Here is a 72089-nt window from a genome sequence, read left to right as displayed (position 1 = left end):
CAGCTTTTATCTAAAATTGAAATCTTTTGTGATATTAAAGATGTCTTTATCATATTTGACCATTTTAAAACATCCTTGCCAAATAAAAGTATTAATTTCTATAATTGTTTTATCAAAAAAAAAAAATAAATAAATAAATAAAATATATACTGACTCCAAGCGTTTAAATAGTATGGTGTATAAAGTTACAAAAGCTTTTTATTTCAGTTAAGTGCTGATCTTTTGGTCTTTCATCAAATAATCCTGAAAAAATGTACTCAACTTTTTAAATATTGTTAATAATAATAATAATAATAATAATACATTTTTCTTGAACAGCAAATCAGCATATTAGAATGATTTCTGAAGGATCATGTGACACTGAAGACTGGAGTAATGATGCTGAAAATTTAGCTTTGATCACAGCAATAAATTACGTTTTAAAATATATTCAAATAGAAAGCAGATGATATCGATGTTGTTGATGCTGGTTCTCTGTTGGTGTCACGAATCTGGTCGGTGTCCCGCTGTCCGCTCACCACCAGATGTCACTCTCGCCCTTTCACACACAGACTGTTGCACCACACCCCGGACTACATTTCCCATCAGCCATTACACTTGACCCACGACCAATCAGCGGCGCTATAAAAGCCCCTGTATTTCGCCGTGCTAACCACGGATTGTTGTATTGTTGTTTGCTAGCGTTTTCCTGTTTCCAAGTTCCTAGTTCCCGTGGTTTTTGACTTCTCGCCTGCATTATCGTTTACGTCTGTCTAGCCGCCTGCCTTGTGGATTATCGCTCTCGTTTCCTGGACTATTCTTTCCCACTGCCTGTGTTATTCCTGTTTGCTCCCGTTTCGACCTTGCCTGTACGACCATGTCTTTGTCTCGCCCAATAAAGAGCTTGCATATGGATCCGCTCGCCTCTCGTCTCGTTCATCCTGTGACAGAACAATCCGTCAACAAGGATCCAGCAGCTCAGGACCCTGCGATACAGATCATGCTCCTCAAGCAAGGTGAGCGATCGGTTGAGGAGTACGTTATGGACTTTCATACATTAACACACCAGTCTTCTATGAGTGATCTGTGTTTAATGATCTTTTTCCGTGGAGGGCTCTCTGAACCGTTCGCCTCCTTAATGCCAACACATCAGCCCCATTGGACTATAAGCCAATATCTAAACATTGCACTACATATTAGCGGTTCTTCACTTACTGTGGATGTTGCGGAGAAGCAACGCGATATCGCGCCAGCGCCGGCGCCCGTTCACAAGATGGCGGCCGCGCCGGAGCGCGTTCATACCCTGGCGGCGACAACGGAGCCCGTGCGCAAAATGGCGGCGACTGCGATGCCCGTTCGCAAGATGGCGGCGGCGCCAGTGCGCGCTCACACCAGATGGCGGCGATAACGGAGCTCCGTCATTTCACAGCTGCCTTTCCCGAGTCAAGTCAAGTTTCCAAGTCGAGTCAAGTTGCAGCTGTGTTTCCTGAGTCAAGTCAAGTCTCCAAGTTAAGTCAAGCTGCAGCTGTTTTCCCCGAGTCAAGTCAAGTTGTTATGTCAAGTCAAGCTACTACTGTGGTTCCTGTGTCAAGTCAAGTTACAGCCATCATTCCCGAGCCAAGCACTGTCAAGATGGCCGCCACGCCAGAGCCACTGCACAAGATGGCCGCCACGCCAGAGCCACAGCACAAGATGGCTGCCACGTCAGAGCCACTGCACAAGATGGCTGCCACGTCAGAGCCACTGCACAAGATGGCTGCCACGCCAGAGCTACTGCACAAGATGGCTGCCACGCCAGAGCCACTGCACAAGATGGCTGCCAAGCCAGTGCCAGCTAACGCCATGTCAGCCAAGCCACAGCCTGCTCAGGCCATCTCAGTCAAGCCACAGCCTGTTCACGTTGTGTTTTCTGCTCCTGAGTCTGCACCCATCAGGGCCGGCCTTCCTGAAGCGGTTCCCGAGTCAAGCAAAGTCACAGCCGTGGTTCCTGAGTCAAGTCACGTCCCGCCTGACATCCCAAGATCGCGGCCTATCATGATGGCACATGTGCTGGATTCACCCCTGATGGCTGTACGGGCAGCTAAAATGGCGCTCCTTCACGTCGCGGCTGCTACCCCAGGGTCAAGTCAAGCTTCCAAGTCCGGTCAAACAACAGAGTCAAGTCAAACCAAAGCTCTTGTTCTCCACGAGTCAAGCCAAGTCACAGCTGTTCCTCATGAGTTAAGTCACGTCACAGCTGTCGTCCCTGAGCCAAGTCACGTTACAGCTGTTATTCCTGAAGCAAGCCAGGCCTCTGCAGATCCTCGTGAGTCAAGCCTAGTTGTCAGGTCCTGTCATAATGCAGCTTCCGTCTCCAGTCAAGCTTCAGCGTCCAGTCAAGCTTCAGCGTCCAGTCAAGCTTCAGCGTCCAGTCAAGCTTCCAAGTCCCGTCAAGCTTCCAAGTCCCGTCAAGCTTCAGCGTCCAGTCAAGCTTCAGCGTCCAGTCAAGCTTCAGCGTCCAGTCAAGCTTCCAAGTCCAGTCAAGCTTCCAAGTCCAGTCAAGCTTCCAAGTCCAATCAAGCTTCCAAGTCGAGCAATGTCAAGGCGGCTGTTCCAGAGTCAAGCCACGCCCCGCCTGACGGCCCAGAGTCAAGCCACGCCCCGCCTGACGGCCCAGAGTCAAGCCACGCCCCGCCTGACGGCTCAGAGTCAAGCCACGCTCCGCCTGACGGCCCAGACTCAAGCCACGCCCCGCCTGACGGCCCAGACTCAAGCCACGCCCCGCCTGACGGCCCAGACTCAAGCCACGTCTCGTCTGGCCACCCAGAGCCTTACCATGACCCGTCTGACGGCCCAGAGTCAGGTCATGCCCAGTCCCCAAGTCAAGTCACACCAGACCCCAAGTCAAGTCACATCTCGTCTGACATCCCAAGACCACAGCCTATCGGGATAGCCAGCGCCCTGGACCCACCACAACCTCCCGCTGCTGCTCTACCCTTAATGGCTATTGCCATCTGGTGTGTGTGGGCTGCACATTGTGCTTCTGGGGTCACGTCTGCTCCCAAGCCTGCTCCAGAACTCCTGTCCAAGCACAAGCCTACTCCAGAGCCCCCGCCAGTTGGAGAGGCCGCGCCAATGCCTCCTGAGGTGTCAGCTTCGGCTGTGGATCCTCCCGTGGAGGCGGCGTCCCCTACAGACTCTCTGCCTCTCCCCATATTCTCTCTACCTCCTCTGTCTCTGCTGTTTCCAGGTCCCAGGCCATAACGCGGTTTCCTGCTCCGCCCCAGCTCCCGTCTGGTCACAAGCCTACTCCAGAGCTCCCGTCTGGTCACAAGCCTGCTCCAGAGCTCCCGCCTAGTCACAAGCCAGCTCCAGAGTTTTCGCCTGGTCACAAGCCTGTTCCAGAGTGCCACTTGGTCGGAGAAGCTGCGCCAATACCTCCAGAGGTGTCAGCCATGGCTGTGGATCCTCCCTTGGAGGTGGCGTCCCCTACAAGCTCTCTGCTTCTCTCCCTTCTCTGTTTGTCTCCTCTGTCTCTGCTTTCCCCAGGTCCCAGATCGTAAAGGGGGTCCTGTTCCGCCCGGAGGGCCGCTGCGCCTCCTGTTCCGCCCGGAGGGCCGCTCCGCCTCCTGTTCCGCCCCGGAGGGCCGCTCCGCCTCCTGTTCCGCCCCGGAGGGCCGCTCCGCCTCCTGTTCCGCCCCGGAGGGCTGCTCTGCCTCCTGTTCCGCCCTGGAGGGCTCCTGCGCCTCCTGCTCTCCCTCCGGCTCCGCCCTGGAGGGCTCCTGCGCCTCCGGCTCCGCCCTGGAGGGCTCCTGCGCCTTCTGCTCTGCCTCCTGCTCTGCCTCCGGCTCCGCCCTGGAGGGCTCCTGCGCCTCCTGCTCTGCCTCCGGCTCCGCCCTGGAGGGCTCCTGCGCCTCCTCCTGCTCCGCCCTGGAGGGCTCCTGCGCTTCCTGCTCCACCTCCAGCCCCTCCCTGGAGGGTACCTGCTCTGTCGGTTCTGCCTCAATCACCGGGTCCTCCGCAGGGACCTGGTCCTCCAGCCCTCGCCCTGTCTCACTCCCGCCCCACCGCTCCCCTGGACTGTTACTCTGTTGGAGCGTCTGGAAGCCGCTCCTTGGGGGGCTATGTCACGAATCTGGTCGGTGTCCCGCTGTCCGCTCACCACCAGATGTCACTCTCGCCCTTTCACACACACAGACTGTTGCACCACACCCCGGACTACATTTCCCATCAGCCATTACACTTGACCCACGACCAATCAGCGGCGCTATAAAAGCCCCTGTATTTCGCCGTGCTAACCACGGATTGTTGTATTGTTGTTTGCTAGCGTTTTCCTGTTTCCAAGTTCCTAGTTCCCGTGGTTTTTGACTTCTCGCCTGCATTATCGTTTACGTCTGTCTAGCCGCCTGCCTTGTGGATTATCGCTCTCGTTTCCTGGACTATTCTTTCCCACTGCCTGTGTTATTCCTGTTTGCTCCCGTTTCGACCTTGCCTGTACGACCATGTCTTTGTCTCGCCCAATAAAGAGCTTGCATATGGATCCGCTCGCCTCTCGTCTCGTTCATCCTGTGACAGTTGGTTTTTGTTTGGTTTTGCTTACAAACAGCGGTTATGTGATTGTTAAGTCACTTTGTTTTTGTTTATAACAAATTAGAAACCAGAAATCACTTATTTACAATATTAATATTTCGATTGACTTGTTCAGTTAGACAGTATGAAACTGTCTGGATGTGAAATCATTGTAAATAAATCAGATTGTAAATAGCCTACACTACCAGTCAGACGTTATTGTACAGTAAGATTTTTAATGGTTTTTAAATAAATTTCTTCTGCTCACCAAGCCTGCATTTTTTTTGTCCAAAGTACAGCAAAAACAATACAAATCTGAAATATTTGTACTATTTAAAATAATTGTTTTTTATTTGAATGTATTTTAAAATTAATTTATTCCTGTGATTTCAAAGCTGAATTTTTAACATCATTACTTCAGTCACATGATCCTTCAGAAATCATTATAATATTCTGATTTGCTGCTCAAAAACATTTATTATTATTATGTTGAAAACAGCTGAGTAGACTTTTTTCAGATTTCTTTTATGAATAGAAAGTTCAGAAGAACAGCATTTATCTGAAATAGAAATCTTTTCAATTCAATTTAAAGCATCCTTGCTAAATAAAAGTATTAATTTCTATACCTTTTTTTCCCAAAAAAAATAAAAAATAAAAAATCATACTGACTCCAAGTTTTTGAATGGCATAATGTATAATGTTACAAAGGCTTTTTATTTCAGTTAATGCTGACCTTTGGATCTTTATATTCATCAAAGAATCCTGAAAATAATGTACTCAACTGTTTAAAATATTGTTACTAATAATAATAATAATAATAATAATAATAAATGTTTTTTGAACTGCAAATCAGCATATTAGAATGATTTCTGAAGAATCATGTGACACTGAAGACTGGAGTAATGATCCTAAAAAATCTTTAAAATCACAGGAATAAATTACATTTTAAAATATATTCAGATTGAAAGCAGTTATTTTAAATAGCACAAATATTTCACAATATTACTCCTTTTGCTGTATTTTGGATCAAATAAATGCAGGCTTGCTGAGCAGAAGAGACTTTAAAAAAACATTAAAAATCTTACTGTTCAAAACCGTTTGAACTGGTAGTGTATATAACAGTCACTCCTACAGCAACCAAATAATAATATCAGCATTGGGTAAGTTAATCTAAAAATGTAATTAATTACTAGCTACTAATAATATCTTTAACAGTATAATTAGATTACTTAATTATTAAATTACTAATTATTCTCTAAAAAGCATTACATCTCACCAAGTCTATATTTATTTGATCAAAAGTACAGAAAAAGCAGTAATACTGTGAAATATTTTTACAATTTAAAATAACTGTTTTCTGTTTGAAAAGATTTTAAAATATATTTGTTTTTCTGTGATCAAAGCTGAATTTTCAGCATCATTACTACAGTCTTCAGTGTCACATGATCCTTCAGAAATCATACTAATATTCTAACATTTCTTGTTATCAGTGTTGAAAATGGTTCTCCTGGTTGTAAAAAGGCTGCTTTAGCATCTCAAGGTAATGAGGAAAGGCCGACAAATATCCTAAAGCATACCTGTACATTGAGCATTAGCAGTGGGAATGTTCTTTCTTCACAAAGTAAACAGTTTGTTCGATTTCCATTCGTTTGAGAGTTAGACTGTAGTGTACAGTGAGTTCTGCTTACACAGCCATTTGAGCAGAGCAATTAGTCTTAATCTCCCAGTGAACATCCAACGCAGTCACAGATGGCACTCCAACACACAAGTGCGAATCAATTCTGAGGAGAGTTTCCTCACACACGCGCGGATCATCAGCATTCAGCCGGCGATTCTTTCTGTTGTTCATCAGGTATAATTAAGATATTATGTGGAGAACCGCAGAGACGAGACATGATTGAGTCTTAATGACGCATCACTCAGAACCCAGCCCACAGGGACTGATTACGAGATATTTTAATTACTTTCTGAACCTGCCCTTCATTGGCAATACTTTGACTGTGTATTTATCGGCTCTGTCAGTGATGCATGAGTAAAATAACTGTTGATCAGAATACATTTGCAAATGCAAGTATCATGGAAGCCCCGCCTTTTAGTTACAAGAGCCAGTCAGCTTTGTGCACATGCACATTAGCTGCTTCAGAACAAAAATACGTTTTTGTTGTGATTTGAGCTAAAGAAGCAAACCTTATTATACCATTGTTGTCTGACTTTATCACTAATTCGAAATATATTATTGAGACACAAATCATGACAGAATGTTTTGGAGATTTTGCTCATTTTTGGCATTGACTTGCCTTAGGGGAACTTTGGTCATTTCTCACTTCCTTGCTGGACAAAAGCAGTTCAGTTGCTTAGAAATATTCATGATTTTTAGGATTTTCATAAAATCCTATTAGAGCCATTTGTTAGTGAAAAAGACTATATTTACGCTGTATCTCTTTGATTCACTAAAAAGAATAGTTTTTTTTAAGAATCATTTGTACTTGACCTTGACTGCGCTGTATGTTTGATTCACTAAAAATAATCTGTTTATAAGAATAATTTTTACGTGGCCTTGACTGTGCTGTACGTGTTTGATTCACTAAAAAGAATCGTTTTTTTAAGATTCATTTATACTTGACCTTGACTGCACTGTATGTGTTTGATTCACTAAAAAGAATCAGTTTATTAGAAACATTTGTTTTCTGTTTCATAAAGCCATTTGTTCATGAAAATGACCACACACTTGCACTGTATGTGTTTGATTCACTAAAAAGAACTGATTTAAAAGAATCATTTGTTTGTGAGTGGTGCACTGGCTGCGCTACATGTTTGATTCATTAAAAAGAATCTGTTCAGAATAATCATTTGTACGTGAAGATGAACCTGCCTGCACTGTATGCATTTGATTCATATTTAAAAAAAAAAAAAACAACATTTGAGCTGTTTGTTTTCATTATTTTAATATATATTTTTGAACAATCATTACAGACAGTTTTGAAGATTTGAAAGAACTGGTGAGTTGTTTTAGCAAACAATTTATAAAGGTTAGTGGTTTAGAAAAATAGATTGCATAACCAATTTTGTGTGAATTTATGTGTTTTGTGAATCATTTGCACATAGTGAAGGCAAAACACTGAGGCATGACAGCTGTGCACTAGCAAAAATATTTAATCTAAAAAGAAAGCTGTCATCAGCATTTCAAATGAGTCTACCTGCATATTTTCTTACTATGATACACAGACAGACATGCATATGCTACACTGTTCAATGGAACAAGCTAATAGGGAATGTGTCAGATTTCCACCTGCTTAAATGAATTGTCTTTGCTTTCTCTGACCTGAGCCTGTCAGCACTTTATGGGTACAAATTAATCGATTCTTTTCATTTGGGCTGCATATGAATAACAGTGTCTTTGCTAAAATGCAGCCCTCCACTTCGCTTTTGACTTATTCATAAGTTTGCAGACCTTTATCTTCCTGATCATGTGGCGCTGCATTATGCATGTCCACGAAGCCGGCCTATATGTATAGTGACTGAAAGTGGAGGGACAATAAAAAAGTTAGAACATGCCAGGAAAGAAACTGGTATTTTGTACCGCCTGATCACCAATGACTGTAATTTCAGAAATGGACTGATATGTACACTTCAGTAAACCTATACTCACTGATTTAATAGACATCAGCTATTATGTAGCACTTTCATTGTGCTGCTGGTAATAGAATGCGGTATGTAATTAGATAATCCTGTCAAGTCTAGGTTGCAAGCTGGTTATTAACAGAAAAAAGTTTCAATCACAAAAAAAGATTCTGAAGATTAATTTACTTGGCCGGTGAGAGGCTCTAATGCATTGTACTAACATAATGTGCTGCTCTCTGCTCACTATGCAAATGGCAAATGTAAGTGACCTGAACAATGATTACAGAAAGGCTTATTATGCAAATGAAGTCATATTCTAAAAGATGACATTCCTTGTTGCTGCCTTGTCAATACAACCATGCGCTGCAATATAAAAAGAACCGGTTCATAAGAATCATTTGTGCGTTCATATGACTCAGTGTTTGATTCACTACAAAGTACCGGTTTGTAACCCAGGTGAAAACAAGTGCACTTCCATAATGTACAGAAAAAGTATGTTAAAAGCACATTTTAGTTCATATTCATGTTCCCCCAAAATAGCACAGTTGAGTACACTTACATGATCTTAACTTTATCTTAAGAAGCAGGCCATAATAAAGAATAATTTTTAGTATATTAATTACACAATTAGTGCGTGAAAATAGAGCACTTCAAGCATTTTTTTCACCTAGGAAATGGACTGGTTGCGCTGTTTGTGTTTGATTCACTGACAAGAATTGGACGTAAGGATCACTTGTATAAGAGTGAGACTACCTTGACAGTGTTGTATGCATTTGATTCAATTAAAAAAGAATTGGTTCAAAAGAGTCATTTGTTTGAATATGACTATCCTGAGCGTGCTGTGTGTTTGATTCACTAAAAAGAACCGATTCAAAAGAACAAGTTACTCATGTTTCTGACTTTGTTGACTGTGTTGTAGGCATTTGATTCAGAAGAGTCATTTGTTTATGAATATGACTATTCTGAGTGTGCTGTATGTGTTTGATTCACTAAAAAGAACCAGTTCATAAGAGTCATTTTTTTTTTGTGAAAATGACCACACTGTCATGCAGTATGTTTGATTCACTAAAATGAACCGATTCAAAAGAACAAGTTGCTCATGTATCTAACTGCCTTGACAGTGTTGAATGTGATTGATTTACTTCAGTTTTACTCTTACTTTGATTTACTTAGTTCAGAAGAATCATTTGTATGTTTATATGTCTATCCTGGCTGTGCTGTATGTGTTTGATTCACTACAGAGTACCAGTTTATAAGAGCCATTTGTTTGTGAATATTGCACTGGTTGCACTATTCGTGTTTCACTGACAAGAATTAGACATAAGAATCATTTGTATATGAATGAGACTGCCTTGACAGTGTTGTATTGCATTTTATTCAATTAAAAAAGAATTGGTTCAGAAGAGTCATTTACCCTGACTCCGCTATATGTTTAATTCACTAAAAAGAACTGGTGCATAAGAGCCATTTGTTGGTGAAAATGACCACACTGCCAGTCAGTATGTGCTTGATTCACTAAAATGAACTGATTCATAAGAAGTCCTTGACCAGCAACATGACCAGCAAAAGACCAGCATAAACCAGCATCAAAACATCCCTAACCAGCATCCCAGCATCAAAACATACTTATGGGTCTTGCATCTGGTCTCATCTGCGTCCAGCTATTTTTAACTCTGCAAAACAGCTCGTTTTGCTGCTTGATATTGCAAATTGGTGTGTCTTACCAAATTTAGGGCCCGAGAACCAATGGTGCGAATTGGTCAGTTTCTTCTTCTTCTCCTCCAAAATGAATCACATTTTTGAGGGCCTAAACATGCTCGAAAACTCATGAAACTTTGCACACACACCAAAAGTGGTGAAAATTTACATCTGAAGTGGGTTTCAGAAGGGGGTGTGACAAAATGTTTTTTCGGTAGACACATGTAATACGCCAATACCTACAATAAAGTGGAGGACTTTAGGTAAGAAGTCCAAAACCCAACATAAGTCTGTTATTTTGAATTTTCTTGGCAAGGTTTGTGCTGTTTTTGCCATTTTCAGGTGATGTTTTTAAAAATAACTCCTCCTAGAGATTTAAATAGATCACATTTGTTCAGTTTAATCTAAAGCCCTTTCTGATGTTAAATTGTGAAGATCTTGAGTATTCACTGAAGGGCGTGTCCATGGCGGCCTGACAAACTTCAATGTTTTGCCATGAAACAGGAAGTTGTTATAATTCAGGCATACAATGTCCGATCTGCGCCAAAATTCATATGTTTGATAAGAGTCCTGTCCTTAGATACATGTCCATGACCATATTCAGTTATAGACATAGCGCCACCTGCTGGCAACAGGAAGTGGTATGTTTTACGCTGTAACAAACTTCTCATAGAGATTTAATGAGATCAACATTATATTTGGTCAGTCTACTCTAAAGGCCTTTGCGGTGTTAAATTGTGAAGATCTTGAATTTTCGTAGAAGGGCGTGTCCGTGGCGGCGTGACAAATTTTGATGTTTCACCATGGGAATAGAAGTTGTTGTAACTCAGCCATACAATGTCCAATCTGCACCAAACTTTACATGTTTGGTAAGAGTTCTGGCCTGAAGACATCTAAAGGCCAATATTCAGTTATAATAATAGCGCCACCTGTTGGCAACAAGATACATCATGTATAGGCTTACTTCTGCTTTGAAGAATAAGTTGGATAAAAGTTTCACTCTTGGGAATTTCTTTTATTCTTTAGTCAACAAATTGCAGCGCACACACTCAGCGTGAACCAGGTGACAAGGTAGACATTAAATACAGTTTGATATCTTTTCCTCCGCGCGCAGCACGCGTTAATCGGAGCAATAACCATTACAGCTGTGCCGTCATTACAGGATCAGAATGAAACACAGCTTCACATTTATCCCACAACAAAAAAAATGTTTGTTTTATTGCGGCACCATTTAGTCAGATCTCGTGTTGTCCAGACAGCTCCAATTAATTCATAAAACGATCCATTATCCAAAATGTTGTCATCACAGCTGTCGGGTACAAAATTGTTTGTTTAATCAGTGCAATGTACGTGTCTGTTGGCAGAATAAACAAATAACTGAATGTCGAAAGCAGCCGTGGGTCATCTGTCTATCACAAAGTGAAAATTAGCATGTAATTTGTTGCTGAAATACCAACGTTGAATGTTGATGTTCACTAGGTCATCACAGAAGAGTGCTGACTGACAAAATTAGCTTCATTTCCAGTGTACATCAACACAACTAGCTGACGTTTATGGGGTATCCTACAGATGGTAGCTGTATATTTTTGCTACCAGTTCAGCTGTGCCTGGATGTGTGATTGTGGAAATCTTAAATGTGAGATTGGAGTGCGGCTTACCCTCAGGATAGATGGGTGAGTGACATGATGTGTTCAGTAACAATAGCATCAGGACAGGGCATCTTTCAGAGGCATCAGCGGGTATCTGACCTCCCACTGATGCCCTGTCATCACTCCGCCCAACAGTGACATTTTTTAGTTAGAATAAATGTGCCCCATCTGCCCTGTGCAAATTTTTTTTTTTTCTTTGAAGATGGACTTTGATAAGAATGAGGTGAGAAGCTTTAATTTATGTGCAGGAGGAAGTTCGTTAAAAAAATCAGGGAAATCTTCAAGGTTTTATCTTGGGTTGGGCCTCAGTGCTAGGGGTAACGCATTACAAGTAACCTGAGTTATGTAATCTGATTACTTTTTCAAGTAACTAGTAAAGTAACACATTACTTTTAAAGTTACAAGAAAATTTCTAAGTTACTTTTTCAATTAAGTAATGCAGTTACTCAGCTTTCCCATTTATTACATCCTATTCTTATTCATATATGCGTCCTATTCTTCATGCAGTCCAGAATGGCAACACAGCTGAGGGTTTGTTTGAGCAGCGCCCTCTAATGTATGAAGTGAATTTACATTTCCTTCAGCCTGAAGCTTTATTCATTTCACTTTTAGTGTGAAAAGGCTTTTACATTTGCTAAAAAATAGCAAGCCGATACCAGATGAGAAAAAGTAACACAAAAGTAACGTAACACATTGCTCTAATTTAGTAATGCAATTAGTTACTTTTTAGGAAGTAACTTATTGTAATGCATTACTTTTAAAAGCAATCAGAGTAAAAATTGTTTCAAAGTGTTTTTTCATTGATGCTTTATTTATTGTTTTACACTATATTTACTCAATACTGAACTCAGCATAATTAACAACAAAAACATGCATTGTTGTCAGTGCTGTTTATATATTCATAACTGATATGATTTTGTTACTTGACTGAATAAGCACAATCATTTTTTTTTAGCATCAGTTGATGCATTTTGCATGTGCATAAACACTTTTTATTGCAAAAACATTATAGGGGTGTAACAATATTCCATGTCACAATATATTGCAATACAAAAATGCAACAATATTTATTATGGATTGTGACAAAATATTGTATTGTATATTGTATAATTGTATATTTTTTTTATTTATTATTTAATAGAGTATTGTATCTTGACATCAATATTGAATAGAATGGTGACATCAGTGTATAAATATAAAATATAAATATAATCAGTTTTTCTGATTATCATGTTACACCAGAATTGAGTCTCAGATTAAATATTCAGTCATCTAAAATACTGACATCATTATTTTCATGGCCATATAATAAATACTCTTTGAATTTAAACATTAGACCTCTAGTGAAATGTGCTTAGACACAATAAAAATAAGTGTTCCTCCTCAAGCAGTATTTTTCAGTAGCAGGACACATTTATGGACATTCATGAGGTCGCTAGAGAAAAGATGTGTATATAATAACCATATCTTTGATGGAAACGATATAAGCTTCAAGTACTGCAGCCTTTGGCCATGTTCCCGTATTACTGTACAATAGAGCTACACTGCCCCCTTAAATATATGCCTTTTTGTTTTACAGCAGCTGTTTGTAGCACTGCATGAAATCATTTTAACAATATTACAGTTAAATAGTACTGTTAGATGAGGTTTCAAAACAGAAGCTCATTGGGGTGAAGTTAAGGTCTATGAAAACTGGTTGTGCTGTTGTTATTTGAAATGCATGAAAATTGCTGATAAAATATAGATAACTGTGACAGATGCACTGTTTTTCTACTCATTTATTGCTCTTATTTCAATGCACTGAGGTTTTGGTCTGAGATCTTCGTTTGTATCATGTTGTGTTTATGCATTTATGCGAGCTTGAGGATCTTATTAAAAATCCCATCAGCTTTAGCACGATACTGTAAACACAACATCGCTCAGTTCACTGGATTTTTATCTGTGAAACAACATAATTAAAATGTTTCACTGTTTTCTCTATTGCTCTCCTTTAAAATCTAGTTTAAAAATCTAGTCGAAATGTAAAAAAAAAAAAAAAAAAAAAAAAAAAAAAAAAAAAAAAATTGTTATTTGGATGTCCAAAATTTTTTATTTTATTTATTTATTTATTTATTTATTTCTGCTCAATGAAGTTATGGCATCTTCCTGCATTAAATGCAATACTATTACTTTTTGTCTCAGCGTTTAAAGACTTAAATGTGACCCTGGACCACAAAACCAGTCTTAAGTAGCACAGATATATTTATAGCAATAGTCAACAATACACTGCGTGGGACAAAATTACAGATTTTTCTTTTATGCCAAAAATCACTAGGATATTAAATAAAGATCATGTTCCATGAAGATATTTTGTAAATTTACTACCATAAATATAGCAAAACTTAATTTTTGATTATTAAAGCAATGTAAATGTGACATAAACCACAATGAATGTGCTCTACTTTACGTTCTTTTGTCTGTTTGCTTGCTATTATTGTTACATCTGTTTGCATACTGTGATTGATATATACAATTATGCACATAACATAAAAAAACCAAATAATTACAAAGAAATGACAAGTACAACTTTGAATTAAACATGACATTCTTAAGTCGAAAGACTGACTCAGATTTTTATAGTTTTATGTATATCTTTTTTTATTATTATTTTTTACAGTCTAGGTTGTTTTATAGTGTCTACTGGAAGCTTTTACAGAGGGATATTCTTCTGAGGTCGTGATGGGGAAGCGGAGAGCGCTGTATTGATTGGACGGGCATCACGTGAGTGTCTGGGAGGCAGAGATGGAGAATGAGAGGTGATGTCGCTGTGATATTTGTCAGTCCATTCAGGCAGAATGTAATCTCCATGGGTGACCCGCAGGTGCCCATCTCAGTCGGCCTGGAGGTCAGCAGCAGCCTAGAATGTCAACACATACAAAAGCACTGAAACTTACAGTGGCATTTTATGGACACTTCTACCTGCGATCAAAGGTCTTTTGTGGCAATGATCAAGTCTACTGGGAGGCTGCAAACAGAATTTTACACTTATGCATTTTGACAGACACTTTTATTCAATATATTAGCATTCATGCATTTGTCGGATGATTTTACTCAAAGCGATTTTGTATTCAAGGTATGTGTTTCACAAGTTCATGCATTCCCTGGGAATCAAACCCATGACCTTGGTGTTGCTAGCACCATATTTGAACTACAATGCCATGCATTTGATTCAGATAGATTTAGGTTGGTTTCTCTTATCCATTCCCTAGGAAAGGAACCCATGACCTTGGCGTTGCTACTGCCATGCTTGAACTTGTTTACTAAATGTTTTATTTTATCTGTTATCATTTTTCATAATTTTTGTTCTGTGTTTTAATGAGACACATAAATATGTCCCAACAGTGGCTACACTGACTCACATGTACTTAACTCTCTAAACTATAAGAAAGAAAGATCATGAATTGATAAAATTATCAAAAATAAGTTGTTTTTTTTTAATGAAAATTTAGTAGCAGGTTGACAAAGAAACCCAGATTTTAGAACAGAGCAATAGAGAAAGAATTAGTGAAATATTTTGGTATTTGGAAATAAGATAGATGGATAGATTAGACACTTAAATTTAAAGACATTTACTCATTTTGAGCTGTGAACAGTAAAAGTGTACTTTTGAAAAGTTGCCATCAACAGATTCTATTAATTAGCTAGTCAGATCACCCTTATGTTTTCAAGCATATCTTTCTCTCTTTTTCTTGTATTGTGGAGCACAAATACACACACACACACACACACACACACACATGGGAATCAATTGCACATTGAGAAGTACAGCTGCAGGCGTCACTGCGTTGACCTGAACAGACCAGCATATGAATGTTTAAGAACACAGTGTTTTCTGCTGCTCTTACTCTGATAACATTCATCGACTATTCATATCAGCAAGCGTTGACTCATGACTGAATCACATGGCTATATTTGCAGTGACCTTTTTATAATTGCACTAACTTAAAGATGCTTTGGTTTATATAAGGTTTATGCCAAAATGAATATATATATATATATATATATATATATATATACTGACCAAAATTATTACCAATAATTATTAATTATAACACAACACTTTTGTTTTTGTCCCCATTTTTCATGAGCTGAACTCAAAGATCTAAGACTTTTTCTATGTACACAAAAGGCCTTTTTCTCTAAAATATTGTTCACAAATCTGTCTAAATCTGTGTTGGTGAGCTCTTCTCCTTTGCCGAGATAATCCATCCACCTCACAGGTGTGGCATATCAAGATGCTGATTAGACAGCATGATTATTGCACAGGTGTGCCTTAGGCTGGGCACAATAAAAGGCCACTCTAAAATGTGCAGTTTTATCACACAGCACAATGCCACAGATGTCCCAAATTTTGAGGGAGCATGCAATTGGCATGCTGACTGCAGGAATGTCCACCAGAGCTGTTGCCCATGAATTGAATGTTCATTTCTCTATAATAAGCCGTCTCCAAAGGCGTTTCAGAGAATTTGGCAGTACATCCAACCGGCCTCACAACCGCAGACCACGTGTAGCCACACCAGCCCAGGACCTTCACATCCAGCATCTTCACCTCCAAGATCGTCTGAGACCAGCCACCCGGACAGCTGCTGCAACAATCGATTTGCATAACCAAAGAATTTCTGCACAAACTGTCAGAAACTCAGGGAAGCTCATCTGAATGCTCGTCGTCCTCATCGGGGTCTCGACCTGACTGCAGTTTGTCGTTGTAACCGACTTGAGTGGGCAAATGCTCACATTCGATGGCGTCTGGCACTTTGGAGAGGTGTTCTCTCCATGGATGAATCCCAGTTTTCACTGTACAGGGCAGCTGGCAGACAGCGTGTATGTCGTTGTGTGGGTGAGCGGTTTGCTGATGTCAGCGTTGTGGATCAAGTGGCCCATGGTGGCGGTGGGGTTATGGTATTTGTGAACAATATTTGAGAGGAATAAGCCTTTTGTTTACATAGAAAAAGTCTTAGATGTTTTTTTTTACAGTGTTTGAGGTTGGTAAAATTACACAAAAGTGTTTTCTTTCTGAATGTGTGTTAAAATGTAATTAATTTTTGTGATGCAAAGCTTAATTTTTAACGTCATTACTCCAGTCTTCAGTATCACATGATCCTAACATGCAGATTTGCTGCTTAAGAAACATTTATTATCAATGCTGAACATAGCTTAATATGTTTGTGGAAATGTGTTACACTTTTTTTTCAAGATTCTTTGATGAATAGAATGTTCAGTGTTGGAATAGAATGTTTTGTAACATTGTAAATGTCTTCACTCTCACTTTTGATCAGTTTAACACATGATTGCCAAATTAAAGTGTTCATTTTCAGACCTCAGACTTTAAAAAAGTAGTGTATTGCATTTATTTAATATAAAATGTTACATTCTGGTCTATTTTGACCAATAAGAGAGAGAGTGTTGTGTGTCATGCACAGGGGGACCTGGTCACTCTCTCATTGGTTGACTGCTGTAGTCTCCGCCCACTCCTCCTCCTCCGCCACTGAAAAATAATCAAAGTTCACAGCTGCTCTGGTTTGAAGTTCCTGTCTGTGGTAGTTCGGTGTGGGTTTGTTTCACTCTGTGGTGGTCAAGGCAGAGCAATGGCTGCATAACCTTAAAGTCAATCTTTCTCTCAAATCTGTGTTTCCTCTCTGCAGTATATGGTAATATCATTTTTCCTCGTTTGATCTCCCACCTCATCTGTGGGTTTTGTGTTCCTTGAGTTCGGGCTCCTCAGTGGGTGTTGTGTTTCCACAGAAACTTTATTCATTTAAAAATCACTTTTTTTGAGTTTTGTTTTATTACCCATTTCTTTAGAGTCTTTCCAGCTTATTTACCCACCTTGTTTAATCTTCCAGAACGAACAAAGTGCAAGTTGCAACAAACATTAAAACTGTTCCATGCTGTTTTGTGTGACTTTAAAGAGTGGAATAGGAGAACAACAGACACAATCTCATTTATTCGTGAGTGATTGCAAAATGAGGCATCGTCTTAACATGAAGCAAATGTATTTTTATTAGACTACAACAAATGCTGCTGCACAGTAGCAGCAAAAATGTTTAGTTCATGCTTTCGTGTCTAATGTTTAAAGTGATAAAAATAAACAAAATCCAAATATTACAGGAATAGGAAAAGCTTATTTTTATAGAATCTGTATATAAGGCAGTCATTAACATTTATTAAGATAAGTCATTAAATTTGAAGACATAATTAACTGAAATGCCTGAACTGTAATGAATAGAATTACAATTCATAAAATAGGCTAAGTGGTTTATATCGGCCATTTTACAGAATTGGTGCAAACTGCTGTCCCAAAACACACATTTAAAAAGCATTTAAGTATTCAAATCTTAGATGTTTACTAAGATCCTTTTATTATCTATTGATACCCACAATAATATTTAAAATATCAGTAAGCTTAATATATATAAAATCATCATTCATGGGTGCTTTCAGTCGGGAGGTGGCTGTCCTGAACACTAACGCTTACATGTCAACTTATGAAAATGATATACAAATATTTTTTGCATTTTATTCCATTGTTATTTTTAAAATATCTCTTTGATTTTTTTTTTAAGTAAAGCTCAAAAAATATTTATTTTATATTTTCTTGAAAATTATGAAACTTTATGTAAAAAAAAGTGTCCTGCATTTTTCATGTCACTGCCAATACAGTTCATGTTTTAGTCTATCATTTTGAGGTAAATGTGTTCAATAGTATGAAAAAATGTGTGTGTGTAACTTTAAAGAATGTCACTACCGAACATCATTTTTCTATAATTAAACACTTTTTTTGGGAGTTATTTTATTACATTTAGTTGTTATATGTGTTCCACTGTTCAGAACTGTTCTAGCTAACCATGTGCTGATTAGCATCTTTGAGCTAGCTTCAAAAGTATATAAAATTATCACTGCCGAAACAGTCACGCTCAAAACCTGTCATCATTGTTTCGGCAGTGAAAAAGGCAACACATAATCCTTTATTTGGGGGAAATAAACAAAATTTTAGTACAGTTATGAAGTTTCTTTTTCTTTTTTGTATTTGAGTATGTTTAGTCTTTTAGTATGTGGGTTAAAATTCTGTAATGTGATGTGGTCGCTACCGAAACATAGGATGTTTTGTCAAAAATAAAGCATACTGAATTATTAACTAAGATGTTATGATAGTGTTTGGTTCCACACAGTTACCAGAAATGTGTATACCTTGGATATTATACAATTTGCATACATACAACTTTTGAACCAATGACTTTGAACCAATTTTGTAGAATGGCCCATATATCAAGTAATAGTTTATAAAAAAATAATTAGAAAAAAGTAATAGGCTTTTATTATTGATTATGTAGCACGTTAAGCGAATTTGTAAAAGTTTAAAATTGATTAATTTGTTCATTAGTGAATGTTTACATGTTATCACACATACATTGTTGTTTAGCTGGTTATCGTGGCTCCATTAGCACCTGCTGGCTGATTCTGAAATTACATAATCAGACCAAAGCAAAAAGCATCTTTCTCCATTGACAGCCATTCAAATAAAAACCCTTTTTTCCCCCTTGTCTATAGATGGCACAAAATCTCATCTCAACACATAATGAATTTTCATTTTTGATGTTATTTGATCTATTTGTGTGTCTGGACAGTGAAAAGATGGCCCTGAATGGCATGTTGTGAATACGTTTTGTAATTCATGGGGTTATTATTCAATAAATCCATGATTAAGACATACATTTCAGGCTATTTTAGTAGTCTTAGCACTATTGTGCCTCCTGCAGCAACTTCTTGAGGACTGTAAGAACTCTCAAGAAAACTTTAGCTTTTGCTCTCTTTGTTAGATGAATGACTCTGTGAATTGACACTGTAATGAGCAGTGCACTGGAGTGTGTGTGTGTGTGTGTGTGTGTGTGTGCGCTGCATACTGTGAGTGTGTCATACTGTGTTGTAGTGCAATATTGGATTTCTTGCTGCAGTCTTGTTCATTTCTTCAGGTGTTCTGCTGACTCCTGCTTTGTGTTCCCTTAGGACACAAACACACACACACACACATTCACACTCGTGTATGTTGAGTGAAAGCCGCCAGTGTCCATCACAGTTAAACAGCTCGTCTAATGAGGCGTGAAAAGCAATTGAGACAGAGCTGGGCTTTAAATCCAACCGGCTCTGACTCATATCAGCACTCTCAGGCGCATGGCCGATGCTGCATACACTGCATTTCACAGTGTTTTATTCAACATTAAAAGAAAAACAACCTTGGCAGCAGTCGTCCTTTCACAAAGGCTCTTCAGAAGTCAAAAGTACAGAACAAGTGGAGACGCACTCACTCCTCATATCCGGCTTGTTTACTACAGTATATGTTTCTGAGTTACAGGCATGTTTTTGAGTTATTTCTTGCATGTTTGCATCATTGCTTTTCATGCCATGTCTTTTCTCAGGAATTAAAGCCCCAAGTCCCTGCAGGTTTATTTGATTCCTAATGTTTTATGTATAACATGTCAAAACAGCAAAGGTGGCAATGAATTCTTTCAGCAAAACGTCAAAAGCCACAGCAGCCACTGCTTTTGCAGTGCAGTACATGTTGAACATGGCATAGCATTTAATATCAAAGGTAATTGCAATTGCATAACATATTGCAACATCATTTAATTTCAGTAGTGGTGAATGTGACATGTTGTGGATCATTGCATGCAGAAAAAAAGACTAATTTTGTTAAAAGTATTTGCATATAGTGCCTTTAATCAAAACAAACACTTATCAATTCTTTGAACACATACTATGTTTCTCCATCAATATGCAATATTTATTTTTTGATATGCATGTGAAAGTACACCAGAAATAACCTCTTTTTCCTTAAGGATAGCCTGCAGCAATGCAGATTAATTGGCTTTAAGTCATATATGAGATCGTTTGAATTATTAATAAGAATTCCAAGGGCTCATCTTCAGCGATGACATCATCCGCCTCATGTCATTAATAAAGAACATCATCAATCTGCTCTTCATATCCTCTTAAAGACAGATGCTCTCGAGCAGCAATCATACATGCCCGTCAAAGCCTCCTGTATTAACTGTGTCACCGCTCAAGCATGTATAAATGTAGCATTTCAGCAACGGGCCATGAATACTTAGTTTATGAGTAGCAGACACTGAATAAGTTGACCTTTATCTGCACCCAGCAGAGAGGGAGCGAGAGCAGCGCTTTATAATCCGGCTGCTCTAATTGGTATTATTCTGACAAACCCCCCTCCCACAGTCATAGTAGAGTAACAGGACTTAAACTGTTTAGAAAATGCACATTGCTTTTGTCTCTTGCAGAATAAAGCCTTATTGCTTTTTATGTTTGTAGGTCTAATGAGCAGGATCACGACATTTTGAAAACAAATGCAAACGCAGTACATCCAGTGCAATAAAACTGATTATACGACAAACAATTTTAGGAAATTTCATTTACATTTGCTTGCAAATGCAGACACTAAAAATAAACTACCTTCATAAACCTTTAAGATTATACAAGATAATGCAAACTGAATTAGCCAAATTAATTGTTAATTTTATTATACTTCTCTCTCTTTGTCTCTACATATACAGTATATAGTAATATTGTGAGATATTATTAAAGGGCTCATCGAATGCAAAGTTCACTTTTACATGTTGTTTGAACATTAATGTGTGTTGGCAGTGTATGTACAAATCTACCCTATAATGATAAAAATCCATGCAGTGCTTTTTAATTAGTCTGTAAAAATAATAACCCCTTTCACACCAACAGAGGCCACTCCCACAATAGTTGATTGACATGAGCGTCTTACCTCAGTTCAGCTGTAACAGTCAGACCTCCATTGTTTTCGATGCCGGAGCAGGGATGTAAGTTAGACAAAAAATATCTCAGATTGAGCGATTGAGGTGTTGTGTTGCTGGATGTAATAATGAACATAGTGGTTGTCATTTACTCCCGACATCTGAGCTGCTGAAGATGCAGTGGATTACATTTGTTTGTGAAGGGAATGTGGCTCCCGATCTACATAAATCCATGTTCGCACAAATCATTCGTGATCCAGCTTCACCGACAGCAGAAGTGAGTATAAGGTTTTTTTTTATGAATCTCTGCAATCACCTTTTCTAATAATGTGCTAGTTAGCAAGTCTTGCGGCTAAACGCACTAAATGCCGCTAGAGTAAACAAGCAGCAGAGATAAGAGAGGGGTGGGGCGAGCAGAGTTCATTTGCGTTTAAAGGAACAATCCCTCAGAACAGGATGGTTTTTGCAGAACTTATTTTGACAAGGTAAAAAAGGTGTTGTTTTACACAACCATTGAGAATTTTTAACCAAAATATATTACAGACTTTCCATTAAGACCCTAAAGAATCATTTCAACTTGTGAAAAATGGGCATCCAGTGACCCCTTTAATTTAAAAGGCCTGTGTTTTAAAATGTAGTTTATTCCTGTGATGACATTCATCAAATAATTTCGACAAAAATATTTTCAGCACTGAAAATTGAAATGTTTTTTAAGCAGTAAATTAGCATATTATAATGATTTCGGAAGCATCATGTGACACTGAAGACTGGAGTAATGATTTTGAAAATTCAGCTTTGCATCACAGGAATAAATTGCATTTTAAAATATATTCATGTGGAAAACAGTTATTTGAAAGTGTAATAATATATCACAATATTATTGTTTTTACTGTATTTTTGATCACATAAATGCAGACTTTGTGAGTAAAAAGTGACTTCTTTTTAAAAAACATTTAAAAATTGCAATTGTTCCAAACTTCTGAATGGTTCTGCATATATTTACGCTTATTAAAATATGTTATTATTAATCCTAAACGTAAAATCTAGAAATTGTTCATGCACAAAGTCTCATCGCACTCCAGCACAGTAGGTGGCGATATATACACCTAGTCCAACTTAAGTTGGTTCACAACCTGCTGAAGAAGAAAAAGAGGAGCCATTTTCAAAGCTGGTGAGTTTTGCTTGCATCATTTGGTGTTTTTTCTTGTTTAGCAGGATTTTTTCTGTATGCATGTATGCATTAAATAAAAAATCACACTGTAAATGTCAATACAATTCATATTTGATTTTATGCACTATTTACAGAAGGTTCATATCACTGACTGTTGTAATATTTGTTGATTAAGGCCATGACTAGTGACATTAGCAGCCATGATGATTTGAAATGTTACATTCTGTCAAAAATGATCTGACAGGATGGAAGAGAAAGGTATAAAAAGGTAAAAGTTCTTTATATTCAAATGAAAGTGCTTTCATAATCATAAGTGACTCCTGGTGTGTCTGGCGCTAATTGATTCATCCGTATACCTTGTGAAATTCCTCATCAGGGCTAATGAGAAGATAAGTGTGCTAAACTCGGAGGAGGCAGACAGTGAGGCGTTCAACTCGAGGCTTTTATCTGCGCTCCACTGTTCTGCTTTAATCAGTGCTGTGACTCAGGGCCCGTATCAGATTGACTACAGGCCTAGAAAGTAAACATGTTGTAAAGCTCCTTTTTGTTTCTTATTTACTTTGCTTTTCCCTGGTGTTCTCGTGATTTGGATGTGATGTTCTCGCCCCAGAGGCCCCATTCCAGTTCAGAATATGTCCTTTTACTTGTTTTTCCGTCAGTAAAGCCTTCATTTTAATTGATAATTGTGACAGTTTTGCACTTTGTTTTTACAGAGTATACACAAGGATGCACGTTATTAATATCAAATCAAGATCCATTGATATGCTTTTCATGCTAGAGTCCAGTATTGTGCTGGTGTAAGTTCTCTGGAGAAATAATATTACCAAGCAAACACTTTTGAAGAAATTTTTAGCAGCATAAACTCTTAAATCCAGTTTTTAGCTGTAAATTGCTCTTTTATAGGGTTTTAACTTGTTGAAAGCAGAAAAGCCTGAAACATGAAAACAACCAAGGAGCATAAATGTCAGCATAAAATAAGTGATCTTGTTACACAGTAATTTAAGATGCATAAAATCAAATCTCATTAAAATCATAAAATGCTTTATTTCACTGAATTCATTTGAAAATATACAAGATTATTTGTAAAAGGGATTGTGATCTGCTTTTCATGTTGACTAACACGAGGGTCGTTTTGAAGTGAAGTGTGCGTATGCATGTGTGTAGGTGCGGTTTGTGGTTGAGGTTCAGACTGTTGCCGTGGTGAATAGATTACTTGACCTCGTTATCTCTTTGCATATAATTAAGAAAGATTAATTGCATCTTTTATCCTTACTCTGTGCTCTTTCCATTCCCATTTAGAATAAAACCAAGAGATTACATTTGACCTTAAAGATTTCCAATTTCCTAAGTTTTACATGTGTTTAAAAAGTGCTAGATTGTGGTGGTAAAAATCCCTTTTAATTTTCTCCACAGAAAACCTCCATTGACAAAAAGATTTTGTATGTTTTTGCTTACCCTTTTTAGCTTTAAATAAAAGTAAAATAATTTACAAAAAAATCTCTTGAACTGATTGGTTAATGTATTTTAACAGTATTTGAAAATTCTTCTGAAATCTCCATGAAGGAAATTAATTTTTCTGATTTCAGTAATATTTAAAAAATATATTTCATTAATAAATATTACAAGTTCTAAGCAGTCTGATCTTATTAGTATTTATTGGTATGTACAGTAATGTATACATATGTATTTTTGCTGCATACAATATGGACAGCATCTAAAACAGAAGTATGTACATGCACAGCTTTAGAAAAGAAAAATAATTGTGAAACATTGTGTTATATTAAAAAATAAACTTGTATAGCTATATTAAAGTGTTACACAAAATCCCTAAACTTAAACCATTTATCAACAAATATAGAAAATGTAAGTAATGGGCAGATACATTTTTACAGTGGCAATGTTTTTTAGGGTTATTATTGTTAACTAAATTAATACTACAACTAAAACCATAAAAAAATTAGTTACTTGAAATAAATATTAACTTAAATAAAATGGTAACACTTTACATTGTGTCATTTGTTAACATAACTAAAACTAAAAATAACTAAAACTAAAATAAAAATTATATAGGCATTAAAAAAAACTAATAAAATAACAAAAACACAAAACAAAATGATTAAAACTTTAACTAAAATTAAAATTAAACATATATAAGAATAAAAATAATGTCTAAATATTTATAAAATTATAATAGTATATCAGTGATTAAAATAACACTGGTCATTTCAGTTACAATATACAGCATATTTTTAGTGCAAATATCTATCTACATTAACAATCTCATTAGTAATTGTATGATATTTGGCTCTCTTGAGGTGGCTTTGGTCCCTAATTCACTGCTTTATCAATTTCCATGCAAGTAAAAACTTCAAATGCTTTGAAAATTGATGGGAAAAAATTTGGTGATTGCACACCAAAAAGTTTCAGCCTGCATTCATAAAATTTTAATCAAAAGTAAATCCTTTCTTTAATTCATTCAAAAGTAGCACATTGGGGCCTGTGCTATTGATTGTAAAAGCTGAAGATTGAATGAGCTATTGAGGTCTTTGCTAAATTACAGGCCTGTATAGTAAGGGCGACACTGAAATGACTCTTACAGGAAACAATGGCGGCTCAGGTGTGAGAGCAGAAGGTTGAAGGAAACATCTTCTCTTCTGCCTAAAAGCTACACAGTTCTTTCTCACAGGCTCATTCATGCAGTCTTCATGCATTTCAAATGAAAAGCTCCTAAATTCACCTGATTACCTGAGTGTTCCCGTATGCTGATGCCATCAGCGCTTGGCATTTCAATTACTTTACTAGTGGCAAATCATAATCAATTAAAGGTGCATTTCAATGAGCCACCAAAGCACCTGAGCTCTAATGCAAAACAAAACAGGAGATTTTCCAAAGATTAGTCCTCTGGCATCGACTCGGAACACAACAATTGGTTTAGCGTCAGATTTGATCGCAATTTGGCAATCCCATTTCCTTCTGCTGATTCTTGAGATATGAGAGAAAACAAGTCCTGTGGTTTCACCCGCCATGCAGATTTGAGAAATTTCACACATTTCCACTTTGAAATAAATCAGAGAAAACATAACAATCAGATGTGAGCATCCTCATCTTGAAGGTTTGCCTTCTGTGAGAATTGAGACCACTGGGTGAGATTTATAGTTTATTATTTTGATAATTCTGCTGATTTTCTTTGTCAAAGTCATGGTATGTCAAAACTGTCACATAATAATTTGGGTATTTTAAGGTAACTTGCATCATTTTCAGTAGGTTATATTAGTACATCACAGATTATAAAAGCCATACTATATCCAGTTTACCTGACTTTGAATGCTAAAAATGTGAACTAAAGTAAAATAGAGTATGGCTAAAGTAAACAGGCTCGTCTTTCCACAGAGAGAAGAGAGGGGCGGGGCGAGCAGAACTCATTTGCATCTAAAGCAGCCTCGACCAGAATGAGATGATTTTTGCAGAGCTAATTTTGACAAGGTAAAAAGGGTGTTTGTTTTACACAACCATTGAGAATTTTTAACCAAAGTATAATATAAACTTTTCATTAAGACCCTAAAGAATCTCATCAACTTGTGGAAAATGGGCATCCGTTGACCCCTTTAAGAATTTTTAGCAGTTCACATGCACTGCAGCATAGATAAATTATGCATTATTTAATCTAATCTAATCTAATCTAATCTAATTCAACAGTTTAAAAACATAAGATCATTTGCTGTCTTACACTTTTAACTTTAACTCTAGTTTAATGTCATCCTTAAAAAATGTTTTGAAATCGTTAAAATATTTCGATTAGTTGAAGTAATGGAGAAAGTTTGATTTTTACCATTATTGCATCAAATGTTGAGGTCTATGTCCAAATACATTTGTACTGAAAATTATTTTCCAAGTAATTTTGTTTAGCAAAATGTACTGTCAAAAATATACTGGCTGTAGGAAGAGTTTATTTTATTTTATTTTATTTTATTTTATTTTTTTATTTTTTTTTTTTTTTTATGCTGTTCAGAACTTAACTTGATGTAATTAAAAAAAAAAAAAAAAAAGAGAAAACTCGTTGCCCTAAAATTATAATTAAAAGTAGATAAGTTAAAAAATAAGTTAAGTGAACTTGACTTGATTTTTTATTATTATTATTATTTTTTTTTTAAGTCAAGTAAACTTATTACTTTTTACAGTGCGGCTATTACATTTAATATGTTTCACGAGCCTACCCATCCATTCCTGATGGGCAATGGTAATCAAACTTGGCTTGCTGTCCTTAATGGAGGCTTGAACCCGAGGCTCGGCTTGAGCGTCGAGTTCAACCCCCCATTGCGACATTACCTAGAGGGAGAATAACAGAAATAGAGGTGGAGGGATGCCGGAAGAACTGACGCTGGGACGGTGCAATGAGAGCTGCTTGTATAGGCTCGTAATGATGATTGACAGGATTAAATGATTAGGCTCCTCCTGAACCACATTTGGAACTTCATTTCATATACAGAATATGGATGCTTCAACACTCTTAGATTCGTAATTAGTGAGAGTTGGAGGAGGTATTTCTTGCTTTAAATCAGTCATTTATGAGGTATACTTTCAGCTCAGATGCACCCTAAGAAGACAGTGATTTGGAACAGAGCTAATATAGTAAATATGTCCACTAAAGTAAGTATATACTAGCTTGTGACAGACGTTGCACCATGCAGGAGGCAGGATAGAGAGGTTTAAGGAAATTCAAGGTCACAGCTGATTAGTGTGCGTTTGTGTGTGTGTGCATACATTGCTCAGCCTGTGGCGTACAGTGTATAATCTCACATAGAGATATACGTAACATAATATTGAAGGAGCTTCTGTTCTTCGCCCAACAGAGACACTAATGTATTAATAATGGTAGAATTACAACATGTAACCATAATGGTTATTACTTAAGATAAAAGATGAGTGTAAATATTGGGTGCTTACGTGAGGGTGTTATGAATCGTGACATGTTTTAACTTTTATTTTTTCAAATGCTTAGATCAACATATTGCATACTGATGCTCCTGCTGTTGGTTTTGCACAAAATGATGTCACTTCCTGGAGGATGATGATAAAGCATTGGCTATTGTTAATTTAAGGCAGTGCTGTTTTATTATCATTGATGCACAATTTGATTTTATTTTATTATTATTTTTTTAAACTTTTTTATTGTTTCTTAATTGTTTTATTATTATTATTATTATTATTATTATTTAGTTTAGTTTTAGATTATTTATTTAGTATTTTTAAGCTTTTTTTAGCTTTAGTTTATTTAGTTTATTTTAATACTTAAAGTTAAACTGAACAAAAATGAGAAATGTTGTCGTGGCAGCTAGCTGAAATAAAATAAGTTTAAAGTTTTTAAATATTTTATTTTATTACAGTTAATGTTTATTTTATTTTATTTGTTTTTATTTATATATTTTTTTAATGGTTTTAGTTAACTGTAATACCCCTGGTTCAAGCATTTTACATATGACTGATAGGATGAAAAGTTATACTGACACAGGAAAAACCTATAAATTGCTTATCAGTTAAAACAATATTCCCAAGAAAACATCTATATATTTGATATTTATTAATATATCAGATATATTGTTTAGAAAAGGAAAACAGATAAACCTGTAGTAAAATGTCACATTTTCATATTAGAATGATTTGCATCATTACAAATTGTTTGTTTAATGATTGATCCAATGCACTGAGTCACTTGAAGCGTAGTTCCTTGCATAGGAACGAACGCAGGGCTCAGACAGTGAAGATGTTTGAATCAAAATGAATAAAAATGCAAACTAGAGAAAGAACATTTTCAGAATATGTTCCTTTCATCTATAAGTGTGTAAGTCTGATTATGCAATGCTGATTTTCGCTGGATAAGGAAGAGACGGCCCCCTACTGTCTCTGAGATTCAGCAGATCCAATTAAACTGGTTCAGAGTTTCAAAAGCCCAATGCTTCACGCATAGATCTTTGGGCTCTTTGATAGGCTTCCCCTTGGAATGAGGTAACATCCATTGAGTCTGGCCTCTGTTAACACTGTTTAGTCGGCTGGAAAATTAAGGATATCGGTCAGAGACCAGAGGATCGTTGGAGTTGAGCTTCTGAAGCCTAGTTTAAACTCTGATACATTCAGTTCAAATGAAAGACGCACTTCTGTGTGTCCTCACAACCTTGTCCAATCTTGGTTATTTCATTATTGTCATGTCATATTTCAAGCTGAAGTATGCTGTTTTGTCATTTAACCCTGTAAAGTGTAACACTGTGTGTCCGTGTGACCGGCACAGCCAATTGCGTGAGTTTAGGGTGGGACAATCTGTTTGTCTGACCAATGGGAGACAGGGGTAAGTTAGTGTGGCACCTTCATTTAACTTTTATCATTAAAAATTGTTTGTTTAAAATTTTATCCAGTATATTAACGCATGTGATGGGAAAATGAAAAATTAACCAAAAATGGTACGAAAAAGATCATTCATGCATGAGAAGGAATATTCACAGCTGGTGTTTTTTCATCAGTGGTGGGTAACGGCTAAAATAAAATAAAATAAAATAATGTATAAAAAAAATAAGCCAGATTTTTTGATAGGTACAATGAAAAAGAAACAAAAAAAAAAAAAAAAAAAAAATTTAAATGCAATAAAATAATGGCTAAAATACAATAAAATACATAAAAAATCAAATAAATGTATAAAAATAAAATAAAATACATGTATAAAAATAAAATAAAATACATAAATAAAATAGAATAAAATAGAATAAATTAAAAATATAAATGAGCCCCATTTTCTGATAGGCACAATAAAAAAGCAGGAAAAAGTATTAAATGCAATTAATAAAATGCAGCAGACCATAGTAAGGACAGGGGGGATAAATGCGCCCCCATATCTTCAGAAAATTTCAATGTTGATTTTAAGGTCCTTTTTGTTTTGTTTAATTTCATATGACAGGTTTTGTACTGTATTTGGTTGCCCTTGATGCCCAGTGTAAAATCTGGGTCCTGAAGCAAAGCCAGTGTCACAGGCTCTTATAGCATTTCTTGAATTATTAATATTTTAAAGGACCCCAGGAGTCTCTTTCCTCTCATCTGCGGACAGCAGAGAAGGTCTAAAACATCTAATTCATATTAACGATCACATTACGCACTGGAGTGATGTAATAGCGCAACCTGAGCACTGCAATTTGCGCTCATTTCTCTGCATGATTTTGTGTGTATGAATGCTCTCTTGAGTCTCCCACATTTGTGACAGTCGGCAAAAAGCGAGATCTATAAGGCCTAAGCCGCACCAGCCGAATGCTAACAAGATGGAGCAATGCTGAGTGAACAGTAATACAATATTGATTTGTGAGGAGCAATGATATTGACTTGACTAGGTGGCAAGAGTTGCGACTGACGCTGATGTTAGTGCTGCAAACATAAACGAATGGCCAGAGTTCCCTGAAGGTTCACGCAAGTGTCAACCAACAATCTCACGAAAACATTTCAGCCCGCGGTGCCGGATTACCATATTAATGCTATTATCAGAAAATTGTTATGCATGATATGCAAGGCATTTGATGTTTATGATTTCATGTTGTCTTGGAGACACCACCCTTACAATAATTTAGCAGCTACATTGTCTGTTTTACAGCCATGTGTCAGTGGTTACTATGATTCAAACTGTGTTATGTGTTATGGAGGAATAATAAATCAAATACCACTGTAAAGCCATAGGCAAGATCACTCTGGTTATATACATAATTCAGAATATGGATATGATGCATATGTCATATATACCATAAGTAGGCCATATGCATTTTTAATTCACAGTTTTGTACTTAATTAGTGGTTTTAATTTTGTATACTTCGTGATTTTGATTTCATTATATATATATATATATATATATATATATATATATATATATATCGGCTATGGAAAAAGTAATAAAGATGTATATATACACATATTTTTTTTTTTTATTCTGTACTTGTTTAGTTCAGCAAGTTTTTTTTTTTTTCAGGCTATTTAATGTGTTTCCGCTTTTGGAGACTTCTATCAAATATATATACAATTTTAACATTTTGAAATATTTTTACTATTTAAAATAACTGTTTTCTATTTGAATATGTTTTAAAATGTAATTTATTCCTGTGATTTCAAAGCTGAATTTTTAGCATAATTACTCCAGTCACATGATCCTTCAGAAATCATTCTAATATTCTGATTTGCTGCTCAAAAAACATTTATTATTATTATTATTATTATTATTATTATTATTATTATTATGTTGAAAACGGCTGAGTAGAATTTTTTTTCATGTTTCTTTGTTAGAAGAACAGCATTTATATGTAAAAGAAATCTTTTGTAACATTATAAATGTCTTTATCATCACTTTTGATCAATTTAAAGCATCCTTGCTAAATAAAAGTATTAATTTGTGTAATTCCCAAAAATAAAAAATAAAATAAAATAAATTAAAAATGAATAAATAAAAATAAAATGAAATTATACTCTATAGTGTATAATGTTACAAAAGCTTTTTATTTCAGATAAAAAGATCTTTCTAGAAAAAAATGTACTCAACTGTTTTAAATATTGATAATAATAATAATAACAACAACAGATGTTTCTTGAACAGCAAGTCAGCATCTTAGAATGATTTCTGAAGGATCATGTGACACTGAAGACTCGACTAATGATGTTGAAAATTCAGCTTTGATCACAGTAATAAATTACATTTTAAAATCTATTCAAACAGAAAGCAGTTATTTTAAATTGTAAAAATATTTCAAAATATTACTGCTTTTGCTGTATTTTGGATCAAATAAATGCTGGCTTGGTGAGCAGAAAACTTTTTAAAGGATGTTTAATGGCAAATGTATTTCTGTTATCATATATATATATATATATATATATTATTCCTTTCTTTCTTTTTTCTGTCATAATTTTTCAAGGGTATTTAAAGGCAAATTTCCATTGTGACAACTTACCCCATACAGTGTGTTTAAATTAACTATCAACCAGCCCCGTTCTTTACGATTTTATTTGGCAACACGAGTCTCCGAGGATTCGCTTCTGAACTTCATCACTTTGCATTAGTTTTCTTTTCTATTTAAAAGCGTATTCCTTTGAACATGCAGAGGCGCGTTAGAAGAGCGCGGGAGAGTAGGCTTATAGCCCACTAATGCAGTGTTTGCGATCCGTGATTCCCGCATGGCTGATCCACGGACGCGTCACGCAGCGCGTTCTGTTAAATGCATAATGCGATTTAATTCCCGTTTGTCCATTCCTCAACCTGTCTCCACGCGCTCGCGATGGTCTTAAGGTGAAATTACGTCATTCTAGGTGGAAACAAAGACGAGTTGAGCGCTCTGAGCTCCATCAGATGGAGAGAGAGCAGCTCCCTCACCAAACTCCCCCCTGCAATCCGGATGGGATACAGATGAAGAGAGGCCATTCCATAGCATTCCCAATGGTCAGGTGGACGCGGGGATTTATGATGCTGATGCTGTGCCGTGCAACTGCAAAGAAATGTCTGTGGATTAATAATGCACTTCTGAGTTAAAACATCGCTGTCCAGTTTTTCCCCCGCTGTCGATCCAGAAGACAGCAGATGGGACCGTTGAATAGGTATGTGTTCTTTTTCCCTTCTTGATGATTTACTATGGATCTTAAATTTGGCATTTTCAAATTGTTATGGGACGATTTTAAATTCCCCTTTTCAGCATAGTGTCTTGATAGTGATCCTGTTCATTTATATTGCTTTTTTCCCCAATCGATTTTTTCTTAGGCTTGGAGACAGGATGTTAATACATGCATACTTGCAGTGAAAATTGATTTACAGTCCTATTATGCAACTGAAACGGCATAGTTGCATGTGTAAAACTAATGCATTCATTTTTTTTTTTTCAGTGCAAATGATTATGTTTTCTTTCTTTTAAATTCAAGATCGGAGGGACCAAATGCACAGTGGAGTCCAAATCCATAGGTAAGACAAATTACAAATGTGATTTTTTTTTTTTTTTTTTGTTTCATGTCTCAGCTGTTTCTCCTTGACAACGAGGTCAAATAGAGAGCAAATAGAGACTTTTTGCTTTTAAAGTATATAAAATTTTAGTCATCTCATGTGTCTTCTATAGAATTTCAGAAGAGATCTCAACAGTATCTGAATCTGTGTTCATATTTGCTAAAGATACCAAAGTCTGTAGATCTCAATATTAACTTGAATATTTTTCATCAAATTCTCCCAGATCAGCTGTCTGAGCTATTATCCATAAAATGCTTTTCAATCACAAGCACTATAATGAGTATTATTTCAGTAAGTAAACATTGCATGTGCATAATTTCAGAATTTCTCAGAATTGTTTTAATGACAGTATGAACTTGAGCTGGCATAGACTGTACACGATCTGCTGTATGTTATCCAGCATGATTTGAATTGCAAAGAGCATCTTGTGCTTTAACTGAAGCATGAAATTCTGCTATTTTGCATAAGGGAGTCACATAATTAATGTCACAAATGTTGAAATGGTGCAGAATCTTAAGTATTTTCTTATTCATTTTATGCCATAGACTTAATTTGTCTTAAATTAAAAAACAAATCCTAAAAGTTTTGAATGCTATAGTCTCATCATTTTGGAGTCCGTTGTAAAAGTTATTGAAACCCCCATAATGATCAGTCAATATTCTGAGTATGTCTACGTTGGTTACATGCATCTTGCATTTTTACGATTGTTTGGCAGATGGCTCACTTTTCTTCAGACACTAATCATTCATCTGTCCTCTGCAGGCTGTCCTTTCCTCACAAAATCAAGAATCGAAACGACAATGGATGCCATGCCAGAGTACTCCCTCTTCCTTGTGAGGATTTTGGAGGAACTGGATACTAAGTACAGTACCGTTTCGTACCAGGACCTTTGTAAGTCTCTGTGTGCCAGGTTTGACTTGGTCCATTTGGCTAAGCTGAGGAGTCTGCTGTTCTACACAGCATGCTTGGATCCAGCTTTCCCCGCAACCCTATTCAAAGACAAGATGAGGTGCTCGGTTGAGGACCAACAGTCCAAGAAGCTCATGGTGGCGGCGGACATTGTAACCATGTTTAATCTCATCCAGATGAATGGAGGTATGGCCAAAGACAAGCTGCCAATGGCTCCGAGACCTAAGTTTCATAAGAACCAGTCTTTTGAGTCCTGTCGATCTGACACGGATGTGTATAAATTCAACGATAACGACAGGGGGTACAACCTCTTGGACACCAGGGGTCATCACGTCTCTCGGAAGTCACCCTGCCCAAAATCTGATTGCAACAACTGCCAGCAGTTTATACCAACCTCAGAACCCAACTTCCTCTTGGGAGTCACCAAGGATCTGAAATGTAGGGCAGCATCGCTGGATAAACTTCAGCATCTGCCACAGTACCCCAGCGTCAGTCCTCCTCCGTGCGAGATGCAGAGCACTTACTTCCCCATGGACATCGACAGCGAGTCTACAACGGACCAGGAATCTCTCCACGCCAACCCAGGGATCAAGGATGTTTTCGTGTCCAGCAGAGAGCCTTTCACCGTGCACTCGTGCGTGCAAAAGCGGAATATCTTCAAAGAGGATTTCCACAACCTTGTTGCCTTTTCACCCCACGTGATCACTGCGGAGTGCAGAGCGAATCCCAAAGCTGGTGCTGAGTACCACCACAGGAGGGAGCTGAGCAAGCCTCCCACTTTCTTTAATCACAGTTTCGAGCTGCCGTACAGCAACCCTTACTTTGAACCCGTCAGCTCGCCCATTCAGAACAAAACACGGGTGAAGCACGAGAGCCTGGACGACTTGCAAGCATCCACTTACTTTGGACCTACGACGGTCTCTGAGTGTGTGAGCAACAGGAGGGCTTCTAGCAAGCATGGAAAGCAGCCAGCCTGGCCTGTCAAGAGCTTGAGTCTCAATACCGAAGAAGGTCCTGACTTCGAGAGGTCCTTTTTGAATGGTAAAGTGGCTAAGGACAATCACCGTCATAACGTCAGCAACATGGAAAATGACCAGCACTTTCAGTGTGCAAAGGACAAGCCCACTGCCTCTCCCTCAGGTTTCCCCAAGAAGTCCAATGGAGCCAAAACAAAAGAGATGACTTCTGTGGCTTGCGGACCTAATGTTGAGAAACGAGAGGTTGGGAAAAGGTACAAGGACAAGAGCATAAACTGTCCATCGTTTCAGACGAGCAATGTGGACAACGGCATGAGCGTTGGGACCCAGACGGAACAATCCGAAACTAGGAAAGCGAAGGATTACGCCGGTCACAACAAATATGGTGAGAGGCCGCCTTTTAAACACTCAGATGAGGACTCTGAGATTGTCAGCGACGATATCAGTGACATCTTTCGCTTTCTGGATGACATGAGCGTTTGTGGCTCTCTTGGAGTCGTGCAGTCATCGTGCTACAACAGCAACGGCTCACTGTCTCAGGTGGCGAAGTCAGATGGGGACAGCTCACCTGAACACAACACCATCAAGATTGGGAAAACCGGCATCAAGCTCGACCGCCTCTTCCAGTCACTGGAGAACTCGGATGATGAGCTCAAAGAGAGCGTCTGCAAACTGGTACTCAGGATTGGCGAGATCGAAAAGAAGCTTGAATCTCTTTCAGGAGTGCGAGGGGAGATCTCTCAGGTCCTCTCGAAGCTTACTAGACTGGACGAGAAGATTCAAGAACCGGAGGCTAATGGGAAATTGAATGATAACGGTCACGTGGAACAGATTAAGACCGACGCCAGCCTCTCGCCTCGCGTTTTCCAGTGTCACACCACTGGACACAACATGAAGGTGGAAAAAAGTCCAGAATGGTGCTGCTCAGAGGCAGAAGGGAGCGAAAGCCTGAGGGTTAAAGCTTTAAAGAAGAGCATGTTCACACGCAGGTCGTCCAGGTCGCTAAACGAGGAGAACAGCGCCACTGAGTCCAAAGTGGCCAGCATTACCAACTCACCTCGAGACTGGAGGACTGTTTCTTACTCCAGTCACACGGGGGAGGAAGGGAAAGAAAGAGACCGGCATAGTGAAGGCAAGGACAGACATAGGAAACCCAGAGAGGTAACTAGTTGTATACAAAATTTTTTTGTCCTGCATGTTGAATTTGATGTTGTGGGCGTTGTATGAATTGCATTACTATTGTATCGACCAATTGGTGCATCTCTTTTTTAATGACTGGCGATTGGCAAAACAGACTAATTAGATCAGAAAAGTCATCGGTCTAAATCCAAATTGGTCAGACAACTTCATTACCGAATTAACTGAGATGACTCACTTGCTCATGTTGACTTGAGATGAGCTAAGAAGTCTATTGTATTATAAGTGCACTTTTTGAAAGCCTGGTTTTCTAAAGAAGGTGCTTTGAAAAAAGCAACAACAAAAAAACATGGATTGTGTGTTTTAAAATGACCTGAAATGCAAATTTGTGTCAATGCTTGGTGCCACTGCATTCTGTAAGATTTTGTCTGTCATATCAGGTGCTGTGGAACACATTTCAGCAAATCTACCATTGCATTCCATTCGTTGATTACTGGGGCGTAACATTTTTAGGCAACACTCATTATATTTTAAGAGGTTGGTTGATGTGCAATAACAGAAATTGTTGCTAGCACTGGCAGTCAATCGAATAAACAAACACATCGGTAAGGGGTAAACATAATTATAGCTAGTGCCCACTTTCCTGGTTTTAAGCAAATCAAAGCAGTCACGACAACAAGAAGAATGTTATATCCCCTACTTGATATCCATGCACCAGACGCATAAGGTTGTCAGATTTCTCCCACACCCTTGCATGGTTTTGCAATGGTTGACACCCCTAGGTGGTTATGCACAATTACCCTCCATCACTTCCTAAAATACATGCAGGCATGTTGTTTTGGATGCAATCTAGCTTTAATATCATATCTCTAATAGTACAGCTGTGGTCTCTTGTGGTGCAATTATCACACAGTTTACCTTTTCTACCTACATCTAGCTGTACTTTAGCCCAGACGGGGGCACAGATTGAGTGCAGGGCACAACAGAGAACGAGACAAATAATTTTAATTCAACCCCCCCAGAGGAACAGGGATTTCATGGCAAATTGGTCCTGTAAAGTATTTACCAGCTCTCTGCTTAATATGTTGACACATCTATGAGCTGAAGCTTCAGTACTCTGCAGCATTAAAAAGCCTGTGTAAACAAGCTCAAGGATTCCGTGAATACTGCAAGGCAGATGAATACATTTCTCTGTACTCTGATTTAGGCAAGTAGAAGGACTCAAGGTGTCAAAAAAGCAAGAAATCAGTTTCTGGTTATTTATCTCTGAATACATTTGAATGGGTGGCCAGAAAAAGTGAACTGAAAGGAAGTCATAACCTAACTCTTTAGTAGGCAAGCTAGATACAGTCGACTCTCTATGGTTAATGGAGTGTGGGCTTCCATTTCCGATCACATGCAGGAGGAAATCAGGAGCAAGGCCATGCTTAAGCAGGGTTATCAGTGATAAGTTATGTTTTGTGCTACTTGTTAAGTTGTTGTGGTTCTGTCTTGTTCTGTTTTATGCTATTTATTCTGTTTTGTTATGGTTCTGTCTTGGTGTTTTTATTTGTTCTTTTTTTATGTATTCCATTTTGGAATTTATTCTATTCTATTCTATTCTATTCTATTCTATTCTATTCTATTCTATTCTATTCTCCTTATTATCTTCTGATGTATTTTGTGTTGTTTTATTCTTATTTACAATGTCTTTTTATTCCTTTTCTGATCTTTTATATTTTTGTCTATTCTATTCTATTCTATTCTATTCTATTCTATTCTATTCTCATTTTTCTTATATGTTTTATATTCTTATTTATTGTGTCTTTATATTCTTTTCTGATTTTCTATTCTATTCTATTCTATTCTATTCTATTCTATTCTACAGTACAATTTTTGTGTTCTGTTTTTTTTATTTGATTTATTTCATGATTTACTTCTGTTCCATTGTGTTTCCTTTATTCTATTCTATTCTATTCTATTCTATTCTATTCTATTCTATTCTATTCTATTCTATTCTCCGTATCTTCTGATGTATTTTGTGTTGTTTTATTCTTATTTATTCTTTAAGGTCTTTTTATTCCTTTTCTGATCTTTTATATTTTTGTCTATTCTATTATATTCAATTCTGCAGTGTACGTTTTCTGTCCTGTTCTTTTTATTTATTTCATTTTGGAATTTGTTCTGTTCCATTGTATCTATTCTATTCTATTCTATTCTATTCTATTCTATTCTATTCTATGATATTTTCTTTATTATCTTCTGATGTATTTTGTGTTGTTTAATTCTTATTTATAGTCTCTTTTCTGATCTTTTATATTTATGTCTATTCTATTCTATTCTATTCTATTCTATTCTACAGTATACATTTTCTACAGTATACATTTTTTGGAATTTGTTCTGTTCCATTGTGTCTATTCTATTCTGTTCTATTCTATTCTATTCTATTCTATTCTATTCTATTCTATTCTATTCTATTCTATTCTATTCTCATATTCCTTATTCTCTTCTAATGTATTATGTGTTGTTTTTTATTCTCATTTATAATGTCTTTATATTGTTTTTTTTCTTTATATTTTTTCTGTTCTGTTATTTTGATTGAATTTATTTTATTTTGGAAATTGTTCCGTTCCATTCTGTTTCTTATTTTGCTTTCTATTCTATTCTATTCTATTCTATTCTATTCTATTCTATTCTATTCTATTCTATTTTACAGTATAATTTTTCTGTTCTGTTATTTTGATTGAATTTTTTTCATTTTGGAAATTGTACTGTTCCATTCTGTTTCTTGTTTTGCATTCTATTCTATTCTATTCTATTCTATTCTATTCTATTCTATTCTATTCTATTCTATTCTTCTAATTTTCTATTCTGAAGTATTCTGTGCTGATTTTTATTCTTATTTATAATGCCTTTATTTTATTTTCTGATCTGTTAGATTTTGATCTATTCTATTCTACTCATTTTTCTTATTCTCTTCTGATGTGTATTTTTGTTTATATTCTTCTCTTCTCTTCTCTTCTCTTCTCTTCTCTTCTCTTCTCTTCTCCTCTCTTCTCTTCTCTTGCAATGTATGCAACACTTTCCCTTCTCTAGTCTTGGGAATATTTTCTTGTGTTCTCAGTTTTCTTCCTCTGCCTCTCGCTCTCATCTTCTTGGCTTATTTCCCTGGTTAGACGCCTGCCAGTTCCTGTATCGTCCCTTCTGATCTTTTTGGGGAACTTGCGAGTGCCAAAAGTCTCTGCGCTCTGGGACGATCCAAGCTGTAGTTAATTTTAGTGAATGGTCGCACAGGGAACTGGTGGCTAATCAAACCTCATTCACATTAATGAGAACACACAACAGCCTTGTGCTTTTCATCATTCTGTACCTTTTGAGGTCACCTTTATTTAAAGGGTTGAGTTTATTATACAGAGTTGGCTATAAACAACTGTTTCTTTTCCTGAAAACTGGAAACGTTTTGTGTTTATCAAACACTGATCTGATAGTCTGAGAATCCCAAACTGACTAATGGTGTGAGTTTTGGGGCGGAGCTATCTGTCTGTTTGACCTATAGCAGACCTATGTGCAATTCCGTTTCTTGACACCTGTGCCGTAGAAGCTTTTGTTTTTTGTTTTTTTTACCTTGTCTTTTTCATTTTTGATTTAAAAGCATTGCTTTCATGCATTTAAATCAGCACTGTCAACGGGGTTAGAAGCAAACAGCTTGTCTGCCAAACATCTATTCAGCTGTGAATGTTTTGTTAAATGTTTTTCTGGGTTAATGCGAGTCTTACTGTATGCATGCTGTCGCTCTCTTTGATTTTCTTTCTGTCTATATCACCCTGCCACTAATTTACACACAAGTTGTTACGCCAGCCTTTTAGCGCAACTTCTTTATGCGAGAGCGCAGCCAGTGAAGCCAGAAGATACGAGAGAACTGTCATTTCCAGACAGGCACTTAGCACAACATTCGTTCTTTCTCGCAAAGTGTCCTTGATAAAGGGCAATGCAAACCTTTTTTTCTTCAAGCCCAAACAAAAGTGCCAGCTAGCCAAGTGATAAGCTCATGTCAGTGTTGGTCAAGCTAAAAGCACACTTTAAATATTTGGCTGGCGGAGTATAAACAAGCAAGGCTTTTAGTCGCTTCATTTGAAGGCTATCTTCAATGAGGTTTTAATTAAGACTGTGTGTGCCCATTCAACTTCAAACTGTGTTGGACAAAGAATGTACTGAAAAGAAGTGCACAGAATAGGCTAATGGATTTAGATGACAAAATTAAGGACTATGTATTTGCAAATGTGAAGGTGTTTCCTCTGCTAATCTCACTGGTACAACAGGTTGTTGTGATTGGTTGCCAATGCGTTCATAAATGGTTGTCTAAAGTGTTCTGACTGGTTTAGCATGGAGTATCTTAATATCTGTTATTTGTTAAACATCTTGAATCAGCTTTTATGTTCTCAAATTTTAGTTTTCATTTTTAATTTTATTTTAAGTTTTAGTAACTTGTTCTAAATGTTCTATTTTCTGATCTTTATTCTATTCTATTCTATTCTATTCTATTCTATTCTATTCTATTCTATTTTACAGTACAAGTATTCTGTTCAGTTTTTTTTTTCTTTTTTTGATTTATTTAATTTTGGAATTTGTTCTGTTCCATTGTTTCCTCCTATTCTATTCGATTCTATTCTATTCTATTCTATTCTATTCTATTCTATTCTATTCTATTCTATTCTATTCTATTCTATGTATTTGCAAATGTGAAGGAGTTTTCATTGCTAATCTCACTGGTACAACAGGTTGTTGTGGTTGGTTGTCAGTGTGTTGATAACTGATTGTCTAAAGTGTTCTGATTGGTTTAGCAGGGAGTATTTTAATATTTGTTATTTGTTAAACATCTTTGTGTGCTTTTGTTATGTGTAGTACTCTGTTTTTAAATATATATATTTAGCTTTAATTCATTTTTTGGTTTAGCGGTAACATTAATTTATATATTTTAGTATGATTTTACACTATTATAGTAGGTTTTTTCATATTTCAAATTAGATTTTATTTTTATATTTTTAGTTTTAATTAAAATTTTAGTTTTAGTAGTTTTATGTGCTTTTGTTATGGTTAGTACGTTTTTAAATGTTTCTATGTAATTTTAATTTATTTTCCAACGTCTAACAATACTTTTTAGTATTAATAATAATTTAGTTGTAATAATTTTTATGTGCTTATGTGTTTATTACTTTTTTAATGTAACTTTTATATATTTTTATTTTAGTTTTAGTACTTAAAGTAATTTATTTTAGTGTTATTTATATAATATTATATTATAGTATTTACTTTGCCTTTATGGATTTAATTTTTATATTTCAAGTTTTCATTTTAGTTTTAGTAATTTTGTTATATACTTTTATTGTTTATACATTTTTTTTTTATATTACTATTTAGCTTCATTTTTATTTTATTTTTTTGTGATTTTAGCACTTTAAACCTGAATAATTCAGTTAGTTTTTTTAATTATATTTAATTTTATTTTAAGTTATCAAAAATTACTTTAAATAGTTTATTTTAACACTATTTTAGCATGATTCTTTGCAGTTGCTAGATGGTTCTTTACTAGTATAAAAAAAAAGCAGAGTATAAAAAAAGCAGCAGCACATCATGCCTATTGCACAGTTTTGTGCCAAAGTTTCATAGTTGATGTTAAGTGGTTGCTCAAACCACTAACCTCACAAACTAATTATGAGCACTTGTAATAATGATTCTTTCTTAGCAACAACACTAATGATTGTGTCTCAGTTAGATTACACTTAATGAATTTACAGCAACAATCAAATGTTTTAATTTACTGCAATGCCATGATACATTGTTTTATAACTTGTGTTGGTTATGTTACAGTATGAAGAAATAAATACAGAATCTTTGTGGTTAGATGATGAAATCTGAGTCTTCAGTGAGTCACAGTCGTCAGTATGACATTGAGTCCGACTTACAGTACATATTATATCACTGCTGATGTTTTCTTAGTACAAATATCAGAAAGACAATATTTTTCCATCTCTCAGTTGGCCTTCCCTCATTTGCATCTGTGGTTGTTTGATTAGTCTTTCCCTGCTGGAAAACAGGAGGTGGATCAACATTACACTCTTCGGCTCTCACTCCTGTGGCTTTTTTTAATTTTCACCTTAGCTCAGGCCAGACAGAACAACACCTTACCTTAAATTTAAGCCGAGAGAGAGAGAACAGAAACAGAAAGAACGTGGGTGTTTTTATTTTTTGTTTTTTTGTTTTTGGTAGAAGAGATATAAAGTGAACAAAGGCAGAGAGACAAAAATAAATACTGCAATTATATTGAAATGATTCAGATGATATGGTAGCAGCCAGAAAATAGGCCACAGTCTGTCCTGATAGTTTTAAAAAGGAAGAGAAAATATTTTCCTTATCTTTCCTAGGCAAACCCTGTGGGATTTTGACACAAAATCACCTGCAGGTAATTGTATACTTCAGTGTTTGGTCTAAGGGCACTTTTGGCCATGTCCAGTGTGGAGTCTGGGATCTGATGCAAAACCAATTGATATAAATAATATTGATGCACATACTGTATGGTGAAGACATAATGTCCATTGACATTTGTGACCATGGACCACAAAACCAGTCGTAAGTGTCAGTTTTTCAAAATTGTGAATTAATACATCATCTGAAAGCTGAATGAATAAGCTTTCCGTTGATGTATGGCTTGTTAGGATATTTGGCTGAGATACAAATATTTGAAAATCTGGAATCTGAGGGTGCAAAAAAAAAAAAAAAAAAAAAAAAAAACACTCAAAATATTCAGAAAGTTGTCCAAATGAAGTTCTTAGCAATGCATATTACTAATCAAAAATTAAGTTTTTATATATTTACGGTAGGAAATTTACAAAATATCTTCATGGAACATGATCTTTACTTAATATCCTAATGATTTTTGGCATAAAAGAAAAATTAATACATTTGACCCATACAATGTATTTTTGGCTATTGCTACAAATGAACCCGTGCGACTTTGTGATCCAGGGTCACATTTTTTTGCTGAAGATTGTGAAACTATAATGCCTCAAAGCTTTAAGCAAAGTTTATAATAATTGGCTAGATTTAAAACTCACATCTGACTGAAGAGAATATAAGTAAAAAGAAAATGCTAATTTGTTAACCAAGTCATAAAAAGAAAATCTCAAAATCCACACAACAACTTGCCATTGCAGATTCAACAATCATTTGTACATGAAACATTCAGAAATGTGCAACCATTAAGAATTGTGCTTAGCTTATTTGAACTAGTTTGAGTCTTGTTTTGTAAGTGTAAATTTGCTTGTGCATTAGCAAATCATATATTATATGTTTGTGAATTGCTAAATTTGATTAATAAGATGTGTTTGCAAAAATATAAATTTTATGCATGCGGATTAGCATGTGGATTTGTAAAACATTTTGTAAATATACTAATTTTAGCTGTCTAATTTGATGCTGATTTTTCACCAAATACACTGTAAAAAAAACTGTGGCTTCAACTTAAAATAATTTATTACCTGGCTGCCTTAAAATGTTAAGTTTAGTCAACACAAATATCTAAGTTGTTGACTAAACTTATTTGAGTTGACTAAACTTAAAATTTTAAGGCAGCCAGTTAAAAATTACTTTAAGTTGACTTGAAGTTTTTACAGTGTATCCACTTTTTAATCAATGAATTCATGAAAGGATGACCATGTCATTATTCTGTTTATTAGCAAGGGAGATATGACGGTGCAGGGTACTTCTAATTTTTATTTACTAATACTAGAAGGCTATTTACTAATGCTAGAAGGAATGGAAACAAGCTAAAAATAGCATCCTTTTGAAAAAATGAATAAATGAAGAATGCAAAGTTAATAATTTTTGTAGATTACGTTTAGATGTAAAATGTGTAAACAGTACAAGCTGTATCAGCTGCTTATTATTAAAGTTATTTTTTATGCACTAATGGTGCTCGTTTTGTAGAATGACCCAGTTCATAATCAAATCTTTCAGGTTTGTATAAGCTGCAGCACTCCGGTGTCCCTCCGGACATGCATAAGCTCCTGACTCAGATATTAGTCTTTATAATAGTCCAAAGACTGAGACAAACACATTTCCTGCTCCACAAACAAGACCGCAGTCATTCCTGCTTGCTCTGTATATATATATCGCTAGTTAGGCTCATGCAGCGCCAGCATGCTTTTTGCTGAGACTTATAGCTGATGCGGTGTGTTTGCATCGGCCCCCGGTGTTCCCCTGGTGTTCGACTGCTTGTTTTCGTCCTACGAGTCAAATAACTTTGAATTTTTGAAGGAAAGGAGGTGTTTGCCTGTGCAAAAGTTGCCACAGTGATGTTAGGGTGTTTTGAGTGACTGCCAGCCCAGCTAACAAAAAGATTTTACTGATGGTACCGTTAAATTTTGAACAGTTATCCGAATGACAACGCAACATTCCATTTGATTTTTTTTTTTCCAAACATTATGGGAATGTTAATTTTGAATGTTCCGTGAACTTCAAAACAAGTAACATTTAAAAACGTTAGATGAACGTCCAACTAATATATTGCAGAAATAAAATGCTCCTTTTTTTTGTTCTTTCATGTTTTGAAAGCATTAAAGACCAGAAAACATTCTATGAACATTACTTTGTATCCTTGTCAGAATGTTCCCTGTTGGCTGTGAGGGCATTGATAAGCGGTTGCTATAGGAGTTCTAATAAGTTGTAAACGTGTTGCTATGCAGTTGCTACATAGGTGCCAGTCACAAGCCTGTATTACTTTGGTCTCTAGACTTAAGTCACTTTTTTTCCCCCCTTTTTTTCATGTTCCTGGTGAAAACTGTCCTGAAGTGCTTTATGCTATTGTTTATGATTTGAGGTTTAATTTGTGTTTGCAGCACAAACATTTGCAGTGCATGTTACACTAGTGTTCAGTAAGTTTGTAGAAAATAATGCTTTTTACAGCAAGGATGCATTAAATTGGTCAAAACATTACAGTACATTACATTACAGTAAATGCATTAATAATGTTAAATAGGATTACCGTTCCAAATAAATACTGTAATGTTTCTCTAAGAATCCTGACAAAAATATATTAAACAGCACAACTGTTCTCAACATTGATGAATATTAATAAAAAAGTTTTCTCAGCGGCAAATCAGCATATTAGAATGATTTCTAAAGGATCATGTGACACTAAAGACTGGAGTAATGATGCTGAAAATTCAGGTTTACATCACAGGAGTAAATTACATTTTAAATTATGTTCACATAGAAAACAGCTATTTTAAATTAGAATAATATTTCACAATTTTACTGTATTTTGAATCAAATAAATTGTGCACATAAGAGGCTTCTTTAACAAACATTATAAAACATCCTACCAGTATTCTATTATTACAGTATTTATTCATATTTTGAATTAGATTTTAAGTTTCAATATTAATTTTAGTTTTAGTAATTTTATGTGCTTCTGTTATGATTAGTACGTTTTTAAATGTTTCTGTTTAGTTTAAATTTATTTTCCAGTTTTAGCATTCGACGTCTAACAATATTTTTTTAGTATTATTTATATACTATTTATTAATATTTTAAATGACCTTTTTCTTTTGTAGATTTACAGTTTTCGTTTTAATAAGCTGTAATGATTTTATGTGCTTATTACTTTTTGGGGTTTCTTTTTTTAAATGTAACTTTTATATTTTTAATTTTAGTTTTAGTACTTCACGTCATTTCTTTTAGTATTATTTGTATAATATAAAAATTAATTTTGCCTTTATGGATTTATTTGTTATATTTTAAGTTTTCATTTTAGTTTTAGTAATTTTGTACTTATATTGTTTATTAGTTTGTTTTTTTTTTTTTTAATTTATTATTCTGAGAACATTTTGCTGATGGTACCATTAAGTTTTGAAAAGTTTTGCAAATGTCAAGAGAACATTCCATTTGATTATTTTGCAAACATTATGGGAATGTTAATGTTTAATGAATATCTTTTAATACTTAAAAAGGATAGTTCACAAAAAATAAAAATTGTCATCAATTACTCATCATCAAGTTGTTCCAAATAAATATGAGCTTCTGTCTTCTGTTAAACATAACAGATTTTAAACAATATGGGTAATTAAACAGTTGATTTTCTCCATTGCTATGGGAGTCAACTGTTTGATTACAATATCTTCTTTTAGTGTTCAGCAGAAGAAAGAAATTCATACAGGTTTAAGGCAAATAACACCAAATTTTCATTTTTGGGTGAACTATCCCTTAAAGATTGGGTGTTTGTTCTAAAATAATGTTGTTGCTTAACTTCGTAAACACTGTGAATGTGGATGAAATTTTATGGTGAGCTATTTTGGATGTAGTTTTCTGTTTTGATACAGATTCACCAGCTGTTATGTTACATGTGCATTACAGAGGATTGTTTAAAAGTATTTTATTACCTCACGTGGTGTGACAAAGGCTTAAAACTCTCCTTTTTGTTTTGTCTCATGTGTTCGTTATCATCAGTCTTAAAATGCACCCAACGTTCTCCTCAGATCAGCAGAAGAGATACGAAGCTTCCCCCTCCGTGACCTTTCCTCCCATTTCTCCCCTACAGACAGATCGACAGTATGACGCCCACCAGGCCCACCGCTCCTCAAAGCCGCCCAAGGACTCCTACCTGGTGGAGCAGGTGTTCAGCCCACACCACTTCCCTCCCGCCATCAAGTCTCACGTGAAGGGCAGCCCTCTCTACACGGACCTGCGGCTGACCGGCCTCGCCGACGGCAAGCGCTCCCAGCCCTCCTGGACCATCGAAGAGTACAAACGCAACTCAGGAGACAAGAACAAGCTCAGCGCCTTGGACCTGCAGGTGAGAGGCGACCTCGCTGTGATTGCAGCCTTGCCAATCTTGTCGATTTTCACTGTTCTTTGAGGCTTTGCTGTGTGTGGGATTAGCTTCAAAAGCGAGGCTCATGGGAATGACGGCTTCGATTTTTGTTCAATCAGTGCCTCTCTGCCGCATGCCGGCGGTGTGGCTTAAGGTCTTCGGTGCAGTAGGTGACCTTGTGTGCTGTGAAATATTAATGATCCTTATTAAAATCACTCATTGTTGACAGTGACTCAATGCAATTACTGCAGCTCCTTGGCTTCATTTCAGTGTCAACATCAAATGCTGTTCATCACCCAATTTAGACGTATTTCTGAGCAAAACTGCATGTTCTGCACAAGTGAGAGATGTATGTTAAAAGGAATATGATTGCGTTTTGATTATTTCAGTGAATCGGTTGATCCTGGTTGAATGATTTGTTTACAGTTTTGGACTGAATCAATTCAAGAGGTTCTTGAGTCAATGACTCACTGACTCATTTAATTTAGAAGCATTTAATATGCAGATGAGGTAATATGTTTATGTGGATGAATTTTCAGACATTTTGAAAGGAATCCAATTTTTACGTTTTAGTTAGCACAGATTTGTCAGGCATTTTTGTTGTATATGTATCATAAAGTAACATTAGAAAAAAGTTTTCATTGACCTTGTTTTCTCATAAGGAGAGAAAGAAGGTTAAAATGCTCCTATTTTTTGTCTTTAAACATCCTGAAATACTGTTTATTTCTGGAATGTGAGTTAAACTAGATGTTTATTGAGAAAAGGTGTAGGCCAGGAAAAAGATTCATGAGCGAATCATGATTATCTGTGACCCTGGACCATCATAAGGGTCAAGTTTTTGAAACGGAGGTTTATAAATCATCTGAAAGCAGAATAAATAAGCTTTCCTTTGATGTATGGTTTGTTAGGACAATATTTGGCTGAGATACAACTATTTGAAAATCTGGAATCTGAAGGTGCAAAAAAAAAAAAAAAAAAATCTAAATATTGAGAAAATCACCTTTAAAGTTGCCAAATTAAGTTTTTTGAAATGCATATTACTAATCAGAAATTAAGTTTTGATATATTTATGGTAGAAAATTTACAAAATATCTTCATGGAACATGATCTTTGCTTAATATCCTAATGATTTTAGCATAAAAGAAAAATCGATAATTTTGACCCATACAATGTGTTTTTTGCTGTTTCTACAAAAATATACCTGTGCTACTTAAGACTTTAAGGTTTTGTGTTCCAGGGTCACATTTTATTTAATTGGTAGAATGATTCATTCAAAAACTTTAAGTTTATAAAAATGAGAATCATTTACAACTTTTTGCAAGAATATATTTTACTTAATTAACCCTTTTAGGTGAATGATGTTAATGGACTTGTTTAATGTAAATCAAATAGAATTGTTTAATGTAAATGCTAATTAGCTGATGTTGCTATGAGCTGATTCATTGCTACAACAAATTTGATTGTGACAAAAGAAATTACAATAAGCATCCTCATTAATAACATTTTATTAAGAGAAACAAACAATATGACTTTGTTGAAACTTTTTAGAGAGTATGACAGCAGTGCATGCCAGGATAAGATGTAAAAGAATCACTAAACTGCTTTTTGTAACAGTTTGACTCAACAGATTCACAGTAATGAATCAGACTTCCCATAATAGTGAAAAGTTGACGTTGCATACAAAAATGAGTGAATGGTTGAGTGGTTGAAGTTTGGAAAAAGTAAGAGGGATTTTGTGTGTGTGCTTTGATAAAAGATTGAATTGAATACTGAACTGTTCACCGAAAGATCCATTCATTAACCCTAGACTGAATCAGTCTAAAACATAAAGAAGAATAAAATAAAAAAAAACATTTTAGGTGAATAATGGGTATGAAATTATTTAAATGCCAATCATATGTGTTTTTACATACATATACATATATCAAAAACATTTACAGCTATTTTGATGTACTTATGGCTTTACTAGAATATTTTTTAGAGATTTTGTAATAATGCCACTGAAGAATCAATGAATTGTTCATTCACAAACAAAACAATTTACTGAACTTAACTGAATCAGTCCGAGTCACCAGCTTATTGACTCATTTAACTGAGAATCATTTACAAATGTATTTTATTTAATTAACCTTTTTTAGGTGCATGATGTTAATGAACTTTAAAGTTGATTAATGAAATTGTTATGAGCTGATTCATTGCTACAACAAATCTAATTGTGGCATAAGAAATTACAATAAGAATCCTCATTAATAACATTTTATTAAGAAAAACAATCAATAAGACTTTACTGAAACCTTTGGAGAGTATTAGAGACATACATACCAGGATGAGACGTAAAAGAATCACTGATCTGCTTTTTGAAACAATTTGATTCAACAGATTCACAGTAATGAATCAGACTTTCCATAAAAGTAAAAAGTTGACATTACTACTAAAATGAACATGATTAAGTGGTTGAATGTTGAAAAAGTAAGAGGGATTTTGTGTGTTTACGCATTTATAAAAGATTACAATAACCAAAAGCATGTATTAAAGTAAAAAGAGTCTATTTGTATTCACACTGGCTTTAAAACCGTCTATTGTGCACTTGAAGGCTTACAATTGTCTGTTTCAGACGATGTTTATCTGTCTTCACTATCTGCAGACATAATCGTGTGCTATTGATAGAGGATGGCTCACAATAAAAAGGCTTTAGTGTAGGAGACAGCACTCAGCAAGCTTCTTTCACACAAGAACATAATCTATGCTGTATTTTATTGACTCTCTCCAGTGGAACATTGGTTTTCAATAAACAAAAGCAAATGATGGTTTTAAAACTAGCTGTTCTTGTGCTGAACAAAGTGTAAAAGATTGAGCAGAAAAATAAATCGCTGACCTCTTCGGTGGCTTGTTCAACGTCTGCAGATGAATTTTAAAATGTGCCCTACATCTTTGAGTCAAATCTGTGTTACATGTTCACCCCAGTGCATGGAAATTTGGCTAGAAGCAGGGGAGCATCTCTCATTTTGCCCATTTTGCAAGGGCTGTGGGTTTTCTGAAGGCCTGCTAACCCAACCATAGCATGAGAGGAGCAGAAAAAAGACGGAAAATGTCAAAGAGACAGAACGCAGCTTGAGCAATGCCACGTACCAGTGATTCTTTAGTGACCCAGCTCAGCGCTTTCGAACCTTGAACAACTAGATGAGACTGGCAAAGCCAAGAGTTTTCTGGATTTGTGCAACAAGGATGCAACTGTATGAAATTGCATGAAAACTATAACTCAAGGTTACACGAGGTAAATGATTTGCATTTGCATAATTATTTACTATTAGTTTTTTCACTGATGCATGCCACATTAGATATTGTTGCAAGCTTTAAAAAACACTTTTGAATTGTTGAAAGTTTTTGTTACCTAATTATAAAATCTCTCTATATATATGTATCTGAATCTGACCTATCTAAAAATCTAAATCTAAAACGAAAGTCCTTTTTAATTTAACTTGTCATTTTAATGTCCTAATGTGTAATATCAGATTTAACAATTTTATTATGTGTTTGTATTTAATACATACACGCAAATGTGAAAAACTAAAAAGTAAATACATACCTTTAATATTAATATTATTTATTAAGTGTTTACATAATTATGTGTCTAAATAAATAACAATGAATATTACAGGTATTTTTAATTATTTAATTATTTATTTATTTATTGCATGCATGCAAATTTGAAAGGCTTAAATAATTCAAATAAATGTTTTTATCAAAATTAATCAGCAACATTAATATTACAGATATGTTTTATTTATAAATGTATTGCATACAGTCAAATGTAAATAAATAGATGAATAACTTTAATATTAATGGTGTTTATTTCTGTGTTTACTTAGTATATCAAATAATATTATTGTTAAAATAAAAGATAAGTGAATAAATAACATTGAATATTACAGACTTTTTAAATTATTTACTTATTTATTGCATACATGCAAATGTGAAAGGCTTAAATAATTAATAAATGTTTTTTATAGTATTTTTTTTTATGTGTTTAATATTTTTATTAAAACTAATATTGAAATAAAATATAAATTAATCAGTAACATTAATATTACAGGTATTTTTTTATTTTAAAATGTATTGCATGCATGCAAATATAAATAAACAGATAAATACCGCTAATAATAATATTATTTATTTCTGTGTTTACTTAGTATATTTATTAATATTATTATTAAAATAAAATATAAACAAACAAATAACATTGAATATTACAGGTATTTTTTAAATATATACTTATTTATTGCATACATGCAAATGTGAAAGGCTTAAATAATTAAAAAATGCTTTAAAAATATTATTATTTATGTGTTTAATATATTTAGTAATACTAATATTGAAATAAAATCTGAATTAACCAATAACATTAATATTACAGATTTTTTTTTAATTTATAAATGTATTGCATACAGTCAAATGTGAATATATATATATATATACCTTTAATATTAATGTTATTTATTTCTGTGTTTACTTAGTATATTCAATAATAGTATTATTAAAATAATATATAAACGAATAAATAATACTGAGTATTACAGATATGACATTAATATTGCAGGTATTTTTTTATTTCTAAATGTATTGCATACATGCAAATGTAAATAAACAGATAAATATCTTTAATATTAATATTATTTATTTCTGTGTTTACTTGGTATATTTAATAATATTGTTATTAAATATAATAAATATAAACGAATAAATAACATTGAATATTACAGATATTTTCAATTATTTACTTATTGCATGCATGCAAATGTGAAAGGCTTAAATAATAAAAAATGCTTTAATAATAATAATAATAATATTTATTTATTTATTTAATGTATTTAGTAATACTAATATTGAAATAAAATATAAATTAATCAGTAATCTTATTATTACAGGTAGGACTACTTTTTATTTATAAATGTATTGCATACATGCAAATGTAAATAAACAGATAGATACCTTTAATATTATTTATTTATGCGTTTAATATATATATATATATATATATATATATATATATAAAAATAAAATAAATAACGGTAACAATACAGGTATTTATTTATTCCTTTATTTATTTAAGACTTTCACATTTTTGTGTCAAGTACCAATTGCCACATCTCTTCTGTGTGTTCTGCTTGATTGACTTCTGAGCTGTGTGGGAAGCCTGACACTAAAAAAAAAGGCTGACAAGTGTGTGTTCACAAGTACAAGTCAATTAAAAAACAGTGCAGACTGAACACAAGAACACGTCCTGTGTGAACGGCCCATTAGATGACTTAGAAAAGTTCTGTTGCCATAGCAATTACAGAGAGGGAGATTTATAAGACAATTAATCTCAGGTTTCTCACAGGAGAGCTTGGTGCTGCTGGGGATTCATCTCAAAATATGCCTTATTTGCAAGATAACATTAGTGTTTATTCCCGGGAACTTTACAAGCCAACTCTGTTATGGTTTAATTAATCTCTAGGTCACTGATCGTGTTAAGAAAACAGACGATGATAACTTAACAAATCATTAACATTTAATGATAGCTCTAATGATGATCTTTATAATGTCATTTTGTTTGAATAATGCTTTTGCTAATTGTGTGCAATTTTTTTCTGGCTATGGTGAAATAAAGGAGCAGTTCACCCAAAATGTAAATTTGCTGAAAATGAGCTTAACCTCATGCCATACAAGATTTAGTTGAGTTTGGAGAAATGTAGCATTAAATCACATCACATGCTCAGCAATGATACCAAATGGGTATCTAAATCTAAATATATGTATATCTGGCCTACATCTAAAAACAAATGTCCTTTTCCATTTCCTTATAATATTCCTGTAATATCAGATTTAACAATTTAATATTGCATTTGTTTATGTATTTATTACACTGCTGCAAATGTGAAAAGCTTCAAAAAGTAAAAAGTAAGTAAACGCCTTTAATATTAATATTATTTGTATATGTGTTTAGTTATTACATTTAATAATAGTAATATTAAAATCAAATAAAAATCAATAAATAATATTGAATATTACAGGTATTTTTTATTTGTAATAAATTTTTTATTTTTTATTAGTTTGTAATATTAATATTGAAATAAAATCAGAATTAATCAATAACATTAGTATTACAGATTTTTTTTTATCAATTGTATTGCAATAAAATGTAAATAAATAGTTTTAATAATAATAATTTTTTTTTACATCAATAATATTAATGATACTTCATTAATATTGTTTGAATAATGTTTTTACTAATTGTGTGCAATTTTTTTTTTCTGGCTATGGTGAATTAAAGGAGCAGTTCACCCAAGATGTAAATCTGCTGAACATGTGCTTAACCATATAAGATGTAGATGAGTTTGGAGAAATTTAAATCATATGCTCACCAATGATACCAAATGGGTGCCGCCAGAATGAGAGTCCAAACAGCTGATAAAAACGTCACAATAATCCACAAGTAATCCACACCACTCCAGTCCATCAATTAACATCTTGTGAAGTGAAAACCTGCATGTTTGTAAGAAATAAATCCATCATTAAGACAGTTTTACCTTCAATCTGTCGCTTCTGGCCAAAATATGGAGTCTATAATCCATAATAACGCCTCCAGTGAAAAAGTCCATCTCCTGTTGTCCTCTTACCTCAAAATCCACCAACATATTTGTTTATGAACTGTTTTAGACTGATTTTGCTTTGAAACTGTGCATGATTTGTGCATATTTCTTTCCTGATTTAGACAAGATGACTTTTTTTCACTGGAGAAAGCAATATTATGGATAGACGACTCATATTTTATGGTTTGACGTTAAAAAGATCTTGATGGATTTGTCTCTTACAAACAAGCAGCTTTTCACAACTTCTCTAAATCTGTTCTGATGAAAAAAAAAGAAAAATACAAACTCATCTACATCTCAGATGACCTGAGGCTGAGTAAAATGTCAGCAAATTTTCATTTTGATAAACTACTCCTTCAAAATCAAAAACAGAGTGACTGAAATGCTCAGGCTGCAATTGTACATTCGTAGTTGACAATAAGACACAGCCAACAAACTTAGTCACCTCTACTGATTGCTGTTTTCCTTCTTCATGATATTATAGTTTTATCCACAAGAGTAAGTAGGATTATCTTTCTTGCTCGCTGCCAGTATTGATACAAGATTACGCTAAGCTTATTGGAGGCAGACATGGTTAATACCTTCAGTGTACATAATGTTATATGCGCTCAGGAAAGCAGAGGAAAGTGTCGAAAGCATCAGTCATTGCTGGAATTAATGCCATCTGATATTCAGAAACAAACCATGTGTGACAAATAACTAAATTTAACACACTTTGGGTGCAAAAGTGCCTGAAGGACAATCATTAGAGGCATGGAAAATGGCATCATTGTCACAGCTGTCATGCAGTGGTGTAGCATCCCTTACCAAAAAGTAGTATACTTCAAGTTTATTTTATTAAGTATACTTAAGTAAAGTTCAAGTATATTTTTAAGTATACTTTATGTAGTAAGTATACAAATATGAGAGTACTAGTAGTATACTTGTGAGTGTACTAGTAGTATACTTGTAAGTGTACTATTTCAATACTGCTCAGGACTAAATTAGCCCACTTTCTAGTATATATAAAAGTATACTTTTAAGTGCACTTCAAGTATAACAGTAGTAAACTTTGAGTACACAACTAGTTTACATCTAAGTTTTTAGATTGTACTACACTAAAAGTGAACTTTTATAGGTATACTGATAGTTTATTAATTAAATACTTGTAGCTTTTTTAGTACACTTTGAAGTATAGTCTCAGTAAACTACTAGTTTAGTAGTTTCATACTGCAAGTATACTCGTAAGTTTTCTTTAAGTGAACTTTACACCATACTTTAAGTATACTACTATGTCCCTATTAAGGTATTTTTTTGTATATATTTTGTTAAATGAATATCTGAACATACAAAACATCAAAAGAAAGGACAAGGCATCTGCTTGTAAACAAAAAACATTTTATTCTAGCTTCATGCTTTCTTTTTTATAAACATTTGAATGTGGGTAAGTTTCATAAATAAAAAATAAAGAAATAAACAATATTTTGAACAAAACGGTGAAAAAAGACTGAACTAGATTCAGAATGATAATCAAAGATGGAGATGATCAACACCCCAAACCTTGACAGTCATCATTACCTCTTCATGGGTCAACATTTTATTCCATAACGTTACAGTTTTGATGATTTTTTATTTATTTATTTTTTGTCTGATGATCGTGTTAGATTACATGTGGAGGTATCTATTGTTTCGGTTTCCTCTTCGCTTGTGTTTTGGAAATTCTGTACAGAAGACATGTAATAGTGCCCCCTATCGTATAACAGTGAAAACATAGATTCTCTAAGCTCATAGCTTAAATATATTTAGACCTTTTCTAAGTATAAGTCAAGTATACTTAAATGTCATTTTGAAAGTATATCTCTAAGAAGTACATAAAGCACATTATTGATAAGTACTTGAAAAGTAGACTGAAAGACAAGTATACTTTCCTATTTTTAGTTTAAAGGAAGTATACTAAAAGCACACTTGAATAAACCTCTTTTTTGTAAGGGACGTGCTCTTGACATTAGATGGACATTTTATAATGGCATTTATTTATTTCTTTTTTTATGCTGAATATTACAGGTTTTTATTTATTTATTTAATTTCAATTTTGAAAGCTAACTACTTATTTGAGTATGAGGTGAGGCAGAGTTGCTAACTACTGCTGAAAACATACTGTTGCTGGAAAAAAAAAAAAAAAAAAAAAAAAGATAAAAACATTGCTGGAAATATGTCTGTTTATTGCTGAAATGACTGTATATTTACCTGTACTTTAATTGCAGGCCTTTAGCAAGCTTTCAGAGTACTCTGTCATTTACATTTGATTTTTTTGAGTGATTTCTGGTTCGTTAGCTTTGACTCTGCTCACTTGACATTAAAGTTGTTCTAATTATAAGCTACAGAGTCTCATAGCTCCAGTGTAGAGACACAATTAAGGCGTAAACATTTCTGTGAGCGTTTGCGATCAATGAGCTGACCCTCTCCTGTGGAGACATTGATTTTTCGATCACCTGAAATTCCTGATAAAGCCAGCTATTCACTTGAAAGTGCTGCTGGTATCTGTTGTGCTGAAATGAACAGTTACATTGATGTTTGCAGTCAATCACACTTTCGCTTATGACCTTGTAATTTCTGTCCTGTCTGTCTATCTGTCATCATATTGTTTATTCTGTTATTCTATTGCTCTGTTTGTTTGTTCTAGAGGTCTTCTAGGGTCCTAAAATCCCGATATTTGTTTTAAAATTACATTTTTAAAACAAATATCAGACCTGAGACAGACCCGATGAAATTAGACCCGAGTCTGACCTGACCCGATGGCATTTAGGCTATTTTCAAGCCTGACTCGACCCGAACGTATAAACAGCATTTTACGTCCCCATTTACAGTCCCGCAGTCAGTCCGAAAAAAAATCCCAGTGTCCTGCTGACTGATTTGGCCGATGCTCCATTATTTTTATTTATTTATTTACTTATTTATTATTACTTTATATATTTTCCTGCCTGATAGATTTCTGAGTTTTGTTTTTTTTAAATTGTGACTAGTGGATTCGAAAAACATGATAGTTTGATAAAAATTGAATTGACAGCCTAATAAATCATGGATTCGCTAGTGTTATCTGCAACATTATTTACCTCATCTCCGGTGAAGGGACACAAAAAAGAAAAGTCCAGACCTGACCCATGTCCAAGGAACTTGTAGACGTTTTGGACCCAAACCCGCTCGGGTCTGACCTCGGGTTTTTCGGATCCAAGTGGACCGAAAAGACCTCTGGTTTGTTCTATCGCACTATTTATCGTGCTGTCATTGTTTTTTGTCATTCGTTTGTTTGCTCTGTTGCACATTTTATGTATTGTTCTATTTATTGTATCATTCTTTTGTCTGTTTGTCTGTCTATCAGTTCTTTGTTTGTTCGTTCTATTGTTCTGTCATTTCATGATTCTGTCACTCTATCTGTCATTGAATCGTTTTATCCCGTTCTATGATTCTGTCATTCTATCTTTTGTTCAATCGTGTCATCTCATTCTGTTGTTCTATGATTCTGTAGTTCTATTGTTCAGTTGCTATATCTAGTTCTGTCATTCTGTGATTGTCATTCTATTTATCTTTCAATCATTTTATCTCATTCTATGATTCTGTTGTTCTATCTATTGTTCAGTCATTTTATCTCATTCTGTCGTTCTGATTCTGTAGTTCTATTATTTTATCTTGTTCTGTCATTCTATGATTGTTATTCTATCTATTGTTCAGTTGTTTTATCTCGTTCTGTCAATCTATCTATGATTGTCCTTCTATCTATTGTTTTATCTCGTTCAGTTGTTCCATGAATCTGTCATTCTATCAATCGTTTTATATCGCTCTGTCCTTCTATGTATGATTATGTAGTTCTATCTACCGTTCAGTTGTTTTATCTCGTTCTGTCGTTCCATAATTCTGTCATTCTATCGTTTGATCATTTTATCTTGTTCTGTTCTATGATTCTGTCGTTCTATCTATCACTCAGTTGTTTTATCTCGCTCTGTCGTTCTGTCTATGATTCTATTGTTCTGTCTATTGTTCATTTGTTTTATCTCATTCTGTGATTCTGTTGTTCTATCTATCGTTTAATCATTTTATCTCATTCTGTCATTGTCTATTATTCTGTCATTCTGTCACTCAATCGTTTTATCTCGTTCAGTCATTCTATCAATGATTCTGTCATTCTATCTATCGTTCAGTCATTTTATCTCGTTCTGTTATTCTATGATTGTTGTCCTATCATTCAATCATTTTATCCCGTTCTGTCGTTCTATGATTCTGTAGTCTATCTATCGTTCAGTCATTTTAACCCACTCTGTCATTCTTTGATTCTATAGTTCTATCATTTTAATCGTTTTATCTCATTCTGTTGTTCTGTCTATGATTCTGATGTTCTATCACTCAATCAGTTTATCTCACTCTGTCATTATATGATTCTGTAGTTCTATCTATCGCTCAATCTTTCTCATTCTGTCGTTCCATGATTCTATAGTCTATCTATCGCTCAGCTGTTTTATTTCATTTTATCTATGATTCTGTCGTTCTATGTTGTTCAATCATTTTATCTCGTTCTGTCGTTCTATCTATAATTTTGTCATTCTAACTATCATTCATTCTGTTTATCTTGTTCTGTGATTCTGTGATTCTGTAGTTCTATCGTTCAGTCATTTTATCTCATTCTGTCGTTCTATGATTCTGTTGTTCTATCATTCTACCAATCGTTCTCTCTCTCTCGTTTTGTCATTCTATCTATCAATCATTCATGCTATCTTTTATTTGTTTGATCTATCATTTGTTTATTCTGTCATCCATTTGTTTTATCATTCTGCCATTCTGTAGAGCAATACTATCATTCATTTGTACATTTTATCATTCGTTCTATCCATCATCCATCCTCCAAGTCCATCGTTCTATCTATTGTACATTTGTTCATTCTACTGTTTTTTCTATCTAGCGTTCTTATTTACTGTTCTTTCTACGGTTTGTTCTATCTGTCGCTCTGACCTTTGAACATCCATTCATTTGGTCTGTTTGTATGTCTGTCTATCATTTGTTCTATTTATCGTTCTTTCTATTCTGTCATTTAATCATTCCATCCATCTATGTCTCTCTGCTCTCTAAACCTTGCAACTTCATATTTTATTTTGCAGTTATATGTACTTTCTTGTATTCAAATTTTGAAGTGCAATTCTGCATCCTGTTTACGACCTCGCTTTAACTCTGAATGCTGTATAACCCTGATAGCAACAACTTACCAGAACACCATAGCAACTATATAAAACGCCAAAAACTAATCAGAACAACTCAGCAACCGTACAGCAGCATACTGGCAGCCGCCCAAAACACCCAAGCATCATGATGGTGACTTCTGCACAGACAATCACCACTTGTGTTTTCTTAAAAAAAAAAAAATGTTGTTTTGTCCCCTTCAGCTGCTCTGGCTATTTTTGTCTGTTTCCATCTTCCCTGCTGTCATACCTGAACATCTCTCTCTCTCTCATCCTGAACCGAGTGCCGTATCACACTTTCCTCTTTCTTATTTCCCCCTCACTGGCTCACCGTGTATTCAATTAAAATGGCAATTTGATGAAAAATTCCATCTCGACGGAATGTGTTGCTTCAGTAATCTGTCTGCAGTTTAGCGAGGCAACTGGACGAGAGTTCCATTCATCTTCCACGGCCTTCATTTCACAGCACAATCACGGACACTTTTCTTCGCAGGACCCCTCTCACCTTTTTCTGTTCCCCTACAGGTCCAGGAGTCACTCAACCCCAACAATCTGGAGTACTGGATGGAGGACATCTACACGCCGGGCTACGATTCGCTGCTCAAGCGCAAGGAGGCGGAGTTTCGCAGAGCCAAGGCGTGTAAAATCGGCGCGTTGATCGCTGCGGCCGCCTGCACTGTGATACTGGTCATCGTAGTGCCCATTTGCACCATGAAGTCTTGAGGTTTCTATTGCTTTTTTCTGTCGGATGGTGTTCGTTTCACTCGGACAAACATGGGACTTCATTTGCAGAGGTCTGTAATTAGGATTGATCTCAGCCACCGGCCTTAGACTTTCCTGGAATGTCAAGTGAAATATATCACAACAAAGAGTTAAGGATTGCAATTCGACGTGTCTTTTTTATTTACCGTAGTCAATATTTATAACTTGACTAAATGATTTGTTATGTAGTAGATAGCCTTACTTAAAGGCTCGGAGATGCACCCTTGTTTTATAGTACAGAATATAATCTACCGATATGTTTTATGTCTGTTTCTTTTTCTGGTATTGCAATAGAAACTAAAGGGAAAGCTTTATGTTTAAGCGCATTATATTTTTTACTTTACTATGATTACGAGAATTTTAACGAGAGTTATTTTTCGATGAATACACCGACAGAATGTTTTAAAGGCGAGTTGGATTTATCTTTGGAAATCACTGGAATGTTTGGGCTCGTGCAATGCCTTTTTATAAGGAATATATATTCAGATTGCGCAAATATAGTTCATGTGTGCATTCAGTAAGGAGCAGTTCAGCCGAAAATGAAAAATCTGTCATTGTTTATTCACGCTTATGTCGAAACTTACGTGCTTTCCATTGATTTTTCCATTAAAAGTAGTTCATGTGATTTGTGAAACATTTCAATAAATAAGCACTAACAAGCCCAAATGCACAACTGGAATCCAAAACATGACAGAATTTTCATTTTTAGGCAAATTATTCCTTAATATTGAGGGGTTTTGATTGTACAATGTGAGGACCGTAAAATGACTCTATTAATGATATTTATTCATTTTGTTTGAATAGTGACGTGTGACTTCATTTACTTTGGATTGGTTCTGTATTAACGCCAATACAGCATTTCAGAAACTATTATACCACAGTACATAGCTGCTTTCTCTTTGATTGTGATTATATATACTTTGCCTTGTTCTATCATAACTAATCATAATACTGTATACTTGAATTGCCAAATCACTTTCAACTAGCTCAGTTTTTCTCTAAAAGTCGAATGTTTTTCTTCTAAAGATCTAAAATTGGACCTGACGATGAAAACTGTGAACTTACCTTAATGATGTTCACGTTTGATGCTCTTTACACTCGTTGTAGGAGTGATTCTTCTGAGAAGTCAAGCTGTAGGGCTGTTGAGTGAAAGCCGCCTGTTAGTCGGAAACAATATTGCACTCAGGCCTTGTTCTAAAAGTAATGAGCTGCATTGCTTGTCTACCGCCTACATAGGCAGCTGTCTTCTAAGGCAGCATCCTAACTGAAATGGATTGAAACAAAGCATGTTGGCCTTTGGAACAGCCTGTGATGCCTTATATGCTGTCTATGTAATCAGCTCACTAGGTTTTGGAACAATGCCTGAGCAACAACAGAAAAAACATTGTGCAAAACCACTGATTTTCGCAAGTTTTTCTTTTATCATAAATCTGTGGATGTTATAAGGAATAGAGTGCTGCAGGAATGAGTTTAAACAAGCATTTTAGCACTTCTGGTTCCGGTCTTTTATTTAGTGGCTTTTTTAAATTTTTTTAATTTTTTGGTTAAATGTCTGAAATAAGCTATTTAAGCTATAACACAAGCTAACATCAAGTTATTTACATGTTTTATTAGATGATTTTTTTTTTTAAAGGAGACCTTTTATGTCCCTTTTCACAATATGTAATATAAGTCTCAGGTGTCCCCAAAATGTGTCTGAAGTTTCTGCTCAAAACACCCCATGGATCATTTCTAATATCATTTTGAAAATGCCTATTTTGGGTGGAAGCAGAAACACGCTGTTTTCGTGCATGTCTCTTTAAATGCAAATGAGCTGCTGCTCTCCGCCCCCTTTTCCAGAATAGAGCTGTGCTTCAACAGCTCGTACCTCAGATATTCTGCCAAAAAAAAGATCTGTTTGGTTTTGATTATCATGTCTGTTGTGCTGAAATTGTGTATTCTAAACCATATTAAATTAAACTTCTGATGTACAGTTTTCTGAGCGCACACATTTGAAGCAAACGCACAGAAAGCGGCTGTCACACAGCATATGAGTACTAAACTAAGTTCTCTTTTATGTCTTATTGTGCTTAAACTGTCAAATACACACAAGCTTATGTTAAAAACACAAAAAGTCTGTGAAGGTTAACAGCTGGGAAATAGATTGCATGTTTATATAGTAGATTTGTGTGGCAGCAGCGTAACATACAGTAAATAAATCAATAAATCACTGCTGTCTTGTCTTTTCTAAGGCTGGGACATGCCGTTACTGGTACACCGTTGTCGCTTGCAAAACCACAATGGCAGCGCTGTGGGTGGAAGCGTACAGATTAAGGGATGGTAATATTATAAGAAGATACCCTTACCACATCATGGGGGAACGAAATCTGAACAGCTTGTTTTTTGATATGCTTGCAGAAAAAGGCTTTCCAAAAAAAAAAAATGACTGGGTTGTCCTTTTTCACATTTTCTGGGTTGGTAGATGCACTGGGGACCCGATTATAGCACTTAAACACGGAAAAAGTCAGATTGTCATGATATGTTACCCGAAGCTTTTACTTTTTTAAAAAGCCAATTGCTAACAAGTGGCTAAATGGGACTACAGAGGTTGTTTTGGACACTGAATATCATTATGGCAAACGGGTGAACTCATCTACTCACTACTCAGCTTTTGCAGCCACATTTTATTTATAATCATGCTCTTGCAAATTATTCACTCAGATTTTCTAACCTTTACACTTTTTAAGATTAAAAAAAGCTTAGTGGTGGTGATGCTGACGACATGCAAACATATTGTACTTCATTTACAGCCTTCAATAGCTTTTTACTTCTGGTGCTTGTATTTAGACTTCATAAATGCTGTGTTAATTGTTGAAGATTATCTTAATGAACAAATTGTAGAAGAATCATACACTTTTGTTGGTCATAGAGCTTATTTTGTGCATTAATCCAAAAGGCAGTGGAAAAATCCTATTGGGTTTTTGTTAAGGGGACCAGGGTGATGCTGATTTCTGGATTGGCCTACAAAAATACTCATCCCTGCAGCACTTTATGACCACTGTTAATCACATAACAGTGCATTACTTGTACCCCGACCAAATCAATGGTTTGTCTTTATAGTCTGTTATATCACAGCAAAAAGTTTCCATGAAACTTAAAGAAGTTCACTTCCAGAACAGAAATTTACAGATAATGTACTCACCCCCTTGTCATCCAAGATGTTCATGTCTTTCTTTTTTCAGCCGTAAAGAAATTGTTTTTTGAGGGAAACATTTCTGCATTTTTTTTTTCCATATAATGGACTGGTATGGTGCCCTGAGTTTGAACTTCCAAAGTGCAGTTTAAATGCAGCTTTAAACTATCCCAAACAAGGAAGAAGGGTCTTTTCTAGTTAAAAGATGGGTTATTTTCATTAAAAAAAATATATATATATATATATATATATATATATATTTAAATACTTTTTAATCTGAAATGCTCATCTTGTCTTACTATCCCTGAACTCTGGCTCAAGACAGTTAGGATATGTCGAAAAACTCCAATCATATTTTCTCCCTCAACTTCAAAAATCATTTCAAAATCATCCTACATCACTGCAGAAGTACCGACCCAGTCTTTGCAAAATGAACATGCAAAGAAGATCAAACACCCTTAATAAAAAAGGTAAAACGGCAATATAGGATGATTTTGAAGTTGAGGGAGAACATGAGATGGGAGTTTTACGACATACTCTAACTGTCATGAACCGGAACAAAACAAGGTTCAGGCAGAGCAAGACGAGACGAGATTACAAAGATTACAAAGTATATAAATTGTATTACTTTTATGAAAATAACCGATCGTTTCGCTAGATAAGACCCTTCTTCCTCGGTTGGGATCATTTGAAGCCACATTTAAAATACATTTTGGAAGTTCAAACAAGGGGCACCATAGAAGTCCACTATATGAAAAAAATCCTGAAAGGTTTTCTTCAAAAAACATAATTTCTTTACGACTGAAGAAAGAAAGACATGAACATCTTGGATGACAAGGGGTGAGTACATTATCTGTCAATTTTTGTTCTGGAAGTGGACTTCTCCTTTAAAAGTAAAGTGTGTAATTTTTCTTATATTAAAGGCATAGTTCACCAAAAAATGAAAATTTGCTGAAAATTTACTCATCCTCAGGCCATCCAAAATGTAGATAGTTTTTTCTTCAGGACATAGATTTGAAGAAATATAGCATTATATCACTTGCTCATCAGTGGATTCTCTGCAGTGAATGGGTGCCGTCAGAATGAGAGTCCAAACAGCTGATAAAAACATCACAATAATCCACACCACTTCAGTCCATCAGTAACATCTTTTGAAGTTGAAAGCTACATTTTTGGTCTGAGGATGAACATGTTTTTAGCAAATTTTCATTTTTGGGTAAACTATTCACCCATCTAGAAGTGTTTAGGAAACTTGTTTGGTAACACTAGTGCCATAGAAATAACACACTTTAACACACCTTTAAGAGAAATTTAATTTGCACATAAGAATGACATTAACAGAATGATACTTTCTACATGTGACTTTCCACAACCAGTATTTTTGATTTTACATTTGTTCCTGACAGTTCTGCAACAGCATTGTTTTTCAACAATGAATAGATTTTGACATATATACATTTATAACCTTATTACTGCTGTAGTTTTGCAATGTTATATTCAGAAACTTACAAGAGTAATTCACCAAACAATAAAGCTTCTGGCATTTATTTGCTCACCTCAAGTCAATCCAAACCCGTATGCTGGTATTTACTTGTTACAACAGGAAAATTGTGAAATGATGTGATAGTATTGTGTGAGAATAACAGCATATGGTTTTGTAATGGCATGAGGTTTGAATAAATAATGACTTTGACTCTCGCTTTTGGGTGAACTATTCTTTTAATTGACCTGATCAGTATTAGGGCATTTGAATGTGACCATTTCTTTGATTGGCTGAATGTCCGGTGACCTCGCCTTCGACACAGGAACTGTGTGTAGTAGCACGCTGTAGAACCCTGTACATAATTTCAGGTTCAAAGCGCATTGTGTGAATCAAGTGTAACTGGAGTCATATTCTAATAAATCTCTTACTGTTCAGACTGTTGAATGTGCATCGGTCTGTTTCTTTGCATGTGTTTCCCTGTATCACGACTCATTTTTCATATTTTTATATCCTTATATCCTCTAGACGTGCTGTCTGAAACCAGACTATGGCAGATATCTAAATATGGAAAGTCTAATGATGGTGTTTTCCTGGGATTGTTGAGGTGACAGTGACATCTATAAATATCTCGAAATGTTCTAGGTGCTCCATCAAACACTCATCATGTTACTATTATTGTGATTAAACCTGCATTTGTAGGCTTTGCTCCGAAACCTGGTGAGCTGCAGCATTTTAAGGAATCATAAATGCATTTCTGACATGAAGACTGTTGACAAAGGTAGGCAGCTTTTTACTAAGCCTTTTTCAAATGAAACCTGAAAATAAGTAGCACAGCTGTGTCCAACACTAATAAAAACAAAACATATTTCTTGAGTAGCAAATCAGCATATTAGAATGATTTCTGAAGGATCGTGTGACACTGAAGACTGGAGTAATGATACTGAAAATTCTGCTTTGCATCACAGGAATAAATTACATTTTAAAATATATTCACATAGAAAACTGTTATTTGAAATTGCAGTAATATTCACACTATTACTGTCAGCATAAGCAACATGGCCCACAATAATAAAAACCAAGGTTGTTTCAGAAGCAGTGCAAGTTAATACATTTAAAAAGTCAGACTTTTTACTTCATATAATGTTCACTTATGAATCATTCCCAATAAGATGAGGGGCATGTAATAGGAAAGTAAACTGGGGCATTTTTGATGTCACGTTGACTTTATGTACTGTATGATTTTGACCGTGCAGCTGCTCTCCGGTTCTGTCGGTGTGAGATCTACCTCATGCTGGATTCTGGCCTGCTGAGTGGAGCTTATATGAAATCTGGCACTGATTGGTGTTTAGAGCTGGCACTGGCCTGGCACTGGGGACATTATCAAGAGCAGATCTGAACTAGACTGCCAGAACCCACTGAGACCAGAAAACACTTTTCAGAGGGACTCTGTAATGAGGGATGTATGTGAGATATTTTAAGAGATTGGATTTTAAGGACATTGATTGCCACAGTTGCTACGGTTTCCTGGATGTGCAAAGTACAGCAAGTTCTGTGAGTTCTGTTTATTAGTGATAGGTGATGATGATATTATTTATTTATTCTGTGATTTCAAGTCCAACTTTCTAAATTTCACGGTCAGTATAACAAAAAGCAACTGTATGTAGTTTTGTGTATTTTTTCGACTTTGGAGCCCTCTACAGTTACAGTAAGTGAGAGGAAATCACTGTCATATATAAATCACTTTCCCGCTCTAAAAAAATAAGTTGACTTAACTTAAAAAAAAAAAAAAAAAATGAGGAAACCCTTTGGCTTAAAGGGGTCATCGGATGCCCATTTTCCACAAGCTGATATGATTCTTTAGGGTCTTAAAGAAGAGTCTGTAATATACTTTCTCAATGGTAGTGTAAAATAACACCCTTTTTACCTTGCCAAAATCAGCTCTGCAAAAATCATCCTGTTCTGGTTGAGGCTGCTTTAAATGTTAATGAGCTCTGCTCGCCCCGCCCCTTTCTTCTCTTTGCGGAGTGATGAGCCTGTTTACTTTAGCCGCATTTAGCCGCTAAACTTGCTAACTAGCTCGTTATTAGGAAAGGCGATCGCAAAGATTCATTTAAAAAAACAAAAACTTATACTCACTTCTTCTGTCGGTGAAGCTGGATCACAAATGATTCATAGCGGATTTTCATAGCCAGGGTTGGATTTGGTGTAGGGCATATTTCGAACACGATAGGGCATTAACTTTTAGTGACAGTCCCTGGATATTTGAACTCTGAAGCGCCACAATACACTGTAAAAAACAATTTGTTGAGTCAACTTAAAATAATCTGTAACCTGGCTGCCTTAAAATTTTAAGTTCAGTCAACTAAAAAAAAAGTTTATTCAACTTGAAATGTTAAATTATACTAAGTGACAACTTAGATATTTGAGTTGAATCAACTTAAAATTTTAAGGCAGCTGGGTTACTTACCATTATTTTAAGCTGACTCAACAAATTGTGTTTTTTTATTTTTTACAGTGTAGGTATCTGAAGCAAAGTAACAAAAATACAGCAATACGTACCTATATCTAATAAAAACATGCCAGTGTTCACGTATTGAACCTGTGTTTTAGCGCCACTCAGTGGACATTTCTCTTTGAAACTGTCGCGAAACGTGCAGTAAGGTATGTAAAAATGGTGCTGCAGAAAAGTACCCAGAGGTACGTATTTTTATGAGACTGTGTTGTAGAAATGTGTACCATCAGAAATACTTTTAAACTTATTGTAAGGTTAAAAAAATAAAAGCCTCATGTACAGATGGTTTAAATGGAGAGTAGGCAATTTCAGAGAGGCAGGGTTGACAGCTCTTCACAACAAAACCCGCCCAACTGCTACTCAAAACTAGCTCAAAAGTAGCCCAATCGCGTTTTAAGGGGGTTCCTGTTAAAAAACGTGTAGGGTAAAATGCAAATTTTTTGGCAGGGTTCCTCTAGTAAAATTAGCATTCCAGACTTGGCAACACTGCAGAGAGGCTAACAATAGCAAGCCAGCTTTAAAAGCAAAAGCCCACCATCCCTGCACATCAGTGTTGCCAAGTCCACGGTTTTCCTGCGTAATTGGGCTACGTTAACGCTGTTGCCGCAGGTTGTTTTTCATGTCCGTGGGTTGAAGCGACACCAAAAATGTGATATTTATTTCCTGGAACATGATTGTACAAACATTTAATGGTCCTGCGCCTTCCACAGATGACGTAAAATACATTTACACCACAGTAATTGCTATCGGGATGTGAAGAGACTTTCAACCCAAAAAAAAAATTGGTTTTAAGTTGGCTGGGTACATTTCCTTAATATATACAATGGAAAAACTGTATTAAATGAGACATTTTAAAATAAAAGAATAAATAAATAAAATTCAGTCTTTGCAAGTAAAATGAACACTTCATCTTATAATTTACAGTGAAAAAAAAATTACATTCACAGTACTCCCTGTGTAACATTTCACATTTGATTTACATAATATTTATTGTATTATTTTAGTGTTGTGTGTGTTACCATAATGTGTATATGACATTGTCTGCACCTTCTGTTTATTAGTAGCCTGTTGACCTGTTTTTCTCAGTATCACCTGTGTTGTTAAGATGGCTGTCAGTAGGCTATATTGTAAATATACGTTATTGGCATCAATGGTTCCATGAAGAACCTTGAACATCCATGGAATCTTTCAACTGCAGAAAAGGTTCTTTATAGTGGAAGAAGGTTCTTTAGATTTTTAAAAATGTCCTTCAAAATGGTTCCTTTAAGAACTGTTCACTGAAAGTTCCTTCTATGGCATCACTGCAAAAACACCCATTTGGAGCCTTTATTTGTAAGAGTGTGTCCCAGCTAATGAAATATGCATTTTGTTTTACTGTAAATGTGCTACCATATTTTTTACGGCAAAGTTCTGGCAACCTATGTGCCTTTTTTATTATTCACAGTGTACTGTGCATTCGTTTTCAATTTTAAGGTGCCACTGAATGCATCACATGAGGTTTGATGTGTCTAATATGTCTCTGACTGGGAGCTACAGCAGAGAAGTGCAATTTCATGAAATAACATATTAAGTTTCAGTCTCTGTCTCACAGGAAGCTTATAATTCAGAACACTTAACTTGTTGTTACTTTTGCTTTTTTTAATGCTTCTATGCTGTTTTTATTGTGCTAGACTGAGCCAATCCACTTTGGATTCATTACTTCTTTATTATGAACAGGCTAAACATTATTCAAAAATTCATCTTTCATGTTCCACAGAGGCAAGAAACTCCAGGTTTGGATGGATTTGGGTGAGCAAACGATGACAGAATTTTAGTTTTTGGCTTCACCATTCATTTAATCATTTAATTCAAAGAAACTTCAAGGATTCAAAGAGTGTCTAAAAGGCAAGGAAATGCAAATCTTCTTAAAAAAAATGCAGATCAAAGTATCACAAGTGTAAACTGATGTTTCAGCACTGGACAATCCGGCAGATTGGATGCCTGCGCTGTGTTTTTTTTCTGTCTGATAGCAGACGAGAACTGCACAGCTAAGCAGAGACAGTTTTCTCAAGCATAACAAAGGCATCTTGTCAGAAACAGCAGCTGCGAAACGGAGACACAAGTAATCTAGCAGCCTGGATCTGCGTTTCGCAGAAGCTAATGCCACAAGACAAACAGTCGAAAACAAGCCCTTTTGCTTTGGTCCCTTGTTCAGTCTGATTCAGCTTTTAAGCTATGATTTATTCTTGCTTTTAAATAAAATCTAACCTATAAACAACTGTTTTCTATAAATATTTCAGTAGTTCCCGGATATAAAAAGTCAAAAGACGACAAATTTAAGATCACAGCACTAGAATGAGGGCATCAGTTACGTGATTCTCCTGGGCCAGCAGCACACAGACAAAATAAAATTTAAAAAAATATAAAAAATGTAATAAATTTAGTGATCACCTCCAAATAAACTAATCTGTCTCATAAGACCTGTCAAGAAAATGCTTAGCTAATATTCACCCCAAAATCAAAAGAAATAAGAAACCATGTATTTTTATTTTATTTTTGCCAATTAAACACATTACTGTAGACATCTTCCCTAAATTGTCATTATATATATATATATATATATATATATATATATATATATACACACATGTAATATAGTATTGGTGCACACCTTAGTATAATCTTTAAGTCATTTATTTATTTATTTTACAAATTGTATTGCCCTAATTATTATTTTACTGTAACTAAGCAAAGACCAAAGTAAATATTTTATAGCCAAACAAACAATATCCAGAGTGCATTATGTTAATGAGATTTTGATGTGAAAATGTGTAAAAGCACTGTAATAAAAATAATGGCTAATGGTCTTAAAGACTTCGTTTTCTTTATGCCACACATTTTAAAACTCATTATAATTATGCTTTGTGAGATTCAACCCCTTTTGACCTTGTAAAAGTGGGTTCAATAGTTTATAAGGTTAAGACACCATTCTCTGTTCTTTGTTTTCGGCTAAGCCAGACTTTATCCATATCAATATATCCATTTACAGTCCCAGTGGAGCGTATCTCTGGGACTCGAATATTACAGTATATAAATCCTTATCACTGCTGGACAGATTCATCACATGCTAAAGCAGTGACCGTGTCAGACGCAGCCCGGCTCTCAGCTTCATTACATTGCTGCTGCTGGATTCTCGCTGGAAAGGTCTTGACCACAGTACAAAGTGGCTGTATGACTCTGACATGCCATTCAATTATGAGCAAAAAACGTTTCCAACTGAAGCAATTGTCCTTCTAGCAGCCCAATTATAAATGTCTTTTTACAAAAGTTTTGGCAGTTTGGTAAAGGAACAAAATGGCAGATTTAAAGGAAGGTGTTCTCACCCTTAAGCCATTCAAGATGTAGATACGTTTGTTTCTTCATCAGAACAGATTTGAAGAAATGTAGCATCACTTGCTCACCAGTGGATACTCTGCAGTGAATGGGTGCCGTCAGAATGAGAGTCCAAACATCTGATAAAAACATCACAATAATCCACAAGTTATCCATACCACTCCAGTCCATCAATTAACATCTTGTGAAGTGAAAAGCTCTGTGTTTGTGAGAAACAAATCCATCTTCAATTTGTTTTAACTTCAAAGCGGTGCTTGATCTGTGCATATTTCTCTCCTGATTTAGACTAGATGATTTTTAACTGAAGAAAACATTATTATAGATAAATGACTCATATTTTAGCAATGGTTTGAAGTCAGAAACACCTTAATGGTAGATTTGTTTCTTACAGATGTGCAACAAACTCATCCACATCTGTCACAGCCTGGGGGTGAATATTTTTGCAGAAAATTTTAATTTTGGGGTGAACTATTCCTTTAGAAAAATAAATGGGTTTAGTCTTGATTTCATGTCACTTTAAATGCACATTACAGTGATAACAAGTACATTTTAAGATAGACAAATATAATGACTTTCAGATCCATGAGTCAAGAACCGATTATTCAATGAGTCATTTGATATAAGTGGATGACTTATGACTGATTCATTTGTCTTTTTGACTGATTCTTTAAAAATAATTGACTCATATCTGTGCCACTGTATTGGATTATGAAAAAGGACAGGCTAATCCTATTGGTTATGATATGAATATATGTATAATAACTCAGATAGGTCACCTTAATTAGCTTGGCCAAATTCTCATTTAGACATCTAAGATGTAGATGCATTTATTTCTTAATGGGAACAGATTTGGAGAAATGTAGCAACAGCTGATAAGCAGCTGATAAAAACATCACAATAATCCACAAGTAGTCCACACCACTCCAGTTCATCAATCTTGTGAAGTGAAAAGCTGTGTGTTTGTAAGAAACAAATCCATCTTAAAATTATGTTTTAACTTCAAACCGCCGCTTCTGGACAAACCATGAGTCCATAATCCAAAACAGCACTTCCTCCAGTATAAAAAAGCACATCTCCTGTTGTCCTTTCACATCAAAATCCACCCACATATTTGTTTATGAACTGTTTTGGACTGTTTTCGCTTGTAAATGGTGCTTGTTTTCTCTCACCTGATTCAGACTAGATGACGTTTTAACTGAAGAAAACAATATTATGGATAACTGACTCATATTTTAGGAATGGTCTGAAGTCAGCTTCAACACCTAAATGATGGATTTGTTTCTTACAAATATGCAACAAACTCATCTACATCTGGGATGGCCTGGGGGTGAATATTTTTGCAGAAGATGGTATTTTTGAGGTGAACTATTCCTTTAGTAAAATAAATTGGTTCAGTTTTGATTTCATGTCACTTTAAATACACATTATACCATGATAACAAGTACATTTCAAGTTGGACATATATAATGACTTTAAGATCAATGAGTCAAGAACTGCCATATATCAAATGACTCAAGTGAAGTGAAAAGCTGCTTGTTTGTATGAAACAAATCCATCTTGAAATTATGTTTTAACTTTAACACTGTTTTGTACTGGTTTAACTTGTAAATGGTGCTTGATCTGTGCATTTTTCTGTCCTGATTCAGACTAGATGACTTTTTAACTGAAGAAAACATTATTATACATAAAGGACTCATATTTACAAATGTGCAACTCATCTACATTTGTGACGGCCTGGGGGTGAATACTTTTGCAGAAAATGGTATTTTTGAGGTGAACTATTCCTTTAGGAAAATAAATGGGTTCATGATTTCATGTCACTTTAAATGCACTTTAATGGTTTTTAGTAAATTTCAAGTTGGACATACAGTAATTTGATATATTTTTGACTGAGTCTCGAGGCTTTTTGACTGATTCTTTAACATATCTTCTTTACTCACCACTTTATTTTGTCTCACTGAAAGTACAGGCTAATCTTACAGGTTGTGATATGAATATATGTATAATAGCTCAGATAAGTCACCTTAATTAGCTTGGCCAAATTCTCATTTAGACATAAAGTGGATATGGCAGCTAAATTAAAGGAGCTGCTATTACACTGATTATGTTTCTGGCCTTTGACCGTACAGGTGTAATGGGATGCTTGAACCAGTTTAGCAGTAAGATCTGCTCATGAGAAGCTCATACAGCCTACAGCAGATCAGGGTTATCAATTAAAGCACCAAGAGTTCATCTCAAAATTTCCTTCAAACAATCATGACTCATAGCTGACTGTTTCATGAGCCAATAGTTCACCCAAAAATGAAAATTTGCTGACAAATTACTCATACTCAGGCCATCCAAGATGTAGATGTGTTTGTTTCTTCATCAGATTTGGAGAAATTAGCATTTCATCACTTGCTCACCAATGGATCCTCTGCGGTGAATGGGTGCCGTCTATAACAAACCATAAATCAAATTCAGAAACTGCAATCCAGTACTGTTTCATCTGGATGACTAATATGAACGGAAGTAGTCAATGATGTATGAATTACAGATATATAGTTCAGTATAGCCTAAGAAACCATTAAAAAGGGACAGAATTAATTAGATGTGCTCGCT

The 72089-nt window shown here is 35.3% G+C and overlaps 1 protein-coding gene and 1 long non-coding RNA gene across 2 annotated transcripts; both read left to right on the top strand.

Annotated features, from left to right (window-relative positions):
* Positions 1-22409: 22409 nt before the first annotated feature.
* LOC127167986 (uncharacterized) lies at positions 22410-23129 on the top strand. Its single transcript, XR_007828052.1, has 3 exons — positions 22410-22481; positions 22657-22749; positions 22858-23129. It is a non-coding gene; the product is annotated as an uncharacterized LOC127167986 (long non-coding RNA).
* Positions 23130-31595: 8466 nt separating this feature from the next.
* minar1 (membrane integral NOTCH2 associated receptor 1) lies at positions 31596-62285 on the top strand. The gene is made up of 5 exons (XM_051114414.1): positions 31596-32085; positions 32404-32443; positions 33245-35529; positions 46079-46333; positions 58713-62285. Exons 3-5 carry the CDS (start codon positions 33283-33285, stop codon positions 58908-58910), a joined length of 2700 nt encoding a protein of 899 aa, XP_050970371.1. The 5' UTR covers positions 31596-32085; positions 32404-32443; positions 33245-33282; the 3' UTR covers positions 58911-62285.
* The last annotated feature ends 9804 nt before the right edge of the window (positions 62286-72089 follow it).

The sequence above is a fragment of the Labeo rohita genome, chromosome 7 (assembly GCF_022985175.1).
Source record: "Labeo rohita strain BAU-BD-2019 chromosome 7, IGBB_LRoh.1.0, whole genome shotgun sequence".
In the NCBI taxonomy this organism is placed as follows: Eukaryota; Metazoa; Chordata; class Actinopteri; order Cypriniformes; family Cyprinidae; genus Labeo; species Labeo rohita.
The sequence above is the reverse complement of the archived record's forward strand: the minus strand, read 5'-3'. Positions and strand labels throughout refer to the sequence as shown.

Excerpts from the sequence above, each read along its gene's own strand:
- minar1 (XM_051114414.1), top strand. The coding sequence starts at position 33,283 with ATGGATGCCATGCCAGAGTACTCCCTCTTCCTTGTGAGGATTTTGGAG. Across the intron at positions 35,530-46,078 it reads GACATAGGAAACCCAGAGAG|ACAGATCGACAGTATGACGC; the intron begins GTAACTAGTTGT and ends TCTCCCCTACAG. Across the intron at positions 46,334-58,712 it reads TCAGCGCCTTGGACCTGCAG|GTCCAGGAGTCACTCAACCC; the intron begins GTGAGAGGCGAC and ends GTTCCCCTACAG.